The following is a 70,388-nucleotide window of genomic DNA, read 5'->3' as shown; positions in this document are numbered from 1 at the left end:
CAGAACCTCAGAGATGTGGTTAATCTGTTTGGTTAGTCAATCAGCTGCTCCCTTCTTGACCCAATCAAAGAGGTCCACACCTCGTGATAAAATGATGTCACAAGATACAGACTCTATTGTTCACGTATCAAAAACTTCAGGACTTTTTTTTACACTAATTACATCAATTGAAGTAGAGAGTGGTAGTGTAGAAACCGCCTCCCCTTTATATATGTAGAAATGTGAAGTTCATCAGAATTCTGTGAGTCCTTGAAACCCTGTCATATGAAGATGAGTTGAAAGAACTCCAAGCATATTTACCTGAGGAAAAATTAAGGGCATACATAATTGCTGTCTTAAATAAAATTAAATGCCTTCATAATTTGAAAGGCTGTTACGTGACAGGTCAATTAGACACTGTGCTTGACCCCAGATGACAGAACTTAGAATCAGTGGGTGGAAATTGGAGGGAGATTTTGTATAATAGCAAGAAAAGCATCCTGCTAATTAGAGCAGCCCAGAAATGGGGGCTTGGGAGGCAGTAAGTGACAGGAGGAGATTTCAGGTGACAGCTGTGGGTAATTATTTGTTGGGTCTTGTTGAGAGGATTGATGCCCTAAGGAGAGGTCCATCCGGCTGATGATTTCTCTCCTTCATTTCTCTTGCTGCTGGCTTGTGCTGTAGTGAGCGCAGACCAAAGGATGATAATATTGCAACTTCAGCAGATGTGAAAGTCGTTTGCTACAATTAACATACCTATTTTCGTATTGAGATGCATGCTAATTATTTCTCCTTCCCTTCTGCCTTATATCCCCACGTTCCCATCATTCCCAGCCCTCTTCCTACCATTCCTAAAATAATCAGGGATAGGATTCTCAGCTTCTTCCCATAAAGCAAGCTGAAGAAAAAGCAAGCTGCCCAAATATGGTTGATGACTGTGTGGAAGGGATTACCCCAAAGCTCTTTTCCTTTTAACCTCTGCCTTCTGTAGGACTGCACAGAGTCCTGGTGTGGCTGGGCCTGGCCTTCCATCCCTGAGCAGAGATGGGGTTGACCACACATGACTTTAGGTCCTTCCTGGCTCTTAAGATTCTGTGATTCTGGTGAATATCTGTTTTCCATCTGCCTCCTCAGTCAGAGGACCAGGGTCTCTGGGTTACTCTGGGTTACATCATGACTCCTTCTCACCTGCAGAGCTTTGCCCTACCTGGGGCTCTACTTTCAGTGGAGGTCAAAATGGAGCTCAACTTCTTCGTGGTCTCTGATCTAATTGAGAACCACAAGAGACACATCAGTGCACCCTTCCCATTCGATGGAAGGTTACGTCCACCCTGCTTTCCGAGGAATTGAGGCAAAAATACAACGTCTGCTCCATGCCCATCCAGAAGTATGATGAGGGCCAGGTGATTCATGGACATTAGAAAGGTCAACAGATTGACAAGGTAGTCCAGGTTTACAGAAAAAAATATGCCATCTACCTGTCCATATGGGCATTCACCCTAGTAAGGTGGTTATCACCAGGCTAAATAAAACTGGATTAAAGATGTCAAAAAGATTCTTGAACCTAAGGCCAAATCTCGATGAGTTGGAACAGAGAAGGGCAGATATAAAGAAAAGACCAATAAATTTGTAGCAGCTCTTTTTGTGGTGACTAAGAATTAGAAATCCAGGGAGTGCCCATCAATTGGGGAATGGCTGGACAAGCTGTGGTATATCATTGTGACGGAATATTATTGTGCTCTAAGAAGTGACAAGCAAGGTGACTTCAGAAAAACCTGCAAAGACTTAATGTGAACTGATGCAAAGTGAAGTAAACAGAACCAGGAGAACACTGTACACAGCAATATTGTACAGTGAATAACTGTGAATGACTTAGTTCTCTTCAGCAGTATAATGATCCCAGGCAATCCCAAAGGATTCATGATGAAGCATGTGATCCACCTCCAGAGAAAAGACTGAGATTGTCAGAATACAGACTGAAACAAATGATTTTTTCATTTTCTCTTTTTTTTTTGTTCGAGTCTTCTTGTACAAGATGACTAATATAGAAATGTTTTACCTGCTTGCACATGTATAACCTATATAGGATTGCTTACCATCTCAGGGAAGGATAGAATTTGGAACTCAAAACTTTTTTTTAAATGTTTTTAAAAAATTATTTTAAGGGGCAGCGAGGTGGCGCAGTGGCTAGAGCACCGCCCCTGAAGTCAGGAGGACCTGAGTTCAAATCTGGCCTCAGACCAAACACTTGACACTTACTAGCTGTGTGACCCTGGGCAAGTCACTTAACCCCATCTGCCTAAAATAAAAGAAAATTTGTTTTAACATGTAATTGGTGAAAAAAAATTATTAAATAAAAAAGAGATGAATAAAATACAAGAATGAAATGGTCTGTTGTACAGCTGTAATTAATAATGAAAACAAAAAAAAAGATTCTGAGAGTCTCTTCTTTTTTTCCCCTTTCCACAAATCCTTCACGTCAATTATCCTGAAATATTTCCAAACTTGGACACTTTTCCCTCCCACTAGGGGATGAAGGGAGAGAATAAATGTTTATTAAGTACCTACTATGTGCCAGGGACTGTGTTAAGTGCTTTACAAATATTGTCACTAGGACTCAAGACTTTGTGCTACTGCAGATATTGGGAGATTTCAGGAGCACCAAAGGAGAGAAGAAAACAAAGACGTCTACTGGTACTGTTACCTGCGCTGTAATCAGAGTGAGACAGTAAAACAGGAGGCCCATTTCTGCAACCTCACCCCCTTTCTGATGCAGATCATTCAGAGGTGCCCTGTGAGAGGGAAAGCACAGTGTATGCAAGGCCTAGGTAGGATGGAACGGAGGAGCACAGCGCCCAAATGGAGGAAGAAGGATGGAAAGGGCTTGCTGGGCTTCCTTTGGGTTGGCCCCTACCCCTATCATTTTGCTGCTTTAATCCAATTAACACAGTTCATTTTAATCAACATTTATTAAGCAAGGTGCTTTTTAAGCCTGCCTTTATCATACTGACTCAAGGGAGCCTCCAGTCTAGAAGGGGGCTAAGACAAAATGTGAGACAAAATAAAAGAACCATACAAGTTTTCTGTCCATGAGCTGTGGCAGTTCACAAGAGGAGAAATCACAACTATATGTAGGTGGGGTGGGAGCTGGGGGAGTAGGGAAGGCTTCTTGGAGGAGGTGACAATATAGTTGGGCCTGAAGAGATTAACAGGGAGAAGGATAGTGTGTCAAGGGCATGGGGATGGCTAACAAGGAATGTTCTCTATACAGCAAAGTGCCCAGTTGGGCTCCAGCCGTAAAGCAGGAGTAGGGAATGCTTAATCTTCATTGAGTCTGGGACCCCATCTGTGAAGGTATTGTCTCAATTGGTGCACATCATACGCCATACCTTCTCACCTGGTATAATTCTCATCAGTAAGCTCCTCTTGGTCCTTCCATGGGACCCACCCTATGTTCCAGGAGCCTTCCTCCTGGTCTGTTTACGTTTTGTGGGTCACCAGGGCAGCGTCTGGGCCACCAACCTATTGTCCTCCCTTTTGGCATATAACCAACCTATCTCCTTTGCTGATCATTCGTTTATCCCAATCACATCCTTTGTGTCATTACTGGAAATCTTTGCTCCATTTTTCTCCCCATTGTCCTTTGAGGTCCCCTGAAACTTCGATTTTTGGAGTGTTGCACTGTTCTAAGATTATCTTTAGTATAGCCTTGCTGGGAGAACCTTTGTATTAAAAAGATGGGGCTTGGGCAGCACTGTGAGCTCACTCCCCAGATGCAACTGTGCCTGCTCTCTTTCTCCCTTGTGAGCCCAAATCACACTGCCTGTCTGCCATGATTATCCCACTGAGAGATTCACCTTGAGAAATACAATTACACAGCTGAGAGGCATCACCTGGTCAAACCCCTTCATTCTACAGATGAAGAAACTGAAAGCCCCAAGAACTGAGCTACCCATGGAGTAAATGGCAGAGCCAGGATAGAGAGGTGCCATATTGCAGAGGGCCTTGAACGTAAGGCTAAGGAGATGAACTCGATTTGGTAGATGATGGAGATTTACTGTAGGTTTAGGTTCAAACCTGTGCATTGGGCAGACTAATCCAGCAATGAGCGTGGAATTGATTGTTGGAGTGAACAGATCAGAGGTACGGACCCCAGTTGGGAGGCTGCTACCAGTTTGGCTATTTTGGCTTCTAAGGGGCTGTTGGATGGGGAATATTTTGCATAGAAACCCAATGCTGTCCCCAAAGGGAATGTGTGTTGGACCCCCGTTCTCATCTCCGTCCCCTTCCATAGAATCTTAGATGTGAAAGAGTCATATAGCACGGCCAATTCCTCAATGAGAATCCCCTCTGCGGCATACGCAACAAATGGCTGCCCAGCCTTAGACCTATTGGCAGAAAATATTCATGACTTGATCATAGCTTGGGCTTACTATGTTCCCACCTCACATTTTATTTCTGGAAATTCTCTAATTATAGCTTAGATGTAGGTAGTGTGGGCAGTCAGGTGGCGCAATGGATAGGGCACTGGGCCTGGAGTCGGGAAGACTCCTTTTTCTGAGTTCAAATCTGGCCTCAGACACTTACTGTCTATGTGACCCTGGACAAGTCACTTGATCCTGTTGGCCTCAGTTTCCTCATCTGTAAAATGAGCTGAAGAAGGAAATGGCAAACCACACAGATCACCGTCCCAAAGAGCTTCAAGGAGCATGACCTCTTCTACCAAAGAAGAATTCTGTCTATGCACTTAATAAAGAATTTACAGTAACTAGGAGTTGTGAGTTTGCTCTTTGGTGACATATACTACAAACACATGTCTCAGCAGCATTGTTCTCTAAGTCTGAGCCGACGATTCCCATGGATACTGTGAGTATTTGTGGGAGAGTGTGCCCAGACCTTAGAGGGATGTCAACAGTCGATAAACATTTATTAAGAGCCTACCAGTGCCAAGCACTAGTCTGTGCTAAGTGTTAGGGACACAAATAAGAAAAAGGGAGACAATCCTTTCCCTCAAGGAGCCACAATCTAATGAGGGCAGACATTAAACAAAAGAAAGCTAAAAAGTGGAAGAGGCAGGGTACCTGAGAGTATTTGCACACACGTGGGGAGTTGAAAGCATGCAAAGCAAACCGGTATCTCTGCCAAGAAAACCCCAAATGGGCATGAAGAGGCAGACATTACTGGAAAATGACTAAACAACAGAAGTAGGGAATGTTTCATTTCTTATTAAGATTAAGATCATATGATTAATAGGAAATCTTTCCCCATTGCACATAACCCACAAGGGAACACACATGTCAGCTGAGATGGTGTGTGGAACATGCTTTGAAAACCTTAAAAGCATCTATAAATATTAAACTTTTATTTTTTTCAATTAATGAACATTTATTTCCTTTCCCTCCCTCATTCCCATTGGAAAAAAAAACCCAAACCCTTATAACAAATATCAAGATTGGGCAAAACAAATTCCTGCATTGGCCATGTTCAAAAATATATGTCTAGGGGCAGCTAGGTAGTGCAGTAGATAGAGCAGGAGGACATAAATTCAAATCCAGCTGTGTGACCCTGGGAAAGTCACTTAACCCCATTGCCTAGCCATAAAAAAAAGAAAGAAAAAAATTGCCTCCTCATATTCTTTCACCATTTACCAGTTGGAGGATGTTTCCTATTCTTATAAATTTCCATCAGTTATATATCTTGATATTGCTAAAAAGATTTTTCCCAGTTAGCTATTTTCCTTCTAGTTTTGCTGCACTGATCTTAATTATACAAAAACTTTTTGATTGCATGCAACCAAAATGCTCTATTTTGTCTTCTGTGATCCTCATTATCCCTTGTTTAGTTGTGAACCAAACATTGAACTTTCCCTTTCTATAGAATCAAAAGGACAATTTCTTCCTCATTCTTCTCATTTGTTTATGGTCATTAAAAAGGGGGTTATCCATGTGAAAGATGTACTCTTCAATCTTGTCGGATGTCACGTGACCACTTGAGTAACTGTACCCTGCCCTGCTGATCAGACAGATTCCATATGGGAATGAGGTGGGGTGGGATGAGGCATATCTACTCTTAGTGAAATGTTACTATATCTTAGTTGAATATTTTAAGTAAACTTCCTCTTCTTAACTGGTGAGACTATAGTCCTAGGTAATCATAAGGATGGATAGGGGAATTAGTGACACAGGACAGCTATTCTCCTACACCTTCTCTCTGATCTTAATAACTCAGAAGAATCAGTTGTTGCAAACTGGATGGTGGCACCTGATTCAGGGCGTAGTTGCCACCCTTGTCTTCCATCAACCAGCTTTGAAATGGAGACCCACCATTTCTAAAATATATAGAGAACTAAGTCAAATTTATAAGAATACAATCAATATCTAATTGATAAATGGTCAAAGGATATGAACAGGCAGTTCTCAGATGAAGAAATTAAAGCCATCTATAGTCATATGGAAAAATGCTCTAAATCACTATTGATTAGAGAAATGCAAATCAAAACAACTCTGAGGTACCACATCACACCTATCAGATTGGCCAACATGACAAAACAAGTAAATGATAAATGTTGGAGAAGATGTGGGAAAATTGGAACACTAATGCATTGTTGGTGGAGTTGTGAAATGATCCAATCACTTTGGAGAGCAATTTGGAACTATGCCCAAAGGGCTATAAAAATGTGCATACCCTTTGACCCAGCAATAGCACTTCCCAAAGAGATCATACAAATGGGAAAAGGACCCACACATACAAAAATATTTATAGCAGCTCTTTCTGTGCTGGCAAAGAATTGGAAATTGAGGGGCTGCCTATCAACTGGGGAATGGCTGAACAAGTTGTATATGAATGTAATGGAATGCTATTGTGCTATAAGAACTGGTGAGAAGGCAGACTTCAGAAAAACTTGGAAAGACTTGTATGGACTGATGCTGAGTGAAGAGAGCAGAACCAGGTGAATGTTGTACACAGTAACAGCCACGTTGTGTGATGACTAATATTGATAGACTTAGCCTTCTCAGCAATGCAAGGATCTCAGACATCTCTGAAGGTCTCATGATGGAAAATGCTATCCATATCCAAAGAAAGAATTATGGAGTTTGAATGCAGATGGAAGCAGACTATTTGCTATTTTTTTCTTCTGTTTTGTTTTGTTTCCTCTTTCTTGTGGTTCCTCCTATTGGTTCTAATTCTTCCTTACAACATCACTAATGTGAAAATATGTTTAATAAGAATGTATAGAGAGAGCTTATATCAGATTGCATGCTGCCTTGGGGAGGGAGGAGGAGAAAAATTTTAAACTCAAAAGGTTATGGAAGTGATGGCTAATAAATCAGAATAAATTAATAAACATTTTTTTAAAAAAGAATGAAATGGAGACCCACTTGGCTAGTACTTAAGTAGACTAAAAAGACACAGTGGTATGGTGGGGACTTTTCTCTTTCTTGGTTATTCCCTTCACAATTCCTACTCCCTAGCCAAAAAAGATAATGTAAACTTTGGTAGCTAGATGGTGCAGTGGATAGAGCACCAGCTCTGGAGTCAGAAGGACCTGAATTCAAATCCAGCCTCAGACACCTACAAGCTGTGTGACCTTGGGCAAATCACTTCCATCTATAAGAACTGGCAAACCACTCCAGTAGCTTTGCCAAGAAGACCCCCAAAACTGGGGTCATGAAAAGGGGCACAACTGAAAATGAACGAACAACAAGAAAACCTGGACTGCGTTAGGAGGAGCAGAGCTGACAGGAAGAGAGAGGTAATGATCCCACTGTCCTTTGCCCTTGTCAGACCTTTCTGGAATATTGAGTTCAGTGTGGGATACCACGTTGAAGAAGGACATTTATCATTTGGAAGTGTCTAGAGGAGGGCAGCCACGATGGTATAGGGCCCTGAGTCCATGTCACACAACAATAACAGCATTCTTACAGTGTTTTAAGTTTGCAAAGCGCCTTACAATGATGATGTCATCTAATCCTCATGATGACCCTGGGAGGTAGGTGCTAGGATGACCCCCACTTTACAGTTGAGGAAAATGAAGCAGTTTAAATCACTTGCCCAAGGGCACACAGTTTGTAAGCGTCTGAGGTGGATTTGAACTCAGGCCTCCCTGACTCCAGTCCTAGCACTCTACCTCCTATGCCATATGAAGGTCAATGAAAGGAAATGGGTGGGTTAAGTCTGGAGAAAAGAGGACTCAGGAAGTGACATGAGCCCAAAGTGCACATCTTTGAAGGGCCGTCATGAGTAGGAGGAGGGATTAGCTTTGTTCTCCTTGGCCCCAGGGGGCAGATCCAGGAGCAGTATGTGCAGGTTGTCAAGAGGCCGGCTTGGGCTGGAGGGCAGACGGCCTCGGGAGGTGATGGCCTCCCTGTCCTGGGAGCTCTCGAGAAGAGGTCAGAAGAGCATTTGTCAGGATTCTTTCAGGCGTGAGTCAGAGCCTCTGAGGCCTCTTCCAGCCCTAGAACCAGGCTCCCATGACCCTACTGCTTAACACCCTTTGAGGTATCTCCAGGCCTCGATTTTATGTATTCAGTGCTCTGAGATCCCTCCTAGCTCTGACCTTCTCTGAGGCTTTGGAAGGTGGGACCAGAAACAGCTATTGGTGAAGGCGGCGGCAGCTTGTGCCTCCAAGCAACCACGGTGTCCAAGCCCACCAGACACTCAACTGCCGGGAATATCGGATACCTGGTGAGCTCAGGGGCCGGGCTTCAGGTGTGATGTAACAGGTTAAACCGTACTGGGTCCTGTTTGTAGTATGACCCATGCACTCCCGGATGTAGCCACTGGAGGGTGACATAAGCCCACCCAGAAACCTCAGCCTGCATTGCCAGTGTCCATCCTTGCCCCCGCAGTCACGTCAGCCTAGGGGCCCCAAGTTCCATCCCTAACTTCAGTGCCCAACAGCTGTTCTCTCTAACCCAGCTGTGCTCTGCAGTCCCCTCCTCCAAAGCTGTGCAGGTGGAGCTGATGGAGCCGCAACCCTGGTGTCTGCTGCTGGTCCAGGTGGTCCCCCCTAGGAAGGCGTCCCCTTTTCAGGAGGACCAACTCCTCAATGGAAAAGCATCATCGTCCTGGGTAGCGGAGTGCCCCCAGCCCCTCATTGGTGCCTGCCCCTTCCTCCTAGGAACCTTCAGCTCCCATTGTTCATCAGACCAGACCAGTTGGCTGAAGCCCTGAGCCAGGATTGTAAGGAAAGGAGGGAGGGAGAGAGGGAGAAAGGGAAGGAGGGAAAAGTGAGGGAGTGGAAAGGGAGGGAGGAAGGAAGAAGGGAAGTAGGAAGAGAGAGGGAGGGAGGGAGGAAGTGGAGAAGGAAGGAAGAAGGATGAAAGGAAGGAAGTGAGAGAGGGAAGAGAGTGACAGAGGGAGGAAGGAAGGAGGGAAAAAGAGAGAGATGAAGGAGGGAGGGAGGAAGGAAGAAAGGAAGGAAAAAGGAAAGGAGGAAGGGAGGAAGGAAAGAAAGAAGGAAGGAAGGAAGGAGGAAGAATTTATTAAGCACCTACTCTGTCAGCCATAGTGCTAAGCACTTTATTAATATTATCTCTTTTGAGACTCATAATAATCCTGGGAAGTAGGTGCTGTTATTATCAGTTTTACAGTTTTTATAGTTTTACAGTTGAGGAAACTGAGTCAGACAGAGGTAAAGTGACTTGCCCAAGGTCTCACAGTATCTGAGGCTGAGTTTGAACTCAGGTCTTTTTGTCTTCAGGTCCATCGCCCCACCTTTCTCTCTTTTATGGACCCTGCAGCAGACCACCTGCCCAGTGGAATGGAAGGATCTGAGGATAGTGGAGCTTTGCCTGGACCCCAACCTGCCCCCTTCCCATGCCCACCTCTTCCCCAAGTTGACCAAACAATGAAGTGGCCAGCAAATCAGGGGCCCAGCCAAGAGGCCAAAGACAAATTATTTAGGGCTTCCTCACCTGCCCGTGGACCAATCTTGCCTATAAAAAGAACAGTTGCCCAAACCCCCAGATCTCTACCCCGTTTTTTGTTTGTTTGTTTCTGGCTCCTCCCAAGGTGACCCCTCTTATCAACCTGCCTTCAAGTTATAAAGAATACCTTTGTTTTTAACTTAGGGCCTGGGAGTTTGGTGACACTAAATGATGGATTTTGTAGCGTTCACCCCATAGACCAGCCCTTCCTCTCTGCCATCATGAATGGGTGCCGACTGAATGAGGCAGGATGGACTTGCCTGCTTGGGGCTTTGTCTAACTCTGAACACGCCATCTTGGCAGGACAAGCCGGGCTGGTCACAGCCCCAGTGACCCTGCGTGGCAAGGATCCTGAGCTGGGCAGATGCTTGCCATGGGCATTAATGTTGGGCCAATATAGGAAAAGGAAGAGGAAAGACAGGCCCAACCATTTTCAAATGCTTCCATGAAAATGCTCACCATCTCCTTATTCTGCCTTCTTGCTTTCCTGATCTGCTGCTGACCACCTGGTCCCAACTCTGGTGAGCTCTGGGGAGGGAGGGAGAAGGAGACCCAGAGGTGAAGTCCAAGGACCTGGGCTCAATTCTGAGGCTGCCTCTTGGGACCTCTGTGAACCTGGGCTGCTTTCTTTATCTGGAAAATGATGGAGGTCAGACCATATGACCTCCAGAGTCCCTTCCTGGCTCCCAATTTAGGATCCTAAGTGAACCAATATACTCTTGGGAAGTAGTGAATAACCCACCTTGTGGCTCTTATCCATCTGGGGCTTGGGTCCTTTGTAAGTCCTGGGGGAGGGAAGAAAGGGAAGTCTCATCCTGCTGCCTCTACCTCTTGACCAAGAAGTATGCCTCAGTGTGGAAAATTGTACCTTGAGGCATCAAACCAGGTCTACAGATATTGTGTCTGGGCAATATTGATGACTGAAGTCCTGGCTACCATGTCTTTCCTTTCAGTGTTAAATTTTTCTTTACTCATCACATGTGTAGATGTCTTGTTTCCCTTTTGAACTGGCTGCAGTTTCATAAGGTTCCCCTAACAGTCTATGGGGCTCTCGATTGGGGAAACTTAATGGGTGTACTAAGAGCTATTAATATTTGAGGTCTCTGTTAAGTGCTGAGATTCACAGAAGAGGGCCCTGGTGGACCCTCACAGGGAGACTTTAACTGCGAAGGAAGTTCGCAGGGAGGAAGGTGCTATTATTATCAACCCCATTTTACAATTGAGGAAACTGAGGCAGACAAAGGTTAAGTGACTTGCCCAGGGTCTCATTGCTAGTGGGTGTCTGAGGCTAGATTTGAACTCAGGTCTTCCTGCCTCCAAGCCACCACTCTACCGCACCACTGGCTGCGTCTGAGGATGGACTACTTCTCCCCTCAAGCTTCTAAGAGTAAATCTGAATGATGGAGGTCTCTAGCACTATCGCTCATAAGCCCCCATCTGGTACACTTCCCACTGATTATCAGACAGACTTTATTAGCTTTTAGAAAGGGTATTTACTAAAGAGATATCATAAGAATATAAAAACATCTCCCCAAAAATCTGGGACACTCTGTAACAAGTACAGATGGAGTCCAGGAGAAGGTGGGTTCCAGCTTGGAGCGTACATGTATCCAAAGGGTAACTCACACTTTGGATTAGATTGGAGCCTTCGTGAAATTGCCCTTCAAAGTAGCTTTCTTCTGGACTTCTTATTGCATAGTCATGTCTGACTCATCATGACCCTGTTGACCATTAGCACACAAATACTGTCCACAGGGCTTTCTTGGCAAGGATGTTGGAGTGGTTTGCCATTTCCTTCTCTAATGGGTTAAGGTAAACAGAAGTTAAGTGATTTGCCCAAGGTCATACAGCTGATGAATGTCTAAGGCTGGATTTTTAACTCGGGTCTTCCTGACTCTAGGCCCTGAACTCTACCCACTGAGCCATCCAGCTGCCTCTTCTGGAGTGCAAGGGTCCATATGTGGAAACATCAATGAGGATGAGCTCCCTGAAGCTGCTTTTTCTCAATGTGTCTCAGTATCTAGCTGATTGCGTTGCTTGTTACTTTCTAGGCTCTCCAAAGGTATGTCCAGTGGGAGGGAGGCCAGTGTGGCACTCCATTTGAACTCACTCCCTCTCCCCACCTTTGCTGCCTTTAACCCCAGCCTCAGCAAATGTAACTAACAGAGTGCTCTGCATCTCTGGGGGGAGATGCTCTGGACCTGCTCTGGACCCTAAGGCCTTTATCAGGTAGGAAAGCCTCTTTAGTTGTGTTAGAGACAACCCATCCATTAAAAGTGTAGACTAGACATGTCCTAGACACTGTCATTGAACCAATCAAAGGTATAAACGGAGTGAAAAGAAATCCTTAATTTGGGAGGAATGAAGTCCTTTGGAACCGTTAGATAAAATCAGATGAAGACTTTGCACAAGAAATGTCTTGTAGTTCCTTGAAGAGAATCAGTCATCCTCTGTGGGCTTGATAAAACAACAAGCCAGTTTGGAACCCAGTATTCCAACAGCAGGCCAGTCTCCTGGTGAGTAGCTCCCGCCAAGCCCCTGGGAGGACATCATTTGGGAGGAGGAGAAAGTCTCCGTCTTTCTCCCTGTGAGCAGAAGACAATCTTGTGAACTCAGAAAAGGTGGCAGATTTGGGCTCCCCATCATTGCTGGTAACAGTGTGGCTGGAACAGCCATGGTTGACAGCCACATCTCCCTCTAGAACCCAGGGCTAAGTACGTGCCCTAAGGAGAGGCAGCTTCAGGATTCCACAAGGGTCCTGGTCTTTGGAGCCCAGCAGAGAGCTGCACTGAAGGAGAAGTCATGAGGCCTCCCCGGAGGGTCCAAAGGACTTTTATCCAACCACATTACTGGTTGAGTTATGCCTTTGCTACACCTGGTCTTTAGGCTTGAATACTCTTTCCCCAGGTAGTGAGTGAAAGATGAAGTGACTGAGGAAATAAGGGTTTGATCTTCTGAGCATATTGATTTAGTAAGCAATGCATGCCAATTGCCCAACAAACCAGGACCTCAGCTTGGCCTGGACCCTGAATATGAGGGAGGGGGGAGGGGAGACAGACTTTCACATGTCAAAAAAAGGAAACAGTATCACATCAGGTAATCTGATTTCTAATTAGAGGAAACATTAGGGACTTTCCAAGTGGGAAGGAGGAAAGCAAACAGGGGCAACCCCCTGAAATCAGAGGAGGCATCCCATTCCCCACAAGGGTCTGTAAACAAAGGAACGTGGATTGATCAGTATGGGACCAGTTTTCAGATAAACCATATGGATTGCTTGACATGTACAACTGTGAGAAAATTCCTTGCATCAGCCTTTGCATCCGACCTTCTGGTCAGCATAATCCAAGGCCTTAGTCAGAGATCTCCAACCAATAAGTAGGGGTGGTCCAGTTTCCCAGCCACATAGGGGTAGGTTCAAACAGAGCAATAAAGTGTTCTCCCAATTCCCACTTTATTCAAGTTTTCTCACTAGACAGAATTTGGACTAGACCCATAACTGGATTACTACTGGAAAAACCATAGCTTTGACTATATGGACCTTTGTCAACAAGGTGATGTCTCAGCTTTGTCTTATGCTGTCCAGATTTGCCACAGCTTTCCTTATAAAGAACAAGCATTTTTTTTAAAAAAAAATTTATTAATTTATTTTGATTTATCAGCAATCACTTCCATATGCTTTTGAGTTGAAAATTTTTCTCCCCCTTCCTTCCCCCCACCCTCCCCAAGACGGCGCACAATCTGATGTAGGCTTTACATTTACATTCCTATTAAACGTATTTTCACATTGGTGAAGTTGTAAGTAAAAATTAAAACCAATAGGAGGAACCATCAGAAAGATGAAACAAAACTCAACAGAAGGTAAAAATAAGTGATAGCGATTCAACTTCCATAGTTCTTTCTTTGGATGTGGACAGCATTTTCTATCCCGAGGCCTCTGGAGATGTCTTAGATCCTCCTCATAATGCTGAGAAGGGTTCAGTTTAACAATCTTAGTCATTGCATAACATGGCTGTTATTGTGTACAAAGTCCTCTTGGTTCTGCTCGCTTCACTCAGCGTCAGACCATATAAGTCTTTCCAGGTTTTTCTGAAGTCCGCCTAAGAACAAGCATCTTTTAATTTCACTGCTACAGTCACTGTGATTCAAAGTGACCTTTGAGCCCAAGAATATAAGATCTGACACTGCTTCCATTTCTTCTCCCTCTATTTGCTAGGTGCCGTGGATAAAATGCTGGGCCTGGGGTCAGGAAGACCTGTAAATCCAAATCTGGCCTCAGACATTTACTAGCTGTGTGACCCTGGGCAAGTAATTTACCCCTGCTTCCTCATCTGTAAAATGAGCTAGAGAAGGCAATGATGAACCTTTCCAGTGTCTTTGCCAAGAAAACTCTAAATGGGATCACAAAGAGTCAGATGTGATTGAAAAATGACTGAACTACAATAACAATGGGATGACCAGGTGCCATGAACTTAGTTGGGTTTTTTGGTGTGAAGCTTCCAGCCAGCTTTTGCACTCTCCTCTTTCACCCTCATCAAGAGGTTTCTTAATTCTGCTGCACTTTCTGCCATCACAGTGGTATCGTCTACATGTCTGGGACTGTTGGCATGTCTGCTAGAGGCCTTAATTTGGGCTTTGGATTCATCCAGCCTGCCATTTTGCATGGTGTAATCTGCATGTAAGTTAAATAACTAAGGTGATATATCAGATTTCTTACCGGCTCAGGGAGGGAGGGAGGGATAGAATTGGAACTCAAAACAAAAACCAAAAACCAATGAATGTTAAAAACTGTTTTTACATGTAATTGGGGGAAAATATTATTAAAAAATAAAAAGTGAAAAAAATAAATAAGGTGACAATATACAACTTTGTTGTGATCCATAGTCAAGCCTTTAGCATAGTCAATGAAACAGAGGTAGTTTTTTTTTTCCTGTTGTTGTTGTAAAATTCCCTTGCTTTCTCCATAGTCCAGTGAATGTTGGTAATTGAGTCTCTAGCTCTTCTGCCTCTTTGAGAATTACCAGGAGACAGGCTGGTTTTTTTGAAGAGGCAAGTCCTCAAAGAGATGGGAGTACCAGATCATCTGACGTTTCTTAAGGAACATGTAGGCAGGCCAAGAAGCCACGGTTAGAACCAAATATGGAATAACTGATTGGTTTAGGGTTGGGAAAGGCATATGAAAAGGCTGTATATTGTCACCTTATTTATTTAACTTATATGCAGAGCACAGCGTGCAAAATGCCAGACTGCATGAATCAAAAACTGGAATTAAGGATGCCGGGAAAAATATCAGCAATTTCAGATATGCAGATGATACCACTCTGAAGGCAGAAAGCGAAGAATTAAGAAGCCTCTTGATGAGGGTGAAAGAGGAGGGTGTAAAAGCTGGCTTAAAAAACTACGATCTTGGCAACTGGTCCCATCACTTCCTGGAAAAAAGAGGGAGAAGAAGTGAAAGCAGGGTCAGATTTTATATTTTGGGGCTCAAAGATCACTGCAGATGGCAACGGCAGCTACAAAATCAAAAGAAGTTTGCTCCTTAGAGGAAAGCTCTGGTGAATCTGGACAGCAGACATCGCCTTGCCAGCAAAGGTCTGTACAGTCCAAGCTATGGTTTTTCCAGTAGCCCTGTATGGCTGTGAGAGTTGGACTCTAAGGAATGCTGAGCACCACAGAACAGATGCTTTCAAATCATGGTGCTGGAGAAGACTATTGGGAGTCTCTTGGAGAAGGGGCAGCAAGGTGGCTCAATGGATAGAGCACCGTCCCTGATGTCAGGAGTATCTGAGTTCAAATCCAGCCCCAGACACAATCACTAGCTGTGTAACTGGGCAAGTCACTTTACCCCAATTGCCTCACGAAAAAAGAAAAAAAAGGGAGACAGTGTCTTGGAGATCAGGGAGATCAAATCAGTCAATATTTAAAGAAATTAATTCAGATTTCTCATTGGAAGGACAAATACTGAAGCTGAGAATATGAGAAGGCTCATCTCATAATGAGAAGACGGGATTCATTGGAAAAGACCCTGATGATGGGAAAGGTTGAAGGCAACAGGAAAAGGGAGCAGCAGAGAATGAAATGGCAATTAATATGAATGTGGACAGACTTTGAGAGACAGTGGAGGATAGAAGAGCCTGGTATGCTATGGTCCATGGGGGCACGCACAAAGAGTCGGACACAACTGACTGACCAAACAGCAGGCACCCATTTCTCAGCTGTCTACGGCATCTTCTCAAAAACTGACCATACAAACCTCACAGACAAATGCTGAAAACATGACTCATATGATAATATGCTTTGTATGACTTTGCATTATAATGGTATCATATTGTTGCCTTCTCAATGGGTGGGGAAGAGCTGAAGGGAGGAGATAATTTGGAGCTCAAATTTTAAAAAATGAATGTTAAAAAATGTTTTAATACCCCCAGAAATACAGAAAACGAGAACTATTAGATCCATCTTTTACTGACCATAATGCAATAAAAAAGCCTTTGAGGCAAAGATGAAAAATTAAGTGTAGACTAAATAACTTAATCCTAAAGAACGAGTGGGTCAAAGAATAAATAGAAATAATTGATAATTTCACTAAAGATAATGACAAGTCAATGTACCAAAATTTGGGGGATGTCATCAAATCAGTACTTAGGGGAAAATTTATATCTCTAAACACTTTTATCAATAAAAAAGAGAATGAGTATATCAATGAATTGGGCATGCAACTACAAAAGTAACCAATTAAAAATCTCCAGTTAAGCACCAAAATAGAAATCCTGATAATCAAAGAAGAGATTTTTTTAAAAAACCTGAATTTAAAAAAAAATTTAAATTAATTTATTCTTAATTTTCAACATTCATTTCCATAAGCTTTTGAGTTTCAAATTTTCTTCCCTTCCCTACCCTCCCCACTCCCCAAGACGGTGCACAATCTGATATAGGCTATACATATACATTCCTATTAAGCATATTTTCACATTAGTCATGATATAAAAAAGAATTAGAACCAATGGGAGGAACCACGAGAAAGAAGAAACCAAAAAAAAGAGAGAGCAAATAATATGCTTCGATCTGCATTCAGACTCCATAGTTCTTTCTCTGAATGTGGAGAGCATTTTCCACCGGAAGACTTTTGAAGATGTCTTAGAACCTTGAATTGCGGAGAAGAGTTAAGTCTATGAAAGTTAGTCATCATACAATGTGGCTGTTACTGTGTGCAATGTTCTCCTGATTCTGCTCACTTCACTCAGCATCAGTTCATATGAGTCCTTCCAGGAAAAACCTGAATTTTTTAAACAAACAAACAAATAATAAAATAGACAAGCTATTTATTCGCTAACTTTTTTTTTTGTTTTGGTTAGGCAATGGGATTAAGTGACTTGCCCAGGGTCACACAGCTAGTAGGTGTTATGTGTCTGAGGTCAAATTTGAACTCAGGTCCTCCTGAATCCAGGACTGGTGCTCTATCCACTGTGCCGCCTAGCTGCCCCTGACAATTTTAACATTTTTTCTTTTAGGCAGTTGGGGTTAAGTGACTTGCCCAGGGTCACATAGCTAGTAAGTGTCAAGTGTTTGGTCTGAGGCCAGATTTGAACTCAAGTCTTCCTGACTCCAGAGCCGGTGCTCTATCCACTGCGTCACCTAGCTGCCCCCTAACTTTTTTTTTAAGAAAGGAAAAAAACCCAAATTACTAATATCAAGAATGAAAAAAGTGAATTCACAAATAATGAAGAAGAAATAAAAGAAAGTATTAGGAGCTATTTTACCCAATTATATGCCAATAAAATTGACAATCTAAATAAAATATATGAACAGTTACAAAAATAAAAGTTGCCTAGGTTGACAGAATAAGTAATAAAGTGTTTAAATAACCCTATCCTAGAAAAAGAAATTGAACAAGCCATAAATGAACTCTCAAATTAAAAAAAAAAAGTCTCAGGACCAGATGGATTTACAAGTAAATTCTACCAAACATTTAAAGAACAATTAATTCTAATATTACATAATTTGTTTGAAAAAAATAGGAAAAGGATTCCTACCAAAATTTTTCTACAGCACAAATATGGCCCTGATACCTAAACCATGGAAAGTTGAAATAGAAAAAGAAAACCATAGAGTAATATCCCTAATGAATAGTGATGCAAAAAAAAAAGTAAAGAAGACTATAGCAACATAGTATAAAGATTATACATTATGACCAAGTTGGTTTTGTATTAGACATGCAGGCAGGGTTGGTTTAGTGTCAGGGAAATCATAAACATAACTGACCATTTTAATAACAAGGACAAGGAAAAAATAACAAGGACATTCATCATATCAATAGATGAAAAATGCTTTTGACAAGATATAATGTTCATTCTCGTTTAAAAAAAAACATTAGAAAGTATAAATGGAGCTTTCCTTAAAATGATAACTATCTATCTAAAACCAAGAGCCAGTATTATATGCAATGGGGATAAGCTAGAAGCGTTTCTGATAAGGTCAAGGGTGAAGCAAGGATGTCCATTATCACCATTACTGTTCAATGTAGTACTAGAAATGCTAGCTACAGCAATAACACTAGAAAAAGCGATGGAAGGAATAAGCATAGGCAAAGAAGTTTGATTATCATGCCCTCTGACTGTAGGTGTCCCTCAGGACTACTGCTTGGGCCCTCTTCTCTTCTCCTTCTGTATTACTTCTCTTGGTGATGGCATCAGCTCCCAGGGATTTAATTTCCATTTCTATGCAGATGCTTCTCAGATCTACATATCCTATCCCAACCTCTCTGCTGCCCTCCATCTGCATCTCCAACTGCCTTTCAGACATCTCACATTGGATATCCAGTAGCTATCTTAAACTCAATATGTTCAGAATAGAACTCATTATCTTTCCTCCTAAACCCTCCCCCCACCACCTTCCCTATTAGTGTCAAGGGTACCACCATCCTCCCATCCCTCAGGCTCACAACTTAGGAGCCATCTTGGACTTCTTATCTCTTCCCCCCACCAGATCCCATATGGTGCCAAGGCCTGTCCTTTTCACCTTTGTACATCTCTCTTTGCACATCTGGGAGTGAGAGGACCAGGCAAGGCCTTCAGAAGGTAGGATTTGAGCTGGGTCTTGAAAGAAGCCCAGGAATCAAAGAGACATAAGTGAGGAGGGGAAAGAATTCCAGGCATAGGAGACACACCCTGCAAAGACGGGGAGATGAGAGATAGAATCCTGTGTTTGAGGTACAGCAAGTAGCCCAGTATGGCTTAAATATAGAGTTTGTAAAAGGGAGCAATTTGTAAGAAGCTTGGAAAGGAAACTAGGCATAGACCAGCATTCCACAATATATTCCAAGATAAGCTCCAAATGGGTATGTAATTTAGACATAATGGATGACATCATAAGCAAATTAGCAAAACATAAAAGAAATAACCTGTCAGATCTATGGGTAGAGGAAGAATTCATGACCAAACAGAAGACAGAGAGACTCACAGAAGGTAAAATGGATAATTTTGATTACATAAAATAAAAAAAAGATTTTGCACAAACAAAAACAATAGTGCTAAAATGAGAAGAAAAGCAGGAGACTGGGGGAAAAATATCTTTGCAGCAAGTTTTTCTGATAAAGGTCTAATTTCTAACACATATAGAGAATGAGTCAAATTTACAAGAGAAAGCCATTCCCCAGTTGATAAATGGATAAAGGATATGAACAAGCAGATTTCAGAGAAAGAAATCTAAGCAATAAGAAACAATATGAAAAATTGTTCTAAATCACTAATAATTGGAGAAATACAAATTAAAGTAACTCTGAGGTTCCACCTGACACTCAACAGATTGACCAAAATGACAAAAAAAAAAAAAAAAGGAAAATGAGAAATACTGGAGGAGATGTGTAAAAACTGGGACACTACTCCACTGCTGGTGGAGCTATGAACTGGTCTAGCCATTCTGGAGAACAATTTGGAACTATGCCCAAAAAGCTATTAAACTGTGAATGCCCTTTGACTCAATAATGCCACTATTAAATCTATATTCCCAGGAGGTCAAAGAAAGAGGCAAGGGACCCATGTGTACAAAAATACTCATAGCAGCTCTTTTTATGGTGGCAAAGACTTGGAAACTGAGGGCAAGATGCCCATTATTCAGGGACTGCTAAACAAGTTGTGATATATGAATGTAATATAATACTGCTGTGCTATAAGAAATGATGAAGGGGATGGTTTCAGAGAACGCTGGGAAGAACTGTAAAAACCAACACAAAATGAAATGAGGACCAGGAGAATAATTTGTATAATAACAGCAATATTGTAAAGACAAACAACTCTGAAAGTCTTAGGAGTTCTGATCAACACAGTGACTGCCCATAATTCCAGAGGACTCATGATGAAACATGCTGCCTATCTCCAGCTAGAGAGGCGATGGATTCAGAGTGCAGAATGAGGAGTCTTTTTTTTTTTTGACATGGCCAATGTGGGAATTTGTTTTGCTTATCTATACATGTTTGTAATAGGTTTTGTTTTCCTTACTTTCTCAATGTAGAAGGTGGGGGTGAGGAAAAGGGGAATAGGAGGGAGTGAATTCAGAGCTGAAAATAAAATAAAACTAAATTTTATTATTAAAAATTATATTATTGTCACTTAATCCTGTTTGCCTCAGCTCCTCATCTGTAAAATGAGCTGGAGAAGGAAATGTCAAACCTGTTTGCCTCAGCTCCTCATCTGTAAAATGAGCTGGAGAAGGAAATGTCAAACCACTCCACTATCTGTGCCAAGAAAACCCCAAATGAGGTCATGAAGAATCTGACCCAACTAACTAACAACAATTGACTCTGAGCCTTTGCCATCATTTTCATTGTAGTTCTATCCTCAGTAATGAAGCATCTGCTGTTTCTGAAAAAGAAAAACTCAAGTAGATCTTAAAGCCACCTGCATAAAGATGATTATTGGAACCATGGGAGCTGATGAGATCACCAAGTGAAATAGTAGAGGGAGAAGAGGAAAAGGTCCAAGGCAAAGCACTGAGGAACTCCCACTGTTAGAAGGCGTGGTATGGATGAAGGTCCACCAAAAGAGACAGAGAAGAAGCAGTCAGCCAAGTAGAGGGATGAGGAAAACCTAGAGAAAAGAGAATCAATGAGGAGAAGGTGATAAACAATGTTAAAGGCTGCAGAGAGGTAGAGAAGAATGAGGATGGAGGAAAGGCCAAATGGGAAATCACTGGTAACCTTGGAGAGCGCCATTGCAGTTGACTGATGAGATCACAAGTCGGATTGTAAAGTTAAGAAGGGAGTAAGGAGAAAAGAAGTGGGGCACCTATCTTCCAAAGGACTTTAACCACAAAAGGGAGGAGAAATATTGGGTGACAGCTACCAGGGATGGACAGATGAAACAAATGAGGGTTTCTGTGCATGGAGGAGAGATGGACGTGTTTGTAGGCGGGAGGAAAGCAGCCCAGAGACAAAGAGAGACTGAAAATAAGTTAGAGCATGGAGATGGGAGAGAGATCAGTGTACTGGAGAAGATGAGATGAAATGGGATTGCTTGTGCAGGTGGAGGGGTTAGCCTTGGAATGGGATCGCTTGTGCAGGTAGAGGGGTTAGCCTTGGCAAGGAGAGTGGCCATCTCATTAGATGTATCAGGGGTGAAGGAGAAACTAGTGGTAGTCAGCATGTAGATGATGTGAGATGAGGAGGAAGGGAGAAGGGAAGAAGTATTTATATGGAGCCTACTATGTGCCAGGCATTTTACTAAGTGTTTTAACAAATATTATCTCATTTGATCCTCACAACAATTCTGCAAGACAAGTGCTATTATTTGCAGATGAGGAAACTGAGGCAAACATAGGTGAAGTGATTTGCCCAAGGTCACATAGCTATTAAGTGTTTGAGGCCAGATTTGAACTCAGAACTTGAGTCTGGTTTTCTATCCACTGGGCTACTAGTCACCTCTGAGGAGAGAGATCTCAGTGAATGGCCTCAGTCTTTCTCAGTTGAGAGTAGAGGGAAGAAGAATCATAGGAGGTTTGAGGAAGGATAAAAAAGTTTGGAAAATCAATGTGGTGAATGGGATAATAGTAATAATAATAATAATAATAATAATAACTAGCATTTCTATAGAACTTAAAGGTTTGCAAGGTACTTTACATACTATGCCATATGTTCTTCCCAACAACTCTGGGAGATAGGAGCTATAGCTAAAGCTGCTTGAACAGAGAAGAGACATCATCAGACCTGTGCTTTAAGAACATGCCTATAGTGATAGAGATGTTTTAAAAGAAGGATAGAGAAAGAGAAAGAAGTAAAAGAAAGAAAGAAAAAGAAAGAAGGAAGGAAAGGAAGGAGGGAGAGAGAAACAAAGGAAGAAAGGAAGGAAAGAAAGAGTGAATGTATACTTTTTAAAAAAAGAAATAATCTGTAATAGAGATTTGGGGTTTCATATATAATCCTCTTTTCATGTTCTCTGTATGTTTGAAATGTTCATGTTTGCTGATATTTGCCAAATTCATAATTAAAAAAAAAGAAAGGGGCAGTTAGGTGGTACAGTGGATAGAGCACTGGCCCTGGATTCAGGAGGACCTGAGTTCAAATCCAGCCTCAGACACATAACACTTACTAGCTGTGTGACCCTGGGCAAGTCACTTAACCCCATTGCTTAACCCCCCCCCCCAAACAAAGAAAATTAGTACAAAAGAGGGAACAATACTAACTGGGTTGCTTTGGGCAAGTCATTTATCTTCTCTGGCCTCAGTTTCCTCATCTGTAAAATGAGAGATTTGGACTAGATGACCTCTAAGATACTTTCCAGCTCTAAAGCTCTGGTCCTGTATGTGAAAGATCAGTTTGTTAGTTATGTGAATGGTAGATTGGAAAGGGGAAGAGAATGGAGGCAGGGAGACCTATTAGGAAGTTATTGCAATAATCTAGATGAAAAGGGATGATGGCCTGAGCTATGGTCATAGTGGGGTGAGTAGAAAGAAAGGGACAGATGTCAGATATATCATAGAGATGGAATTGGTAAGACTTGGTGACCAATTAGATGGGGGGAGGGGCGGTGAAGAAGAGGAAAGAGCTGAGGCTGATTGTAAGATTAAGAAGCTGGGTTACTGGAAGGATGACAGTGCCTCTAATGGAAAAAGAGAATTTCAGAAGAGGAGAAAATATGATGAGTCTTGTTTTATCCATGCTGAGTTTGAGAGACCCATGGGACATCCGGTTGAGATTTCTAACAAGCAGAGAGTAATGACTCAGGCCACTGGTGATGGGAACTGGAGCTCAGGAGAGGGGTGGCCTCTGGATCTTTAAGTCTAGGAATCACCTGACAAGAGATGAACCCTGCAGAACTATCTCGTTCTGTACTCTGCAAGCCCAGCAGCAAGCATGGTGCCTGGAACACAGTAGGCACCTTTTAAAAAAATGCTCGTTGATTGACCAATTGAGCTGACGAGCTCTCTAACAGAGAGAGTGTGGAGAGAAAAGAGCGGAGGGTTCAGGACAGAGTGAGTTCGGGTTATCTGTTACCTTCTTCTGTATCTTCCCCAATGCCTGGTATAGTACTTTGTATATAGTAAGACCCTTGGTGAATGGTTGTTGAATGAATGAATGCACCCATAGTTAATCCCACTGTCATAAGAATAAAACTGACGTTTACAAAGCGCTTTGCAAACCTTAAAGCATTATATAAATGCTAGTTATTATTATTGGAATTGGAATTTTCTGAACCCCTTTCCCTCAAGCAAGGGCTTATGCTTGTCATCGTATGCATGCTGCCTTGGAAGACAAGGTTAGGTCAAGTTCACGATCATCCCTAGAGGTGTGGCTTGGGCAGCAGCTGCCCAATGTTGTCAAGAGTTTGGGATAGAACGTGTATTTAAAGTAGGGAGACGTTGGAGGCTGTTATTACAAGCTGAGTTCTGGGGTGTTGGGGTGGGGGAAGGAATGCAATTGGGGGAGAAAAGAGACTGAAACCCCTAGGCTTCCTGCTCTCGCCTTTGCAAGCTGTAATTACCAGCTGATGGGATTAGCACCCGTTCCCTCTCATTATCTCTTTATTTTTAGATCTCCTGCTCTGTGGAGCTTGTAAGGCAAAAAGGAGGGTCAGCCCAAGAAGGGGTCTGAAAATACTGAGATGGAGGGGGAGGCGGGGCTGCCAGCGCGGCGCTCACATTTCCCACTGGCTTGTCCTCGTCCTTGGGCGACATATTCGTCTTTCAACTTTGGTTTCCTCCTCTGTAAAACAGAGACTTAATACCAGCCTTCCGTTGTTAATGTGAATACTGAGCTCATCATGAGACCTGATGACAGGTAGATAGTATGTTAACGTTTACCTGTTACAGGTTCTTTACACATACCAGCACCCACGTCACTAATTAGAGAAATATAAATTAAAACAACGCTGAGCTTCTGCCTCACACCTATCCAATTGGCTAAGATGACGTAAAAGGCAAATGAAAAATGCTAGAGGGGATGTAGGAAAACGGGTTGAGCTATGAATTAGTCCAACCATTCTGGAGAGCGATTTGGAACCAAAGCTATGAAGCTGTGCATACTCTTTAATCCAGCAATACTGACTCTGCAGCTATACCCCAGAGAGATCAAAACTTTCTTTGAGTTTCCTCAAAGAAAGAAAAAAAAAAGACCCACAAAATGTGGGCATACAAAAATATTTATAGCAGCTCTTTTTGTGGTGGCAAAAGAACCGGAAACTAAACGGATGCCCATCAACTGGGGAATGGCTGAACAAGCTGTGCTATAGGATTCTGACGGAATACTACCCTGCTGTAAGAAATGATGAGCAGGCCCTGAAGTCAGGAGGACCTGAGTTCAAATCCGGTCTCAGACCAGACACCTGACACTTACTAACTGTGTGACCCTGGGCAAGTCACTTAACCCTAAGTGCCTTGCCTAAAAAAATAAAAAGAAAGAAAGAAAAGAAAAAAAGAAATGATGAGCAGGATGGTTTCAGAAAAACCCAGGAAGACTTACATGAACTGATGTAAAGTGAAGTGAGCAGAACCAGAAGAACATTGTACACAGTAACAGCAACATTATGTGATGATTAACTGTGAATGACTTAGCTATTCTCAGCAATACAATGATCTAAGACAGTTCCAAAGGACTCCCGATGGAAAATGCTACTCACCTCTAGAGAGGGAGCTAATGGATCAGAGGGCAGATTGAGGCATATTTTCTCTTCCTTCCTTCCATCTTTCTGGTGTTTTTTTTTCTTTTTGAACAAGCTAATGTGAGAATTTGTTTTTCATAACGACAATTGTAACTATAATTATAACTATATGTATATATTTGTAATAGGCTTTGTTTTTCTTGTCTTCTCAGTGGATGGGGGAGTGGAGATTTTGGAATGGAAAATAAAATAAAATTGGGGGGAAAATCAATTATCCAGCCCAGGATATATATGTATTTTTATACATATAGCAGCTCTTTTTTTTTTAAAGGCAATTAGGGTTAAGTGACTTGCACAGGGTCACACAGCTAGTAAGTGTCAAGTGTTTGGTCTGAGGCTTGATTTGAACTCGGGTCCTTCAGACTTCAGGGCCAGTGGTCTATCAGCAGCCTCATTTTATTTTTACCACAATCCTGTGAGGTGGGAAGGGCAGGGTGAGATGGGCATAGGGGAGTGAGGGGCTGACCTGTGATATCTTTGGTGTAAGGAACTCCGGGAGAAGAAACTTCCCTCTAGGTAGATCAGCACCTTCCTTCCAGTAACTCTACAGTATTAAATAGTTGCCTGGGGCACTGAGAGGTTGAAGGATTCCTCCACAGCCGCATAGCCAATATAAATTAGAAGTCGGACTTGAACTCGGGTCTCCCTGACTCCCAAGCTAGCCCTCTAATTCACTAAGACACGCCGCCCCTCAAGAGGTAGGTAGTATAGAGTACTATCAACCCCATTTTACAGATGCGGAGACTGAGGTTCAGAGCTCTCTGTTCACATAGCCAGTCTCACTCCAAGTCCCCACCCATCACACCACGTTCCTTGACAGCGGGGACTATGGGATCGTGGTCTTTATTTCCCCAGCCCCTAGCCTTCCCCATCCACCTTCCCTATGAGAATTTAGCCTGCAGCTTGTTCCTACATGGCTGTTTACATGTTGTCTCTCTCATTAGACTGTAAGCTCCTTGAGGGCAGGAAGTAGCTTTTGCCATTCTTCGCCTCTCCAGCGCTTAGCACATGTAGTAGGCGCCTGTTGATTGGCCGAAGGTCTCTTCCAGTTCTAGATCTAAGACCCTGGGATCTGGTAGAGTTCACGCTCCTGGAGGGCAAGAAGAGCTGAATTTTTTTGTCCTACATCACTCCGCGGGGCTGGGAGGTGGCACCGGAAGGGTTAACCCCTAAGAAAGTGCACGCCCCGCCCTCCCCGCCTCCGTCACCGCCTGTCCTCTTGGCCCCGCCCCCTCAGCTCCCCTAGCCCCTCCCGCCTCTTCCCTTTGGCCCCGCCCCCTGCGCGCCAGCGTCCACCGGAAGTGCCCCCGCGCAGGCTCACTTCCGCCCGGCAGGTGACAGCCACGGTTCTCGGAGTGCGGCCGGCGTCGGAGAGGGCGGACGGACAGACCCGAGAGGCCGGCGGAGCAGGCGCGGGCTCGAGACCGCGGACGTCGTGCAGCCCAGCCGAGGCGAGCCGAGGGGGGAAACCCCTGGGGCCCCGAGGGTCAGGGGGCCGGGTCAGGGCCCGGGGCGGGGGGAAACCAATGGCGGCCTCTGCCCGGGAGGGGCTGAGGGCCGGGGCGCGAGGGGTCAGAGGTCGCAGCGAGCAGGAGGCCTGCGGTGGGGAGTGAAGGGAGCGGGGCGCAGCCCCCACCCTCTCCCTTTCCCTCTCCCCCTTCCCCCCAGTGCGGGGGGGGGGCAAAAAGCGGGGAACAGCGTGGGGCAGAGACGGCCTGCCACCCTCCACCCCTGCATTCATTCATTCATTCATTTCATTCATTCATTCATTCCCCCAGTCTGCCTGTCCCAGACTCACGGAACGTCCGAGCTGGGAAGGGCCTCAGAGGTCACCTAGCCAGGCGCCGTCATTTTTTACAGAGGAGGAAACCGAGGCCCAGGGGGAGGAAGTGACTGCCCAGGGGTGCACAGCTGAGGGTCAGGGTAGGCATCAGAACCGCCCTTTTACAGATGGGGAGACTGAGGCCCAGAGCGGGGGAAGAGCTTACCTGCAGGCAGGCAGGGGGTAAGTGGTCACGGGCGGGATCCTGGCCCCCAGGGCGAGGTATGCACAGCACTACTCCCTCTGCTGCTTCTTCCTGGTGCCAGGCGGGGGCTTTGAGGTGGGGGACTAGGGGCCAGACCTGACCTCTGACCCTTACTGCTTGCGTGACCTTGAGCAGGTTACTACATCTCAAAGTTTCCTCGTCTGTGAAATGAGAGGACTAGGGGGCCGACCTCTGCTGTCCCTTCCAGTGCTGACCCTGTGGTGTGGTGAGACGGACAGGGGGAGGCGCTTGTGTAGGACCCCCCACCCGCCCTGGTCGGGGGGACCAAGCGTGACGCTCCGGGGGGGCAGGAATTCCTTCCGTTTTGTACCCCCAGTACTTAGCATAGCTCCTGGCACATACAGTCACTTAATCAGTGTTTATTGGATTGGATTGTGGTGATGAGGGACTGAACTTGGGTCAGGAGAGCTGGGGTCAGATTCTGAACTCTGAGGCCCCTTGCTGTCTCTGTGACCTCGGGCAAGTAGCTTCGTTTCTACGGGACTCTCTTTCCTCATTTGTAAAATGAGGATAATTAGATACAGGAAAGTGCTTTGTCAACCTTAAAATGCTGGAGAAGTAGGACTTTGTTGTCCTGAGGCTGGCAGGTGATCAGAAGACGTGGAGCCAGAAGGACCGTGAGGGCCGGTCCAAACCCTACTTGTTGATTTGCTCCCTTGGCCCCCCCAGGGCTTCTGCTCCTGACCGTGGCTGTCTGGGGGGGCTTTGGCTGGAGATGGATATCTGCTCTTTGGAGACTCTGGCTTACTTCAGATGCAGAGATTAATAAGAAGGCAGAGGGGGTTCTGTTAAGGTGACTGGGATAGGTGTTGGGGAGTGTTGGGAATTTGGGAGGAGGTAGTAAGTGATCACTCTTCATTCATGTACCTCCTTGGACCTGTGCAATAATAATTCAGGTTTCTCTATTGCTTTAATGTGTTCGGAGAACTTTTCTTACCTCCACTCTGAGAGGAGGTTTACTGTTGTTGAGTTATTCAGCCATATCTGACTCTTCATGACCTGGTGGACCCAGACTGTCTGTGGGGTTTTCTTGGCAAAGATGCTGGAGAGGTTTGCCATTTGCTTCACTAGTGGATTAAGGCAAACAAAGATTAAGTGACTTGCCCAGGGTCACACAGCTAGTAAGTGTCTGAGGCTAGATTTGACCTCAGGTCTTCCTGATTCCAGGCCCAGCAGAACTCTAGCCACTGAACCATGTAGCTGCCTCGTTGTACCAATATTATTATCCTCATTTTACACATTCAGAAACTGGGGCCCTCTGAGGTTAAATGGTTTGCTTATGTTCACTTATCTGGGAAGTTTCTGAGGTGAGACTTGAACGTAAGTGAATTACTTTGTCTGTTCTGCCTTGGAGCCTTCGTGAGGCTTGGGTCTGTTGTTATCTGCCTAGATGAGATGAACGGAAATCAAAGGATTTGTGCTTTAGCTCCCAATGCCACTCTTTCTGAATGAGTTATTTGACCTCCCTGGCAAGAGGGGAGAATAAGGAAACATGCCGTTTCTGCTGAGGGCCGGGAACCTGTAGAAGAGAGGGTCAGGGAAGGTGTTTTTGAGAATAGAGATTGAGTGTGATGTCACGGAAAGGACACCTGATGGGGAGGCAGGAGGTCTGAGCTCTTGACCTGATTCTGCTACAAACCAGCTCTGTGACCCTTGCTCAGTTACTTCACTCTCTGGCCTTGGTTTCCTCATCTGTAAAAAGGCAAGGTCATAAGATTTAATGATGAGTCAACATTTCTGTGGGTTTGCACAATGTTCTCCATATACCATGTCATTTGAGCCTCATAACAACCCCATGGTACCACACAGGTATTATTTATGCTCATTTACAGAGGAAGACATTGAAGTAGACAGGTTGTTATTTGCCCGCCATGGTTATACAACTAGTGTCAGAGGTAAGCTTGGAGCTTAGCTCTTCCTGGCTCCAAATTCAGCATTTCTTCTGCCCTGCCCTGCTGCCTGTTCATTTTGCAGACCAGGCATTACAGGTAGATGACCTCCAATACTGACTGCAGGGCTAAAATTCTGATCTCCTGGGTAGTTGACCTACAAAATGCCTTCCGTGACTGCAGCCTTTGATGTCTCACCCAAAGAAGGGTCAGTGTGACCCTTTCAGAGACGTGTTTGGGTCTTACTTTTTTGTCTGAGGAATCATGCTCCCTGTCCTGCCATGATGCCTTGTTTGCTTAGAGGTTGGAAGGCCTTAATTTGAGCCTGAATGCTGTTGCTGATATTCTCACTTTCTTCAACCCTGACTCAGTTTCTCAGTTGGTGACGTGGGAAAGAATGTCTGCTGCTAGCTCCCCCCTTCTGGGTATTGTGAGCGTTCGTTAGTGAGCGTATGAGTATTTCCACATGCTTAAGAAAGCTGTGATATAAATATTACCATAGTGCCTTTTTTTTCCCCTAGGGATCTTTATTCCTAGGAGCATCCAGTTAACAGAAACTTGCTAATCATTACCGTGTCCCCCATTTAACAAGGGAGGATTTAAAATGAAGCGACTTGGCCTTGGGCAGCAGAAGCCAGTTAAAACTCAGAGCTGGTGTCTCTCGGGCCTGTGGATCATCCGCTGGGCACTTTTGGCCTTAGTCTTTGGCATGTCGACTAGTACCCCTGGTGGCCCCAGAGTTATTTCTTCCAGGGGGCCACACATCTGCAGACTGGAGAAGCTTCCTGTGGAGAGGAATGTCGCTTTCTGTTTTGTCCCTTTGGCCCAGTTAGCCCTTGAGGGAAGTTCACTCAGGCATTGCTGTGTGAGGTCTTCCTTCCCTCTTCAGAAAACTTTGTTCTGGGGCTTTCTGAGGGGCTTTCCAGATCCTATTTAATTCACTTCTTAAGGGTGTTCAAAAGGTATGAAACCCATCCTGCTCTTGCTGACTAGCCAGGCCCAGGGTCTGCAGCCTCGAGGCTGCAGGTAAGGGCTGCACTTGAGCACCTAGAGGGCCACGTGTTCCCTACCCCTGGTCAAGAAGATTTTATTTTTGTAGGCATTCTCCATGGAACAGACACTAACTGCTGACATGATCTGGCTGTTGGCTTCCTAGGAAAACACCCAGTTTGTTGTGACATACTTGAGGTGTGGCCAGTGTCTAGGCACGATTCCTCTTCGTCAGTGTTCTTGTAAAAGTTGAGTGGGCATGTGGTTTCCTTGAAAGCCGGCTATCCATGGGGCGCTTTGTTTCCTAGATAATACTTTGTGTCACAGATAGATAACTGGGAGGGGAGGATGTTGCTGTGCTCTTTTTAATGATCAGTTCCCAGCTTCCTTCCTGTCACCTCCTTTCTTAACAGAAGAGCACATTTTCCACAGAGAATTGGTTATGCGAGTAAATAAGGGAATGCCACTGAAATGTTTGCAGAGTGACCGACTTGATCATTGGCCCCGTCTCTTGGGGAGCCTACAACGGTTTGTGAATGTGCCGTCATCTCTGTCCGCCATCCTGTGGCATGCCAGGCAGCAGTGGCATGGTCTGTCTTTATAAAGCAGGAGGAGGCGAGGAGATGTGTGGCTGTGGTGGCAAGTGCTACCTTCTGATGCCAAGGGGGCCAAGGTGCCCAAACTCCACGGCCTAGGAAGCTGTGCTGGTGTCCGCTGGTCAGGTTCCTTTCACCTGAGTCCTGGGCCTGGATCATGAAGGAAAAAGAAGCCGTGTGAGTTAGAGGCCTTCCCACTTGGCCAGAGAAGGGGCCCAAATCACTGTGGCCGCTGGTCTCCTGGTCTTTCTTTGCATCTGCTTGCTGCTGGCTTCCATTCAGGGCCCCAGACCTGCCCTCTGCATCGGCACCTTTCCTGAAATTGGGGTTTTCTCAGCTGACTGACTGCTGTGTGGTCCTGGCCACAGTCTGTCAGCTGGCCTTTCTCTTAGGGCTGTGGGCTCTTAAAGGAGAGATAACATTGCCTTAGGCAGCTTACTACCCTCTCTTCTCTTTAGTCTCTCCTTCTGCAAAATGAGGCAACTTCTCTAAAGAATCTCTAGGGATGGTACAGTGGATGGAACACTGGGCCCGGAGTCAGGAAGAGCTGAGTTCAAATGTGCCTCTGGCACTTACTAGCTGTGTGACCCTGGACAAGTCACTTTACCCCTGTCTACCTCAGGGCCTTGTCTGTAAAATGGGGATAAGAGTAGTCACGATGATAATGATAGCTAACATTTATGTAGTGTTTGAGGCAGCTAGGTGGCACAATGAACAGGTCTAGAGTTAGCAAGACTTATCTTCCTGAGTTCAAATCCGGCTTAGACACGTGCTAGCTGTGGACCCTGGGCAAGTCACCTCATCCTGTTTGACTCAGTTTTCTCACTTGTGAAAATGAGTTGGAGGAGAAAATGGCAAACCACTCCAGTATCTCTGCCAAGAAAACCCCAAATGGGGTCCCAGAGAGTCAGACAACAACAGTTTCCTGACTTCAGGCTCAGAAGTCTGTCCAGTGTGCCACCTGGCTGCCCCAAGCTCCTGCCTCTTGGGGCTGTTGTGGGGTTCAATGAGTTAACATTGATAAAGCACCATAGAAATGCTGCCATCATTCACCAGCAGGTACTTACTAAGCTTCTACAGTGTGCCAGGCACTGGAGGGACCAGTACAAAAAAGAAATTCCTGCCCACAGTGAGCTTACCTTCTAATGAGGTAGACAAATGCTTGTATAAGTAGGTGCAGCATAAGTACAAAGTGAATTAAAACACGTATACACAAAGTAGATAAGGACAAGGTGCTATGGGGAGACACTGCAGAACTCAAAGATTTCATGCAGCAGATAATAGCATTTATGTAGTGCTTTAAGGTTTGGAAATCTCATTTTACCCTCACAGCAATCCTGGGAAACAGGTGCTATTATCCCCATTTTGCAGAGGAGGAAACTGAGGCAGATAGGAGTGAAGTGACTTGCCCAGAATTGAACAGCTAGGAAGGTCTGAGGCTGGCTTTGAACTGAAGTCTTCCTGACTGCAGTCCTAGCGCTTTACCCACCTCACCATCCAACCGAGGGAGGGACTCTTTGAGGCGGGAGCTCATGCCAAGCTTGGGAGATGGCAGCAACAGGCAGATGGGAGGTAGATGTGATGTTGACTTGCACGTCAGATCTCAGTCATTTCCAAGACCTCACATGTGAATTTCTAAACATTTCAGCAGCTCAGCCCAGTTGGCTTTGGGAAGTGAGATTAAATGCCTTTGCTTCGAAGACCTAAATATACTTGAGATGGTCTAAGCAGGATTTAGCTATAGCAGGTTGTTGACCTGTTAGGGTTGGCTAAATTGGGTGTCCTCACACTTTAAAAGAGGAGAAACTGTGTGAATGTTGAGAGGGAGAGGCATCAAGGTTTGGACCCTGTCCTGTGGGCTGCTAGCCTGTGGGCCCCTGGGCTCTGGGCTCCTGGCCTGTGCCAGGAAGTCAGTGGTTGCTCTGCTTCTGTTTTCATTGTGGCAGCAAAGGAGGGGCAGACTGCCCTGGGTGGGAAGGGGAGGGTGCAGCTTGACTTTCAGGCCCATCCACCCTTTTGTCCTTCCTTCCCTTTTATCGTTTATTTACTTAGCTGCTGTCATCTGTCGAAAAACTTGCTTGGGGGCTGATATATTGAGTTTCAGTAACCTGAGAACTAGTTGCCAGTCATAGCAAAGGTACCTTTGAGCCACCAGAGTCATTTTTGTTCCTTTTCTTGAGTCTAGGCATGGAAAGTCTGGGGAATTGTCCTCCCTCTGAAGTCAGTTCACAAAATACTGAAGTTTCCTTCAGAGGCCAGTCTTGGAGAGATGAGGTGTTGTCTCTTGCTACCTGGCAGAAGCACTCTTCCCCAGAAAATTGCCTCCAAGATAAAATCCACATTGCTCTTCCTGGCGCTCCAGGCCATCTGCAGTCAGGACACCCTTATCTCCCGCTGTTCTCCACTGCGAATCGCTTACTTGAGTGCTGTTGGGCTTCCTCAGTTTTCCATGAAGGTGGGCCTCCTTGTTTCCATCCTTATGCCAGGTCTTTGCTCCTCCTCTTCCCCCTGCCTGCAGTTCCCTCCCTGTGGCCAAAGCCTACACAGCCTTCGAGGTCCAGCCTGATTCTGTCTTGGTTTCTAGCATCATCATCGTCGCCATCTATTCAAAGCCTCCATCGCCTTTACAGACTCAGGCTCTTGGCCCTTTTTGCTTGCATTAATTTACTGGCCTTCTGATTGGTCTTTCTGCCTCTACTTGCCTCCTCCCCATTCCATCCTTCACACTCCTCCCTCTTCTGCTCCAAACCCTGCAACAGAAAGTATCCACCTGAGGCCATGGCCCTTCCAGTCGGCCTCCAGCTTAGCTTTCCAGGCTTATTTTACACTGTTGCCCATTCTATTCTGACTTTGCCTTTGCTCACATCTTCCACAGCCCCATCCTGGGATCTCTGGCTCCTCCTATGAGAAGAGCCCCTTTCCTCCAGGTCCTGCAGCCCCCATGAAACTTATCCTCGACTCCGAGAGTGGAAAGTGAGCCCTCCCTCCTTCGGTTTCTCATGGCACTCTGGGCTCCTTCTCCAGACTCACTCCAGTCATAATTATCTGTGTATAGCACAGCTGTATCTTCTTTCATCTTGGTTTCAGCAGCACCAGAGCCAGGGCCTGGCACGCAGCTGGAGCTTAGGAAATGTTGGCTTAGTGGAATGTTCTCTCCTCCATGAAGGCACAGTGATGTGTGCCATGGCTGAACTTTGCTTGTATTTCTGGCCTCCGTTGTTTATCTGGGCAATTGTATATTCCACATATAGGTAGTTCGATGGTGTGTGTGTGTGTGTGTGTGTGTGTGAGTGTGTGAGTGAGAGAGAGAGAGAGAGAGAGAGAGAGAGAGAGAGAGAGAGAGAGAGACGAGGCGTCCCAAGCAGGTGTAAGATCTTGGAGGGTGAGGACTGTCTTCTCTTTCTTTTGTGGCCCCCTCAGTGCCGAGCAGATGGCCGTGTTCAGAGTGCACACTCAATACTTGTGGATCACTAAACTTTTCATTCATTCATTTCATTCATTCATTCATTCATTCATTCATTCATTCATTTATTTGTTCGCTCATTCATTCATTCATTCATTCATTCATTCATTCATTTATTTATTTATTTTTTGCGAGGCAGTCGGGGTTAAGTGACTTGCCCAGGGTCACATAGCTAGTGAGTGTCATGTGTCTGAGGCGCCGGTGCTCTATCCACTGCACCACCTAGCTGCCCCTTGTGGATCGCTAAACTTAGCCCCGCAGAAATGTCCCCAGCTGGTGGTTGAGAAGCCAGGTTGCTGCCTGGGATGGCATTGTTTCTTGGGGCTTCCTTGGGGTGCCCAGAGCCTTCTCGTATGTCCTGAGAAATTGCAGAAGGAATGGGGGATAGGAAGGGGGTGCAAGGATCATACATCTAGAGTTGAACAAGGCCTGAGAAGTCCTCCATTTTCCAGATGGAGTGACTGAGGCACAGAGTGGTCAGGTGATGTACCCCAGCGTGGACAGCTAGTCAGTGTCAGAGCCAGCATTTGCACCTGGGCCTGGTATTCTGACTCTCTCCATGGCAAGGACCCAGGGCTTGGCCCCCAGGCCTGTAGGAATTGCAGTTGGCTGCTTGCTCTCTCGGTAGGACGCTGCGGAGGCCCTGAGGCTGCTTTACTTGGCGGCCTTGCTGGCCCTTTGCCTGGGGTTTGGCCCCTGCCTTCTCCTCACCCTCATGGCTCGGTGAGCAGCAGGGAGCCCCAGGGCGCTGCTTGCTGTTCTCCTAAAGTTTCTCCTTCTCTTTTTGCTTTAAGTGCATGAGGATTCCCTGATAGACTGGAAGGGAGCTTAGAGGTGTGTAGCCTGTAGACTAGTGGGGAACCCCCCTCCAATCCTGGATTCCGCTCTGGAACCACAGGACAGGAAGAAGAACAGGTCCATGCAGTGTCAGGATTTGCCTGCCTTCGATTTTTCCCGTTTAATTTTGAAGACTTTAGCTGCTCACGTGTCTCAAGAGATGGCTTTTTTGGAGTAATCAGTTGTTATCCACTCCCAGGCAGGAGCGGTACCTTATAAATTGGCACAGACCGAGCGTTTACCAGGTGTGTTACTAAATTTGAACTTTCCTTTGTTCAGACTGGACGGTCTGCGCTAAAATAGCCTCTGATTTGGTCCCAGAAGAGCTCTCGAGGGCCGTTTGACGAGGAGAGAGCTTGAGGCTCGTTTCTGGGCTGCACCCTGTGCACAGGCAGTCCCTAGCCTGATAAAGAGGTATATTTGCAGCCTTAGCAGCCTCATCACCTGACTGCCTTGTTAGCCCTGGGTCGGGGCAGGTTCACTGCCAGGTCCCAGGCCACCGCCTCCTACTGAGTTTCCTTGAAAGAGTTGCAATTTTTCTTTTGGGCAAGTTATAGCCTGAGCCTCAGTTTTCTCATCTGTAAAATGGGGGTATTGCACTACCAATCACATCCTAGCAAATGATTTCATGTACGCGAATGCTTTGGAACCGTAAAAGCACTAGGCTTAAATTTTTAATTTGGGCCAAAGTTTGCTCTCAGAAATATGGCCAGTCCTTATTTCTGAGGAAGCAACCAAGGCTAAAGTATTCCTGGAATGGAAAGCCCAAATCCTCACTCCAGACTTCTGCTGGTCCTGCTTCAGCTGGATCTGAGGCTGGCACACTGCCCCTCCCCACATGTAAGTGATGCCCAGTGCCGGCCTATGCCCCACACCCCCAAACAGGAGGGACCCTCCACCTCACTGCCGAGCAGCAGGAAAAGCCCAGTGTCCGGCCAGGAGGTGAAAGTCAGGGCCCTTGCTTACATGCTGCCCCCCAGACAAGGATCTTTTTTTAATCTTGTTACTGATCATTTTTTCAGCAGCCTCATTCCCAAACACATCCTCCCCCGCCTGAGCTCCCTTAACACCAGAGAAATAACCAAAGGAAATGATTCCATGCCTGCCTTTCTGCTCAGCTGGGGAAGGGGCTGCTGTTTCCACAAGAGAAAAGAGGGCCTCGGAGAGGTTTTTCCTTTTCAGTCAGACAATGACTAGTCCAGGGATTTGGCCCTGGAGGCCAGGAGACTTTGGCCAGGCCTTCTGCATGTCTGGAGAAGCGCAGGACTCGAGGGGGCTCCTGGTGTGGGGCAGCAGCAGGGGCTTTCTCCTGTTGGGATAGTTTACATGCACCCATTTACCAAGACTCAGGTGGACCTTAGCTTTGGAAAAGTAATTGAGAATGTGAGCAGGAGGCGTTCTGAAAACAGCCATCCTGTCCCTTCAGTAGCAGTGGGCCTGATCAGACCCATGCACACACACACACAGACATACACAGGCATACATGATGCACATGGGACATACATGGGCACACATACAGACACACACGGGTACACAGACATACGCAGGCATACACAGTGCACACGGGACATTCACATACACATGGGCACACATACAGACACACGGGCACACAGACATACACAGGCATACACAATACACGGGACACTCACATACATGTGAGCACACATACAGACACACACGGGCATACATAATACACATGGGACACTCACATACACATGGGCACACACAGTACACACGGGACACTCACATACACATGGGCACACACAGACATACACAGGCATACACAGTACACATGGGACACTCACATACATGTGGGCACACATACAGACACACGGGTACACAGACATATGCAGGCATACACAATACACATGGGACAGTCACATACACATGGGCACACATACAGACATACACAGGCATACACAATACACACGGGACACTCACATACACATGGGCACACATACAGACACACGGGCACACACAGACATACACAGGCATACACAGTACACATGGGCACACGTACAGACACACACGGGCATACACAGGCATATGCAATACACACGGGACACACATGGACACACATACAGACACACATGGGCACACACAGACATACACACGGGATACTCACATACACATGGGCACACATACAGACACACGGGCACGCACAGACATACGCAGGCATACACAGTATACATGGGACACTCACATACATGTGGGCACACATACGGGCACACACAGACATATACAATACACACGGGACACACATACAGACACACACAGGCACTCATACACACGGGCAGACAAACAGATACAGACAGACACACAGGCACACACAGATATACACACACACACACACACACACACACACATGGGCACACGGGCACACATAGCTCTATTAGGCAGAGCCCCAGTCCCGGGGCACCCTTGGGTCCGAGGCAGCCACACCTTCCCGTGACAGGTAATGTGGCACCTATACAAAATCAGGGAACATCAGAGTAAGGCCGTGATTTCTCTGAGCTCTGCAGGGTAGACTCTAGTCATGCCAGGAAAACAGCTGAGCTTCCTTTGGCATCACTAACTCACTCTCCAGACATGAACTTTCTAGGTTTCCTCTTCCCTGGGGAGGAAAAGGGAAAGTTTCCTCCTTTGGTATGAGGAAGCTGGGCCAAATCTCCTGAAACCTGCCGAAATAATCCCAATAGTAATAGCTTACACTTTCCCTAAGTTCTGTCCTTTGGTCTTAGCAATGCCAAGTACTGTCAGGGTGAGGAAACTGAGGCTCAGGGTCAGCGGTTTGCCGGAAGTTACAAATTTACAAAGTGGCAGAGCGCTCCAGGTCTTCCTGCGCCAGGTCTGGGCTCTTTCCGTGACGTGATCTCTCACAGAAAGCATGCTAAAGGTTAATGATTCCCACTAAAGAGACAAGATTCAGGGGATGGTTTTGTGGTTGTCTTGACTCCCTCCCTGCAGCATGACAGCTTGCAGAAAGGGTGGCACTTTTTCTCTTTAAAAAGGACTCTGTAATCTGACTTCAAAGGAATAAGGCTTCTTCAGCTTCTCCCTTTGGGATCTCTGCAGCAGTGATGGGTGGAAAGCAGCTGCAGAGCAGGAAGAAGGCGGCCTCAGGTGGATTCTGGGACACGCTGCTTAGCGGCTGTAAGAAGGAGGCTGTGATCTGGCGTTATAGAATACCATAGAAATATCAGAGGCTTCGGTGGCTGAGTAGCAGGCCCCTCCTCCAGTCCCTCCTCACGTTCGCTGTAGCGAAGCCTCTCTGTCCTTCCTCATGGTTGGGTGGGTACAGCACCATGAGAAGCCTGGGGTGGTCCAGCCGCTGACTGTAGGATCCCAAGCAGCAGAATCAGCTCAGTGTAAAGGAGGCACCAGATTGGAAATGAAAGGGGGTTTCCATTGGGAGTTAGAGAGGGAGCTCCCTGTCACTGGCCTCTTTCCATCGTTTCGTCCACTGTGTCCCTACATAAGCCCAGACACACTGGCCTGCTTTCCCCTGCCTCCTAATTATGCTTGGTAGGTGTCTGGGCCTCTGCTCATGGCACCTCCTGCTAGCAGCGGCTGGTGATCCTGGGCAAATCACCTAACCTCTCTCAGCCTCAGTTTCCTCCTCTGTAAAATGGGAATACTAGCACCTACTTCCTAGGGTTAAAGTGAGATAAAGAAGATGATATTTGTAAAGTTCTTAGCAAAGCTGAAAGTGCTGTCTAATTCCACTGTTTTATTTAGAAAACAAATACAAGTTAATTGTTGGGGGGAGTACCACTGGCGGTTGGGGAATCAGGAAAGGCCTCAAGAGTGGAAGGTGGCACTCTTTGTGACTGTAAGGTTCCGTGGTTCTGCCCAGCCATGTGACTCCAACAGGACTTCTGGCTAGTTTTAAGAAAAGAGGCTGGGGGCAGTTAGGTATTACAGTGGATAGAGCACAGGCCCTGAAGTCAGGAGGACCTGAGTTCAAATCTGGCCTCAGACCAGACACTTGACACTTACTAGGTGTGTGACTCTGGGCAAGTCACTTAATCCCGATTGTCTAAAGAAAAGAAAAGAGGTTGGCTCCCCACCACCGTCTTGTTCTGTGCTGGATCTTTGCCCTGTGCCCTTCCAGGTTATTATAAAAGCAGGAGGGAGATTCTCAAGGCAGCGTGTTTGGTCCCTTGCAGATGAGGGAAAGATAAGCTGGCTTCGCAGTGACCTGGGGAAGTGGGCTTCCCAAGGCCTTTGACACCGTCACAGCAGGGTCCAGGTCTTGGACATGGTGAGGCCCACTTGGATGCCAGCCTCAGCTCTGTTTTACCTGTGGGACTCTGGGCAGGTTCCCCATCTCTAAAATGAGGGGCCGGCCTCGCCTCGGAGGTCTCCGTAAGTCAATGTTCCCATGGTAACTGTAGCTCAGACATACGTAGGTGGACTGTGGGTTTCCTTCCAGCTTCCACAGTGCAAACTGAGCTGGGCAGGGTTTGTTTTATTTTCTCTGCGTGTTCTTCTGACCCGTGTATCACCAGGGCTACCCTTTCTGGAAACCCGACGACGGCCCTTCTCACCCAGCTCAGTCCAAGGGCTTGTTCTCATAGGAAGGAAGGGCCTTTCACCTCTCATGTTTTACCCATGATGCTCTCGCCTCAGTTAAATGCAGGTCCCGTTGATGAGCTGGCTGCACAGGGCTGGCCTGAGGAGGATACAGAGAGAAAGGAGACACAGAATTGTCGACTTTAAGGCATCTCTGATCTCATGGCCCAGTGGATAGAGCTCCAGGCCTGGAGTCAGGAAGAGCTGAGTTCCAATCCGGCCTCAGACACTGACTAGCTGCGTGACTTGGGCAAGTCACTTTACCCTGTTTGTCTCGGTTTCTTCATCTGTCGAATGAGCTGGGGAAGGAATTGGCAGACTACTCCAGTCGCTTTGCCCAAAAAAACCGAAAAAACCAAACCTAAATGGGGCTCTGAAGAGTTGGACACAACTGAACAGCCACAGTCTGGTAGAGGGGTGTGGTGGAGGGGGAGCTGGCCTCAAACCAGGGAAATCTGGGCCCACCTCCAACACATCCTGGCTGTAGGACCTGGAGGTTCCTGACCTTACAGTGCCCCAGGCTAGGGGATGGAGGAAGGCAGGGCGTAGTGGCTTAGAAAACCACAAATCAACATTATCTGTGTTATATTGTATTATCATTTGTTTTGTTAGACATTTCCCAATTCCATTGTAATTTTGTTTGGATTTCTTTGTGGGCTAGTGAATTTGACCTGTCTGCTTTGGGCCATTCTCTAAGATGATCCCATGACCACAGACCTGCATAGTAGAGGGAACTTCCTCATCTGGGAGGGCCCTGTCCTAATGAATTCCTTGGCCCAGGCCCTAATCCTCTGCTAGGGGAAGTGAGAGATAATGAAACTTGGATAAGGTGGGAGCCTTTGAGTCTGAGCGCCCGGTCAGCAGGGCATTGAAATGTCTGGGAGGAATTGAAAGGCCATCCTTGGCGTGCAGAAAGGGGAGAACAGCTCTGAGTTAGGAAAGTGTGGGAGGCACTTAGGAGGTGAGAGTGGAGGAGTCCAGTTTACCTTCCTTGGGACTGTGCTGCTTAATTTTGTTAGTGGTCAAGTGACCATTAGGCTATTTCAGCAATGCAGAGAGGCTTTCTTGCCCACCCATCCCTGCTGCACCCTTCCTGAAGAATCTAATTAGGACTAAAGCTTCAGATGGGGCACTCTTGAGGCTGCTGCTGTTGCTGGCAGTCTGTGACCCCATTTGGGATTTTTTGTCCAGGATACTGGAGGGGTTTGCCATTTCCTTCTCCAGCTCACTTTACAGATGAGCAAACTGAGGCAGACAGGGTGATGTGACTTGTCCAGGGTCACACAGCTACTGAGTGTCTGAGGCCAGATTTGAACTCGGGAAGATGAATGAGCCTTCCTAACTCCAGGCCCAGTGCTCCATCACAAACTGCCCCAAATAGAAGCATTGCCTGATTTTTATTGGAAATAGTTCATATCAAAAGCAAACATAAAAGTGGATGGCTCACAGCCGTCCCCTGGAGGTGCAGAGAGGGGTGGGCGACAGCCCGTCTTCAGGTATTTGAAGGGCTGTCCCCACGTGAAGGAGACAGAACAGAGAGAAACTGATTTAGACTCAGTGGAAGAAAAGGAAAGCCTTCCTGAGGTTAGAACGGGTCGGAGATGGAGAGGGACCTGGGGCCCCCATTCATCTCCTCTCACTGGAAGTCTCCCAGCAGATACTGGCTGAGAGGGACTTTGTCCACTGGGGACAGAGGTTTGTCTGCATGGCCTCCCAGAGCCCTGCCAAGCCCCATTGGTCACGAGGCACACTGCTGCAAGAGCCTCACCCACCTGATGGGCCTCACAGGGACCATCACGGAGACCTCCAGGGACCCACTTGGGAACGGTTCTGCTAAAGGGCCCATTGTGCCAGCTGGCATCGGGAGCCCAGCAGCCGTTGCCTTTTCTCTGGTGACTTTTTTCCTGGGCTGCATTTCTCCACATATCCATGAGGGAAATGCCACATCTCTTTTTAGTTTTGCAAAATAAAACAGAAGTCATTTTTTTCTTCTTTATGTCATAGAAGCCCGCAGGTGCTTTCTCCGCTTCCCAGCAGCAATGCCTAGTAGCCACTGAGCTGTACACAGGGTGGATATTGTTAACTGAGAGGTCTGCAAGCTAGCCTGCTTCCTGTCAGTCTACCAGAGGACAGGTGAAGGCTCCCCTTCTGACGGCTCCTGTCCGTCCCCCTCAGCCCCTGACCTCTCCCTCAGGAAGTGACGGATTGGGAAAGCTGGGGATGGCTCCATGGCAGTGCTGAGCGTTTTCTCCTCTCTCTTCTCCGAAGGCTCACGAGGCACGTGTGGAGGGCTCAGGACGGCCGAGTCCAAGCCGTGCTAACCGAGCTGGCTCCAAGCAGCCGCGGTTTGCTGCTAACTCCATCTTCATCTGTCCAATTAGGGTCATAGGCTCGCAGACTTAGAGCTGGGAGGACCCTTAGAGACCAGTGAATCCAACCCCTCCACCCATTTTACAGATGAGGAGACTGAAGCTCAGGAAAGTTAAGGGCTTCGTCCAGGCTCACGTAGCTAGTAAGTGTCTGGGGTAGGACTTGAACTAAGGCAGTGCCCTTTCCCCTCCCGCCTCTCAGCCGTCCGGAGAGGCCTTTCTTCTGTCATTCCTAACTAGAACTAATGTCAGCCCTGCCTCTGAGAGACCACTGAGGAAGGGAGCCCGGAGCTGTGTCAGGAGGGGACGTGCGGCAGACAGTCCCTGGGTGCACCTGCCGGGCCGAGACCTCTCTGCAGCTGCTTTGTACCAGGCTGTCTGCCTCGCTGCAGGAAGGAACGGACTCCCCCAGGCCCCTCAGCCCTTGGATGGCTTCCCAAGACTCCTTTCTCGTGGCTTTAGTGGAAGGTTATTGAAGGTAAAGTCTTTCTTGTTCTTTCTTCTTCTCGTCCTTGCAGAGCCACCCGTCTGCCACCAGTCAAGGGACCAAAATGACTGACTCCAAGTATTTCACCACTACCAAGAAAGGTACTGCCCTGGAAGGGCCCCAAGCCTGGCCTCGGCCTGGCCAGCCTGACTGCTTACTCCCCTGGGGTTTAAGGGGGAGGGAATTCCCCAGTGAAGGTGAGCGTGTCGACAGGTGGAGGGGTTCGGCCAACCTTGGGCAGTCAGGAGCTGTGGCTCCTGAGTGATGGAGGGGACTGACTGTTCCTCTTGGAAAATGGGCAGGAAGAGTGATCTCCTCATGGAAACTGGCCCCCTGGGGAAGGAGGCAGCCAGATAAGTTGACCCCGGATGTGTCAGTCTGTGTGGTCCTTCCTCCTTCCTGCCCAGCTAGATGTGCCAAGGCCTGCACCAAGCATGGGAATAGAGGCTTCTGGTCAAAGTGGCTTGGGGCTGGGCGTCTGAGCCTCCCTTCTGGTCAGGTGGCCATCTGGAAGATCCCCCTCTCAGCCCATCAGCTGCTCTAAAGTGTAGGCAGCTTGATGTGACCTCAGCCTTTGCTGCCTGCCTCAGAACCCTCTGGGGCTGACGGGGCTTACAGGAAAGGAGGACGAGGCTGAGAATGAAGGGAGCAGAGGCCCTACTGTCAAGGCCAGGCCTGGCTCGTTCTTCCTGCCCGAGCCACCTGCCACGCTGTGTGTGTCCTTGTGTTTTTGTTAACCCTGTTTGTTATGTTTCAATCTCAAGATCCCTCCCACTTCCCCAGGGTCAGCCCTGAGATTCTCTGCATTTCCTCTTGTTCCTGGCTGCCCACTATCTCCTGAGCCAGTCCAACAGGAACTTTGTGGCGGGTGTGCCTGTGGCCTCTCCCCCGAGTACTGTCTCTCACCGTCATAGTACCCCTCTTTAGGAGCTCAGCACAGACGACATGAGAGTTCTCATGGTACAAATGGGAAACTGAGGTACAGCAGCCCTGATTCCCCTACAGCCACGCTGTGGGTGTGCTCAGAGGAGAAGCCGGGAGTCCTGGTCACCGCCACTGGTCAGCCCTGCTTCTCCATTCCTTTGGGGTCCATGTTCAGCACAAAGCAGCCAGCTGTAGACTGGGAAGTGAAACCCTGACCAGGGCACTTTAAGTAGATGTCCCAGGAAAGGCCCGACTGCAGAAGTTGCTCAATGCCTGTTTGACCCAGGGTCTGTTGCTCCTTAGCTCTGCATTTTGCCAGTTGCTGAGGATTCCTGCTCAGGCTTTTACTTGGCCCTTAATGCTCCCTTTGAGCCAGAACCTTCCCTTGCCCTTTTTTCTGCCTTCATCCTCTGCCTGGTCCTCAGCCTTCCAAGTCCTTCCTTCCCTCTAGAGAACAGCTCTCTGGTCTCCTGGGTTCCCGGCTGGCCCAGTGGAGGCCCCAGGCCAATGTGGGCTTCTGCCAGGGTTCTGGGAAGCCACCCCAAACCTCTGGCTGGGCCCCACAGGCCTGGCTTCATCGTCACCCCCTCTTTTCCAGGGGAGATCTTTGAGCTGAAGGCAGAGCTCAATAGCGACAAGAAGGAGAAGAAGAAGGAGGCTGTGAAGAAAGTGATTGCGTCCATGACCGTGGGCAAAGATGTCAGGTGGGAGAGGCCTTGTGGCGTCAACCCCGCTCCCCCTTCCTCCCTCCTCTGAACCCAAGGCCTCAGCCGGGCTTCTCCTGACTCTGGGCCCCGGGCTCTCCCCCTCCCTTCCACCCAGAATGCCGTTCTCTCTGCCATGCGTTTCCTTCTCATCTGGTCTCGCACCACTTGTGTGCGCTCTGTCTCTGCAGCCAGATGGTGAGCTCCTTGAGAACAGCAGCCTTATTTTGTGCTGAGAATTCTCTCAGGGCAGGGCTTCTGCGCCTTCCTGTGTCCTGTACACCTCTGGCCAGCTGGTGACTCCTAGGGACCCCTTCTCAGAATCATGTTTTTAATGGGATAAAATGAAGCCAATAAGATTACAAAAGCAACCTATTATATTGAAATATGGTGATCGAAATATTTTTTAGAAACAAATTCGTGGGGGAGAAAAATTTAAAACTCAAAAGCTTATGGAAGTGATTGTTGATAATTCAAAATAAAGTCATAAAAAAAAAGAAGACTCACGAACACACACACACACACACACACACACACACACACACATTCATGGGGGCAGCTAGGTGGTGCTGTGGATAGAGCTCTGGCCTTGGAGTCTGGAAAACCTAAGTTTAAATCCGGCCTCAGACACTTGTTACTTACTAGCTGTGTGACCCTGGGCAAGTCACTTAACTCCATTGCCTAGCAAAAAAACATAAAAAACAAGACAAGATAAGACAGTACTCTTAAGGAAATCAATGTGAGTTCCTCAAATTCACATTTAGGGGCATCTAGGTGGCGCAGTGGATAGAATACCAGCCCTGGAGTCAGGAGGACCTGAGTTCAAATCTAGCTTTAGACACTTGACACTTACTAGCTGTGTGACCCTGGGCAAGTCACTTAGCCCCATTGTCTAGAAAAAAAAATTCACAACCCTGGCTAAGAATTCCTGCCTTCTGGTAACAGTGCCATGACAGACTAACCCAGGCCAGTCTCCACACACATGCACACGTATGCACACGCCTTTCCCTCTTCACTGGGGAGCCAGTGTGTCCTGGGAGCCAGCAGAGCCCATCATCCCACAGAGGAAGGGCCCCGAGAACCCACTAGGAAGAGCAGGGACTGTTCCCAGGCCGAGAGAATTGGCTGGGCCTGCTCTGGGGCCTGGCCTGGCTCCGCTGGGCCGCTGCCCACGTCAGACACCTCTGCAGCATGGAGCACCAGTGTCACCTCTTTGTGCAGGAGATGACTTTGTTATTCCATTGCAGACAATCCTGTTTTGCTCAGGCGTCGGGCATGGAAGATCAGGCCAGGCTCACCAGCATTTCCTCCCGCTCCAAACCCCCTTTTCTCTCCCTTGATGTGGCAGTTTCAGGGTGATCTGTCTGTTCCTGCCCTGGCCCACCGCCCCATCTCAGCCCCTCCAAGATCCACTTCAGGCTCCCAAACCTCAGCCTTCCCTTCCCTTCTCCGTGTTTGCCTTAAGAATTTGAGACAAGAGGGGCAGCGAGGTGGCACAGTGGATAGAGCACCGGCCCTGAAGTCAGGAGGACCTGAGTTCAAATCTGGCCTCAGACCAAGCACTTGATGCTTACTGGCTGTGTGACCCTGGGCAAGTCACTTAACCCCAATTGCCTTAAAAAAATAAATTTGAGACAAGAGAAAGTGAGGCTAAGGCTGCCCAGCCCAGAGAACACCGTGCTCCCTATGGACCAGTTTAAGAGCAGGGGCCCAAGCTGTGAACCAGGGTGCAGGGACCGCAGGCAGCGTCCCCTGCCGAGGGCTCTTCCCCTCAGGAAACCAGCGGGTGTCCGCACGGCTCCCTGCCTTTCCTTGGGTTCCGTCCGAAACAGGAGATCTGCTCCCTGAACAAAAGCAGCCACCTCAGAAGGAGCTCTGGACCCCCGGGCTTAGATGTCACAGCAGCCAAGGGTGGCAGAGACCCTCCCTGCCTCCTTTTTGGGGGAACATCTCTGTCTGCATCCCCTCCCCCGGCCACACTCTCAGTCTCTCTCATGTGGCTCTCCCTGCCCACCACCTGAGGCTGTCTTGTGCACCTTCTGCCCAGGAGGTCAGGCCTGTGCTGATTGGTCTGGTTTGGCTCCCCAGTGCCCTCTTCCCCGACGTGGTCAACTGCATGCAGACCGACAACCTCGAGCTGAAGAAGCTGGTGTACCTGTACCTGATGAATTATGCCAAAAGCCAGCCGGACATGGCCATCATGGCGGTCAACACCTTTGTGAAGGTGGGCGGGGCCCAGGCCTTCCCGCCCCTAGAGTCGCACCCATGGCCCCAGCAGCTTCAGCTCCTTTTCCCCCTCTCCCTCTCTCTCTCTCTCTCTCTCTCTCTCTCTCTCTCTCTCTCTCTCTCTCTCTCTCTCTCTCTCTCTCTCTCTCTATCCCCCCCTCTCTCTTTCTCTCTCTGTCTCTCTCCTTCTCTCTCTCTCCTCTCTCTCTCTCTCTCTCTATCCCCCCCCTCTTTCTCTCTCTCTCTCTCTCTCTCTCTCTATCCCCCCCTCTCTCTTTCTCTCTCTGTCTCTCTCCTTCTCTCTCTCTCTTCTCTCTCTCTCTCTCTCTCTCTATCCCCCCTTACTCTCTCTCTCTCTCTCTCTCTCTCTCTCTCTCTCTCTCTCTCTATCCCCCCCTCTCTTTCTCTCTCTCTCTCTCTCTTTCTCTCTCTCTTTCTCTCTCTCTCTCTCTCCTCCTCTCTCTCTCCTTATCCCTTCTCTCTCTCTGCACATGTATACATGCTTTTTTCCCTTCATGGTGACATCCTATGGATACTAGGACCCCCTAGGATCATTTTGGAGCAGCTAAGGAAGATTTGTTGACATGCTTACACTCTTGGCAGTTGAATCTGAGGCTAGTAAGCTTAGTGGTCAGCTTGGACTCTGACATATAGTCTTGAGACCCTCTGTAGGGAATTTTGGAAATGAGACGGGCCTCTGTGTCTAACCCTTTTAGGATTGTGAGGATCCCAACCCCCTGATCCGGGCCCTGGCCGTGCGGACCATGGGCTGCATTCGAGTGGATAAGATTACCGAGTACCTGTGTGAGCCTCTCCGCAAGTGCCTGAAGGACGAGGATCCTTATGTACGTAAGACGGCCGCTGTGTGCGTGGCCAAGCTGCATGACATCAATGCCCAGCTGGTGGAGGACCAGGGCTTCCTGGACACCCTCAAGGACCTCATCTCAGACTCCAACCCCATGGTGAGCCAGCGCCGTCCTGCCTTGGGCCTTCCTTCCTGGAGCCTGGGCTCGGGCAACTTCGCCGAACCTGTCTGGGCCAGCCCCACAGCCCTCGTTGAAGAGCCAGGTGCTTCCTAGGCAGGCCAGTCGTGATTAAACAGCGTCACCTCCTGGTGAACGGTCCACAAGCTGCTGCTTTCCCAAGCACGCTTGTGGCCAGTGCTTGTGGGAATCTCCACTGGTGCCATTTGGTGCAGTGGGACCTGTTTGTGTCCAGACCTGGATTCCTTTGGTAAACCAGGGAAATCCTGGTGGAGAGCTTCCTTGCAGCAATGCAGAGAAGCGTCTTAGCCCAGTGCAGCAGGAGCTGCACTGTAGAGGGGATGCCTGGGCCCAGTTGGTGAAGTCACTTGCCCAGAGCCACATAGTCATTGTGTGTGTGTGAGACAGAGAGAGAGCGAGAGAGAGAGAGAAAGAAAGGGTGGGGGGGAGAGAGAAGGAAGGGAGGAGGGAGACAGAGAGGGAGAGGCGGAAGAGGCACAGTTAGGTGGCCCCAGCGGGGCCCTGGATCTGTTAGGATGGAGGCACTGCCTCTCACTGGAGCAGGGATTGGGATGCAGAATTTTCCTTCCAAGCTTTGTCTGTCCTTCACTAATGAGGAGAGTTGGGGCCACTCCCTGATGTGACAATGCTCCCTGCTTTCTGTCCACCAGAGGTTTATGTTAAGGAACAAATGACCCAGTGAATGTGTGCATGTTTGTGTGTGCGTGCATGTGTGGTTGCATGTGCACGTGCGTGTGAGCTCTGGAGCATGGAAGACTCAAGGTAACTCCCACTAGCTTGTGTGTCACAGTGGACCGGGCCCCTTCACAGCCACCCCGTGAGGCAGGCAGGACGGCCCCTGTGCTGCCCAGGTTGTAGGCGAGCCAGGGTAGCAGGATAGCTCTTCTGATTGCGCACCCCGGGTGCCTCTCATGCACTGTCCTGATTTCTCTCAGCAGCCAGCTCTTCTTGGCTCTGAGCCCCCATTGCTGCCACCGTGGGTGCCTTGTGGGAAGCCCCATCAACATCTAAGAGGTCCTTAGCTTCTCTCTCCACCAGAACATGTGCCTTTGGGCATCCCCACCCAGTGGCCTGCTCCCGGGGTGCCATGGCCTAGGGGGCAGCCAGAGGACGTACAGAGTGGCCTCTGGCTTCAGGACAGGGGGAGCAGGAAGGAGATTGGGACCTTCCCCAGGCGCTCTGCCACATACCAAGGCCCAGGCATGGCGACTGAGGCTCTCCTGGGTCCCAGCCAACCTGACTGCTTGGCGGCCTCCCTCTGAGCTTCCCAGCCCTCTCCGTCAGCCTCGGGAAGTGGATGTTTGGGATGGTGGCTGGGGTGAAGGGGGGCTCGTGTACCCAGAAACCTTTGCTTCTTCCCTGCTCACATGGTAAGATAAGGAGGGGAGCGTCATGTACCAAAGACGCCTCTGTTGTCATCCTCCTGTTCTTGTCTGATACATGGAGGGTTTTGGTCCCGTTTTACAGATGGGAGAGGTATCATAGAGTCCTTGATAGGCGCTGAATATTCTAAGATCACAAATATTGCCTGCTAGATCAAGCCCTGTGTCAGTCAGGCAGACAGCCTCTGTGTGTGTGTGTGTGTGTGTGTGTGTGTGTGTGTGTGTGTGTGTGTGTGTGTAGAGGAACATGTAAGACAGTACTGTGCGTGTGTGCCGAATGGCATCCCACCGGCCTTGTCACATGGCTTGTGTTCCTGGGGCGCCGACCTCGTGTCCTCTCTTGCAGGTGGTGGCCAACGCTGTGGCTGCCCTCTCGGAGATAGCCGAGTCTCACCCAAGCAGCAACCTCTTGGACCTGAACCCACAGTCGATCAACAAGCTGTTGACGGCCCTGAATGAGTGCACAGAGTGGGGCCAGATCTTCATCTTGGACTGCCTGGCCAACTACATGCCCAAGGATGACCGGGAAGCCCAGAGGTGAGCAGAGGGCATGGAGCTCTCGGGGCCCTTGGTCTGCCAAGGGCTTCAGACTTGGAGCCTCCAGAACAGCCAGGGGGTCCCTGGCCTTCTTCCTTCCTCTGCACATACGAGCTCCCACTGCACCCTCCACTGCCAGCTGCCCAGGGTCCGGGCCCTGGGTGAGGAGCGATGCGGGGCGGGGGCTGCGCCAGTTCCTTTGCCTGGCCTGCTGGGGGAGCTCCTGTGGCCCCCAAATGCTGGGATTCTGTGGTGGATCCCGGCTCTGTCCTCTGTCCCCCTCTCTTTTGTTTGCTGTGGAATGGGGAACACTGTTTCTCTTTAGCATCTGCGAGCGTGTGACCCCCCGGCTCTCTCACGCCAACTCAGCGGTGGTGCTGTCAGCGGTGAAGGTGCTGATGAAATTCATGGAGATGCTTTCAAAGGACCTGGACTACTACAGCACGCTCCTGAAAAAGCTGGCGCCTCCCCTGGTCACCCTGCTGTCGGCCGAGCCGGAGCTGCAGTACGTGGCCCTTCGCAACATCAACCTCATCGTGCAGAAAAGGTGACCGCCGCCCTGCGTGGGCGAGGGGCCCTCCTCCCGCTCCCATTCACCGCTGCTGGGCTCTCAGCCCAATCAGAGGCAGCTTCGGTGAAAGTGAGGGGCCTTCGCACCCCTCTGGTGTGATCCCTACCCTTCTCACCGAGGGCCCGAGGGGCTGGGCTGCCTGCTGTAACTTGCTGGGATTTGGGGAACATGAGGGACCCTCTCTGAGGGCCATCTCAGCCTCCTGGCCATGGAAGGGGTCAGGACCAGGCAGCTGGCCATTGTTGCTACCCCAGGTCCCCTAAATAAACCCCGCTATGCAGACCCCCTCTCCCTCTTTCTTCCTTTCCTCCATTTGTCTTCTTCCACTTCCCTTTTCTGCGCCTCAGGCCTTGCGTCCAGCTGTCCTGTGGGTGTAGGCTCATCTCCTCCGCGTTCAGGACAGAGCCTGCTAGGTTTGGTGCTTTGTGGAGCTGACTCATTACTAGATAGTCTGAATGTGGGGCTCCCGTGTGCATTGTTTGTCTAGGACAAGAGGCCCACGAGGCTGTGGCTGCCTCTCTCGCCATCCCCCAGGCTTGCTCTTTTGATCATTTCTTAGGATGGTCTTAGGTGTGAGCAGTTTTTCTCCCTTTCTAGGCCTGAGATCTTGAAACATGAGATGAAGGTCTTTTTCGTCAAGTACAACGATCCCATCTATGTGAAGCTAGAAAAACTGGACATCATGATCCGCCTGGCCTCCCAAGCCAACATTGCCCAGGTCAGCCGGCCCTGGTGCAGGGGCACATGGGGCCTGCCTCCTGGGTGGTCTCAGGCTCCATTCCCAAAGAACCCTGGCTCTACGGGACGCCAGCTCCCTGTTCCCAGATGACCCCCTCCACCATGGCCTCCATCTTTCCAAAGCAGTTGGTGCACCCTCTTAGGAGAAGCCCAGCTCCTCCCCGGCAGAGCTGATGCTGTTCTGCTGGCCATGTCTCACTGCATATTCCCATGGCAGGTGCTGGCGAACTGAAGGAGTATGCCACAGAAGTGGATGTGGACTTTGTGCGCAAGGCCGTCCGTGCCATTGGCCGCTGCGCCATCAAGGTGGAGGTGAGCGTTCCCGGAGCCGGCTCCGGGACAAGGCCTGGGCCCCTCTGGGTAATAGGAACCCTTGGGAGCCCAAGCCATGGGCCCTGACAGGAGATCAGAGTCGGGAGAGAGGGGGAGGCTTCCTCACTGCAGCTCCCATCTCCTTCAAAGCTTCCAGGTCCCAGTGATGGAGTTCATCCATCCCTGGACAGCTCATCTGTCTCCCCTGCCCTTCTGGCACTTGGGATGACTGGGTTTGAGGTCAGTCGTGATGCTCTGTGTAGATGAGCCAAACCCCTCAGATCACTAATAATTGGGGCCGCCCTGCAGGAACTCAGGCCAGGATGACCTGGACAGCCAGAAAGGCGTCTGGCTGGCTTGCCTGGTGAGGCAGATCCTGGGGTCCTAACTTCCTTTTTGGAAGGTTGTCAGTGGGGGACACGCACACTTGCAGGGGACGTCAGCACTGGGGCTTGTGTCTCTCCAGGCTCTGTCGTCCTCCTCAGGCTGCTGCCTCCACTCTTTGGTCTCCTTGTCCTAATTTAAATCTCGAAGGGACCTTAGCGGTTGGCCACCTAGTTTAATGTTCTCATTTTATGGTTGAGGAAACTGAGGCCCAGAGAAAGGAGGTAACGTGTTCAAGATCCCACACATAGTTAGTGTCTGCCCCTACCACTCTGTTCTGTCCTTATGCCAAGCCTGCAGAGATGGCCCCTCTGCCATCAGACCACTTATCCTGGAAGGGCTGGGTCTGGGGGTCAAGGAGCCCTTCAGTAGCCCCCCACCCCAGCTCCCCCTTCAAGGATGGCCTTTGTATCAGTGCCCAGGGGCCAGTTTTTAGCAGCAAAGGGACAGAGGTCAGACCCTGGGCTGTGATCGGTGGTCTGCCTTCACCTGCCCAGGTGACTTTCTGTGGGTTGTTGCCCCATTCTGTTACTGGGGGACGAGGTCTCCACAGCCCTGCCTTGCCTCTGCTGCCAGAGTGAGGGCTTGGCTAAGAGCTGCCCCCCACCCCCTGCTCTATCCTTGCAGCAATCTGCGGAGCGCTGTGTGAGTACCCTGCTGGACCTGATCCAGACCAAGGTCAACTATGTGGTGCAGGAGGCCATCGTGGTGATCAAAGACATCTTCCGCAAGTACCCCCCAACAAGTAGGTGCCCGCGGGCTGGCCCCCTGCCCGGCTTTCTGTACCGCCTCCAGCCTCCCCTTTGCTCTAGCTCTGCCCGTGTGAGGGTGCCCCTAAGCGTCTGTCCTCCAGGGCCGTGCCCACTGTCCAGGTACATCCCGGGGGGCCTTCTCATCCACCCTCGTCTCTCTGCTCTCCCGCGGCCGCAGGTACGAGAGCGTGATTGCCACCCTGTGTGAGAACCTGGACTCCTTGGATGAGCCAGAGGCGCGGGCGGCCATGATCTGGATCGTGGGCGAGTATGCTGAGCGCATCGACAATGCTGATGAGCTCCTGGAGAGCTTCCTGGAAGGCTTCCATGATGAGAGCACCCAGGTGAGGGGAGGGCGTGGCCGCACCCCTCCCCAAGCTGGCAGGCCGCTGGGAGAGAAGGGGAGAGGGCCGTGGACCAGAGGGACCAGACTTAGCCTGGCCTGGGCCTGAGTGGCTTGGGGTGGGTGCACGGCAGCTCCTCCTCCCCCTGCACGTATATGTACACACACACACATACGCACACACATGCGCACACGTGCACACACACACTCTTGCAGAAAGAATTCAGGGAGGCAGGTTTTGAAGCAGGAGGCAGCTGGGAGGCTCTGGTGGCACCCACTCCTCCTCACTCCCCTGGGCTGCCCAGCCGTTCCCAAGAAGTCCCAGTAGAATTTGGTAGCTGGTTTGGGGGTGGGACAGTGCAGTGGCCCTCCACTCTGGGGTCCTGGCCCAAGCTGGGTTGTTGGGGAGCCTCAGCCTCATTGGGGGGGGCATAGGAGGCTAGGCTCCTTTCTTGCTCCTCTAGCCCATGGCAGGCTAGGGGGCTCGTGTGGGCCCTGGAGGGGGGGAGTCTCTCTGAGGGAAGCTGGCCTTCTGCCCTCCTGCAGTGTGAGGCACAGAGGCAGCCCTAGCTACTACCAGCCCTTCTTTAAGATCAGTCAGCAAGCTTTATTGAGCACCTACTATGGGCCAGCCATTGAGGAGGCCAGGACAAAAGATGGAGACTGTGTCTGCTCTCGGGGAGCTAAGACTCTTGTCCAGAGCCAGGCTGTCTGCCCCCTTCATGGTGGCAGCCCCCTTTTCACCTCCCTGCAAGGCAGGCAGACGGGGGACACACAGTTGTCCTGTGGGATGGTCAGAGAGGTGAGTTTGCTCTCCAGCTGTCTCCTGAGAGGCTCTCGGGTTCACCATATGACCCACCTACACACCTCTGCATTAGCCTGCCCTGTGGGCTGGGATCATTGAGCAGCTGATTGTCCTGCAGCTGCTGCTGCGGCCTCAGTGTCCCCAGCCTCTTCTCCTCCTCCCTCAGAGCTAGCCTCAGCAAGGGGCTTGTTTTGGGGGGAGCCCTTGGGCAGCCTGCCTCTTCCTGTGGGGTTTGTGTAACTGCCTCCCCATCCCGCCTGCTGCTGCGGGGGATGTCTAGGGGCCCTCTGGGTGTTTCTTTCCCCATGGAGTTCAGCGCCAGCGGAGCCTGTCACCCTCATGTTATAAAGGACTGGGCAGAGGCCACAGAGCGAGGATGTGGTGGAGTCATGGCCTGGCTCCTGGGTCTCGGCCTCTCGGCCTGAGCTGCCCGTTCGCAGACCAGGGCTCTCCCCTCACTTCCACCATTTGATGCCCATGAGCCCTGGGGGCCATCCTCGCCCTGCTTTAAGCCTCATGTCCCCACCTGTAAGAGATGCTCTGGGTACCGCCCAGGGTCTGCAGGAGGAGGAGCCTGAGTTCCCAGTGGGGAGAGTCCGCTGTCAGCTGTGCCCAGGGCTCCAGCCTGCCTAGGCAGGGTTGGCCTAGTCAAGGCCAGGCACTCTCTTAACCCCTCTCCCCTCCTGGAGATGGTGACCCTGCCTCCAGTGCCACCTCCGCCTGTGCGCTGCCTGCCCCCAGCTGCTCTCACGCCTCTTCTCGCCTGCCCCAGGTCCAGCTGCAGCTGCTGACAGCGATTGTGAAGCTCTTCCTGAAGAAGCCAACAGAGACCCAGGAGCTGGTGCAGCAGGTCCTCAGCCTGGCCACCCAGGTGCGCCCCGACGCTTCTGCCCAGCTCGCAGAGGGAGGGAGGGAAAGTGGATCCGGGAGTTAGGCCTCAGCGGCACTGCCGCCAGCACCCTGGACAGGCTTAGCTCTGAAGGAAAGCCTGGCCCCCCTGCCCTCAGTGAGCTTACACTGGCTACAGAGGCCTGCCTGTCGTTCGAGGCCACATCACCATCATGGCTAGAGTGTGTGCTGTGGGCCACAAAGGGCAGGCATGGATTGGTGAGGGCCCCTGGACTCAGTGTGGGAATGGGGAAGGAAAGAGCCGAGGCCAGGGCAGAGGGCCCATGAGCCTAGTGACCCTGCTGGCTCAGGCTCGTCACCACCCCCACCTCCTGCTCAGGGGAGCGGGGGGTGGTGTGTGAGGGTCGCTCCATTGCTCACCCTTCTCAGGCCCCGCAGAGTGAGGTCTGACGAGGCCATCAGCTGCTGCCCCACTCTGACCTCCGGCCCTCTCTTTTCTCTCACTGTGCTGCACCATGCCCACCTCCTCCTGTGAAGGACTCAGATAACCCTGATCTGCGGGACCGCGGCTACATCTATTGGCGCCTGCTCTCCACAGACCCCGTGGCGGCCAAGGAGGTGGTCCTGGCCGAGAAGCCGCTGATCTCAGAGGAGACCGACCTCATCGAGCCCACGCTCCTCGACGAGCTCATCTGCTACATTGGCACATTAGCCTCGGTCTACCACAAGCCCCCCAGTGCCTTTGTGGAGGGCAGTCGGGGGGTGGTGCACAAGAGCCTGCCCCCACGCACGGGCTCGTGAGTACCAGGCCCTGTGGGGAGGGAGCCGGCCAGGCCCGGCAGCTCAGAGGGCAGCACGGCTGCCCACCCGGCTGGATAGTCAGCGATTTCCCTGCAGCGGCACGGGCAGAGAATCAGCATTTGACATTGTTTCAGGGTGACCCGGGGTCTTCCTCTCCTCTGCTGGGTTTACTCAGTTTAATGATTGAGTGCCTGCTGTATGCATATTCCTGGTGGAGAAGGGGGCTGGCTTCAGCCTCCCAGAGACCTCTGGGGGGCAGGATGCCAGAAAATGCCCTCTGCCCTCCAAACCAGCTGTGCTCCCCTCCCCCTTGATGCCCCCCTTAATGCCGTGCCCAGCTCACTGTTCCCTTTCCCGGGTCTTCTGTGGCAGGAGCGAGAGTGCCGAGAGCCCTGAGGCTGCCCCGACAGGCGCACCCCCTGGGGAGCAGCCGGCTGTCATCCCTGCCCAAGGCGACCTCCTCGGGGACCTGCTTAACCTGGACCTGGGCCCCCCGGTCACCGGGCCCCCGCTGAGCACAGCCCCTGTCCAGATGGGGGCCGTGGACCTGCTGGGAGGAGGCCTGGACAGCCTGGTATGTCGGGTGGGTGGGCATCTCCAGACCATCTGGAGGCCCATAAGGAGTAGAACTAGACTGTATGTTCCACCTCTGGCCCTTCACGGTCATGGACGTGCCTTCAGAAACCAGGGCTGGGAATAGATCAGTGGAGAGGCTGGCACTCAGCAGCCTAAAGGGAGGCATGGACTGGTTCAGAGCAGAGGGGAAGCTCTTGGTGAGCTCCTGCAAGGGGCCTGGTGTGGCCCAGGACACTTGCTGCTGAGATGGCAGCTCTGAGGGCCAGGCCAGGTGGGGAGCTACGAGGGGCCGCTGCAGTGTAGGGGGAGTGTCTCGGTGAGTCTGTAGGGAAGGCCATTCTCTTGAGGTTCGCTCACCAGGAGTCCTGCCTGGAATCAGGTATCAGACTAAGGGAAGAGCTTTTGTGTCATGACTAATCTTTTTTCCTCCTTTCCCTTCTTTCTCTTCCTTGTCTGTGTCACATCCGTCTCTCTCTGTCTCGTGGCTTCTCTCTCTCTGCATGTGGCTGGCTGTCATCTTCACCCTGGCTGCATCTGCTTGGAGATGGGCGACGAGGCTGAAGGGGTAGGGAGCAGGCTTCTCGGCCTTTTCAAATCCCCCCCGATGCCCAGATTAGAGCTTCCCTCCCCACTCTCCTGTTTGGCTGGGAGCTCTGAGTGGGCATGCCTCCCTTCCAAGGGCCGTGCTGGGCATCTGCTGCAGCCTGTGTCCCCCGGGTTCGTGGGGCACCTCCCAGGATTCCTGCCACACTGGGGGTGGTCCCTGGGCTGGCCTGTTTCTCAGCAGCCCCTTCTCTGCACTCCCCACCCTGGGGGTAGTCACTCTGGCTCTTTCCCTGCAGCCCCCTTTTCTGAGCTCGTTCTAAATCCCCTTGGTGGATGTGTGTGTCGAGTGCTGGCTGGGCAGTGCCCCTGGCCCATGGAGGGACTTGCCCAGGGGCAGCGGGGAGCTTCCTCCTGGCTCTCCAGTTACTGGGCTCTTTCTTGTCTCTGCAGCCTAGAGGTGATGTGAGTGGCAGCCCTGCAGTAAGTACCCTGCCTCTCTTTCCAGGCCTGTGGTAATGCCCCCTCTGCAATCCCCCTCACCCCCCTCTCTCTCTGTCCCTTTCCAGATGGGCGGCACGAACTTTGCTGCCCCTCCCGCAGGGACGATGCCAGCCAACCTGGGTGGCCCCATTGGCGGGGGCTTGGGTGACCTCTTTGACTTAACCAGTGGAGTGGGATCGCTGTCAGGCTCCTATGTAGCCCCGAAAGCAGTAAGTCACGAGTGCACTGTGGCACTCATTCCGGGAGGGAGCTTAGCTTCCAGAGAGAGGAGGGCTCTCTGTGCCCATCACCCATGCCTCGGGCCAGTCTAGCCAGGGTGTGCCAGTTTGCCAGTGGCGGGTTTTGTCTCCTTTCATCTCAGGAGCTACAGACATTTAGGAAACCCTACTAAGCGCAAGGCACCACACTGGGCCATCGGCTTCTTGTCGTGGCCAAGCACACAGAGTGGCCTTGCCCTCCACGGCCTACCAAGGGGAGGGGCCTCACCAGGGGTGTGCATGTGCCTGCGTCAGGGCCCTTCTGTCAGCATTGGTTCAACAAACAAAACACATTTACTGACCATGTGCCATGAGTCACATTTGTGTCCCATGAATCTGCATCACTGGTGACTGGGCAGTGGCGGGGAGGGGGCAGCTGACACCGTGGCTTGCAGTCCCTTGGGGACAGTGTGTGTGCGTGTACGCAGACGTTAAAGTATCGTATTGGCTAATTGTTCATAGATTGCAGTATCACCGGGGTCCATCCTTTCTCCCTAATGTCCTGCTCTAGTCTGGTCAGCTTGGAAAGGTGGGCCCCAGCCCTGTTTCATCAATGTGGTGACTTACTGAGCACCCACTGTGGGTGGGACCGTGTAAGACACTGGTCTGCTCGTCCTTCTCGTCAGAGGGCCTATCGAGAGCTGTCCCAGGCTCTGTGGTGATGAGTGCTTAGCAGGTGGCCCTGGGGTGGGCAACTGGGAGTCTCCCCACTGGAAGAAAGCCAGGAGGCTGCTCCTTTATCCAGACCTGAACCCCAGCATCCGCAGCAGGCACGTTGACCTCCAGCCTTTCCCAAAGCCCTCTGGGCAGCCCACTCCGCTTTGGGGAGGCTCCCACCATGAGGAGGTGGCTTCTGACATTTGGCCTCCGTCTTCCTCTTAGCCACATGGAGCCCCTACCCCTGGTTCTGGCCCCTGGGCCCAGCAGAATGAGCTCATCCCTTCTCCTCCAGACTGCCTTTCAGACACCTGTCCTCCACCCCTGGCCCCGAGACTCAGCATCCCCGTCTTCTCTGAAGCAGGTGGCCCTTGGTGAAGGGCTGACCCCTCGACTGAGGGCTGTAGAACTGTGCAGTCTGATGGCTGGATGAGGCCTACAGAGATCCTGGAGCCGGGAAGGGCCTTCCCTCTGACCCCCTCCCCACAGACCGAGATGGCATGCCCCGAGAATGTCGGGGGCCGCTTGTGCTCTGGCCTTCCTCAATCTTGGAAGGAGAGATCCCCCCTTGTAAAAGCTTTCAGAGAGCCAGCGTGAGGAAACAGAGGCACTGAGAGGTGGACACTAGGTCCCCTGCCCAGAACAGGCCCAGAGCTCCAAGTGCAGGGCTAGGATGGCACATTTACACCGGGCAGCTTTCCTGGGCTGACATGGAGACCACAGTCATCCTGCATTGGCCCGCCGGGCCTCACTGGCGGGTTGTGCTCATGATGACAGGCCCTTGGGTGGTGGCAGCCGCTCGGACCCCCCTTTCCTGGCAAGGCCAGTTTATGACACTTGAGGTGAAGAGACGAGTATGAAGGCCTCAGAGGACGCCCTGCACTGGCAAGGAGTCGTGCGGAGGCAGAACTGTGTCGTCTCGGGTTCTGATCCTGAGCCAGAGCTCTGCATCTTCCCCCCAGCCTCCCCAGCCTCACCCCAGGCACCAAAGTCAGGCATTCAACATTTATTAAGCGCCATTTTACAGAGAACTCACTCAGGGCAAGTGCTCACATGTGGGGAGAAGGCGTGATACAAGGACACTCTCAGGGTGTCTCTGGAGAACTGGAATCAAGTGCGAGACACGGGAGACGCCGGCACAGGACCGCCCAGCGTGGGGTGCCGGCATCGGAGGAGGCGCCGTGCTCTTTGAGGGAAGCACAGTTGCCGTAGCTCAGAAGAAGCGTGAGGTGCACCAACTCAGAGCCATCTCCCCGCCAGATGTTCCTGTGGACAGCTTGGGCCCACCCTGTCGGGGAGCCCCCGTCGGCCGCACTGTGCCCTGACCCCAGTGTAGCGATGTCACCTCGGTCCTCTGTGAGAACAAAGGACAGCCACCAACCATGTGCCAGGCACCGTGCCCAGCGCTTGGCAATACAAAGGAGAAGCAGTCCCTGCCCGCGAAATGCCGGGCATGCCCGTCCTCACCTTCAGCTAACCTAGGCTGGCGGAGCTGCCTCTCTGATGCTGGCCACTTGGCCCTCTGGGCCTCCTGTAAATGAGGGCTTTGGACTCGATGGCCGCTGGGGTCTCTTTGAGGCGTAGATCTGGGTAGGGGGCTGGGCCACCTGAGCCCCACCCTGACCCACTCCCCGCATGCCTCGGGGGCCTCCTTGGGGGCCTGGGAAGCAGTCGCCTGAAGAGGGCAGCCAGAGCTTTCCCTGGAACGCCCTCCAGAACAGGCCCGTGCTCTCATCTTACAAAGGAGGAGGCTCAGGGTGGACATTGGCCTAGGGTCACCCAGCTAGTAAGTGTCCAAGGGAGGATTAGCACCGCAGCCACCATGCCGCGCTGCTGACCCCTTCCATGTGTTGCCCTTCTCTCATAGGTCTGGCTGCCTGCCATGAAAGCCAAAGGCCTTGAGATCTCAGGGACTTTCACCCGCCAGGTGGGCTCCATTTCCATGGACCTCTTGCTGACCAACAAGGCCCTGCAGGTCATGTCTGATTTTGCCATCCAGTTTAACCGCAACAGGTAAAGCAGTGAGCCAGCAGCATGGGCTTAGGGGGGAGGCGGCGCTCTTAATCCACGCGCCCGGGAGCGCCCAAGGACGACAGATAGGATGGGCGCCAGCGACATGGGCTTGGGGGGATGGAGGCCACGCGCATTGCCGGGCAGGGCCGATCCCCGGGCCTGTCCGCTCAGCCCAAAGCAGCCTCTCCTGATAACTCTTCTCCTTGCATGGCCGCGGCGATGCCTGCACTGCGGTGTCTAAGACGGTGACCGCAGGCATTCTATGAGCCAGAGCCGGCAGGCAGAGGCCAGCACCCTGCTCCTGACTCACCCCAGGGGGCCGGACAGGGGAGAGCCAGCACCCACCCTGAAACAAAGCCCTCTTTGTAGTGGTTCATGGGCACGGGATCTCATTGGCCGGCTAGTGCGACCTGTGGGATCCGTCTTCCTTTGGAACACGTCAGGGAGGCAGAGGTTGGATCGGCTCCTCTAACAGGAGCTGTGAGCTGGCCGGAGCTGGGGCCAGAGCCTGGCCCAGCGAAAGGGTGCCTGGGGACAGACACTGCCCGAATTCTCTGATGAGAATAGCTTAGGTCCCGACCCCAGCCGAGGCCTGATTTCTCTCAAGCCTTCCTGAAAGGACAAGTACAGCCGGAGGAGTGGGAAAGAGGGTGCGGCGGGTGCCCAGTGGGGCTTGTGCCTCTGGCCTCCGGCTCAGCTCTGTCCCACCTCCACAGCTTCGGCCTGGCCCCTGCGGCCCCCCTCCAAGTCCACGCCCCTCTCAGTCCCAACCAGACGGTGGAGATCTCCCTCCCTCTGAATACTGTGGGCTCTGTCATGAAGATGGACCCTCTAAACAACCTCCAGGTACGCTCAGCTGTGGGGCAGGCTGGCGGCCAGCACGCTGAAGCTGGCCCATGTCCAGAGAAGGCCTCCAGCATTTGACTTCTTGGCTAAGGGAAGGCAGAGTGGGGCGGTCAGCTTAGAGCCGGAGCTCTCCTGCCTTGTAGGGGCTTAGAGTGGGGGGAGGTGGAGCCCCGGCGGTGGGAGGCAGGGCTGGCAGGCTCAGTGCTGGACAGGCCCAGAGCACCCCCAGGGACCGTGGGAACCAGCCGAAGTGTCACTGTGTAACAGAGCAAATGAGAGTACGGTCCGACAGAGATGATTCTGGTACGGGGTTTTCTGAGGCTGGCTAAGTCTGACAGCCAGGGCCCAGAGGACACCTCCTTCCCCACGGTGGCTTAGGGAGGGCTGGAGGCCAGAGGCAGCGGAGCTGGCCTGGGTGCTGGTGCCTCACCCCCCTCCCCCACCCCCAGGTGGCTGTAAAGAACAACATTGATGTGTTTTACTTCAGTACCTTGTATCCGCTGCACATCCTCTTTGTGGAAGATGGCAAGATGGGTAAGCACCCCACAGCGGCTGCTGGGGCCTGCAGCCTCCCTCCACTCCCCTCCCCCGGCTGCCCCACGCACTCCCTGCACTGCCATGGGGCCTGCTGTGGGCACAGGCGGCCCGGGGCCCTCAGTCGAGGTTAGGACTGAGGGTGGGACAGCTGGACAGGGCAGCAGTCATGATTGAAGGCCTGCGGGAAGGGGCACATGCTCCTCAGGCCTTCTCGTGGCCTGGGCACAGTCAGGAAACATTTAGAAAAGTGAGCTCCGGTTTAAAGGATCTCAGGCTCCAAGAGGGAGCGGAGGACACCCAGCTGGGAGAGTGGGGCAGGTGGGGGAGGGCAGCAGGTGAGGCCGAGGCTGGAGCCCGGGGCAGGGGCAAGCAGGAAGGACCTCAAAGGAGACGCCGTAGTCCATCATCCCATCCCCCTCTGGTTATACGCCAGCGGAGTGGGGTAGGGCGGGAGGTGGGACTAACCCCAGGCATGAAGTAACCAAGTCACGGGGTTGGGAGCCCAGACAGGGAGGGGGCCGGGTCCCTGCTGAGGTAGGTGGGCTCAGCCAGGCTTCTCCCCTCAGAGCGGCAGACGTTCCTGGCCACGTGGAAAGACATTCCCAATGAGAATGAGGCCCAGTTCCAGATCAAAGACTGCCCTCTTAATGCAGGTGAGGGAGACACCGTAGCCCATCCTGAATCTCCATTCGAGGCTCCCTCTGTGCCAGGCACTGTGGGCCCACCAAAGGGAGCTGGGGAGGGGGATGAAAGTGGGCCAGCTGGGCCCCTCTCCAAAATGGAGACCGCGGGAGGAGGGGGACGGGTGGATCTGGGGGTGTGCGTGCCCTCTGGGGGCCGGGCCCGGGTGCCACTTCCCCTCTGCCTGCCTTCTCCCAGAGGCTGTGAGCAGCAAACTGCAGGCCAGTAACATCTTCACCATCGCCAAGAGGAATGTGGAGGGCCAGGACATGCTATACCAGTCCTTGAAGCTCACCAACAGCATCTGGGTCCTGGCCGAGCTGCGCGTCCAGCCTGGCAACCCCAACCTCACGGTGAGGCTCCTGGTGGCCCCTGCACACTCGCACACACGTGCTTGTGCACACACACACATGGGCCGGCTTTCCTGCGGCCTCTTGGCAGGGGCCTCCTCTTCTGGGCCAGAAGCCCGGACACGCGCACGTGCCCCCGCACCCACACATCCTTTTCCCTCTTTCTTCTCTCCCTCCCTGCGCAGAGCAGTGCTGTCTCTCACTAGACTTGAATTTAAGTGGATTTTGTTCTCAGAAGAAAGCAGGTTGAAGCAGCAGGAGGGGGAGATCCCGCGCTCAGTCTCCCTTCCTCTTGAAGGGCACCGCCCCCCAGTCCGGCCTTCAGCTGCAGTGCGGCTGCGCATGTTTATTTCCACCTCCCCTTCTCCCTTGTGTTTGGCGGCTTCGCGCCCGCCTCCCTGCCGGGCCCCTGCCAGGCAGATCCCTCTCCCTTCCCTCCCTCATCCACCTCCTGCCTTGCCTGAGTCTGTGCTTGCTCCCCAAAGACCCCGGCTCGCGTGGCTGACTTTGACCCTTGGGCTCGGGCCGCCCCTGGGGTGCAGAGGAGGGGCGATGGCGCCACGAGGCGCCAGCCCCAGCCGTCCCCCAGGCAGGTCACGGCCTCCTTTGGGCCTCAGTTTCCTCATCTCTGAAATGGGGGCGGGGGGAGGTCCTTTCCAGCTCTCAGATTTTCTGGATCTGTGATGATGGTGACACAGACAGCGCCTTGCCACCATTGTCTCGTTTGACCCTCATAACATCCGCATTGTACAGATGAGGAAACTGAGGCTGAGACAGGTTAAGGGACTTGCCCTAGGTAATGCTAGTCAGTGTGGGAGGCGGGATGTAGACATGAGGTCCGGCTCCTTGCCCAGAGGAGGCCAGAGGGCCAAGTGCTGCTGACTGGGCGGCCTGTTTTCCTTTCTCATCGGTCTCATTTCTGATGCGGGCGATGGTGAGAGGAGGCTGAGGCTCTCTAACACCGCGGCCGGCCCTGCCAGACCCGGCGGGCTGCCCACCCCTGCCCCTGCCTCCCGCCCCCAGCTTCTCCGAGCCTCCCTGGATGGGCTCCCTGACAAGCCGGCTGCCGATTCATCCCTCCTCTCACTGCAGGGAGCGGGGAGCTCTGGCAGCCGGTGTGTGGGCTGGAGGTATATTTGGGTCCCTGGCCCAGCGTGGCGGAGGAGGCAGCGCTCGCCCCCGGCTTCGTGCACGGCTCGTCTGCAGCACCCCGGGCCTGACGCTGGCTCTCGGAGAGTGGCGGGTCGGTGCCATCAGCCCCTTTCTCTCTGTCTTCCCCTCCAGCTGTCCCTGAAGTGCCGAGCCCCGGAGGTATCTCAGCATGTCTACCAGGCCTACGAAACCATCCTCAAGAATTGATGCTCTCCTCCCTTCCCCCTGTCCCTCCCGCCCCTCCTCCCCCAGGGAGAGGGGAGAGGAGATGACTCCCTGCTGTTTCTTCAGCTGCAGGGGGCCCAGGGACACTGAGTCTGCTTAGGCCTCAGGCTTTCCGGGGAAGGAGGAGATGCACAGTGAGGGGGGGGTGTCTGTGACGTGGGATTGTGCCCCCTGCCACTGCAGAGATTTAATAGGGGAATGAAAGTGGGGGAGCTGAGGTCGGGAAGGTCGGGGCCAGCGTCTCGCCCTCCCAACTCAGGCCTGAGCGTGTCATTGATCAGACCCCAGATGGACCCCGGGAAGACCCTTTGTCTCTTGGGCTTTTTCTTGACTCTATCAGAACCGGTGTCCTGCCACGTCTTCCCTCGCGGTGGTATTAGCCTCCAGCTAGATGGGTGTTCTGTTGTTAGGAAGGTGCTCCTCCAGCCCCCAGGCACCTGCTTCCCTAGGGGGAGTGGGGAGGTGGGGGCAGGAGAGAGGGCCCTCTCTCAATGCAAGATGGCAGTCCCATAGCGTTTCCTCCTTCCCCATGTTTGCTTTGGCTGAAACCTCCCACAGTTCATCGGATTGGGTCTCAAAGGGTCCCCAAGAGGCCCTAGAAGCCGGCCCTTGGACCAAGGCTTGTCCCATCCTCCTCCTCCCCTGCTTTCCTCAAATCCCACATCGGGTGCTCATGGGATTGGAAATCCTCCCCCCACCAGAAGCTGCAGCAGCTGTCACCTGAGCCCTTCTTGGGGGGCATCCCTCTGCAGGAGGAGCCCCGCCTGGCCAGCTCCTGCCAAGCCAGGCCCCAGGAAGCTTCACCTGGAAGACCCACCCAGCCCCGCAGGGCTCCTGCTCCACCAGCTGGGCCTGGGGCTTGGCTTGTGTGTGTCTGGGGGTGGGGGGTGGTTGTGTCTGCTGCCACCATCCCCTGGGGTCGTGAGACTTGGCCAGTGGCTCCTGCTGGAGCTGGGGTGTTTTTCCTGCTGTTTGTTAATAAAGATTTATTGCTTTGGGCAACCCGTGACACTAAGTTTTTTCTCCCCTGTCCTTCCCCTCTCCTCCCAATAAAGACAGAGTTCAAATAAATTCTACCAGAAGGGTTGGTGGAAGTCTCCAGCCCTTGCAGTAAATATATCTAATATATATAAATAAGAGGTATATATATTGTATGTTTACTCATGTTTTCAGAAAGAGAGAAACAATAAAAGTGACATCTTCCATCACCAGTGTGTCTCTGGAGAGGTCTGTCAGCCACTGGGATTGTTCTGCTCATGGCCCAGGCGCTCAACATGGAATCTGGTCTTGAATTCCAGTCGCCCTCTGGCCCTGCCGTCACTGGTGGGAGAAGTCACCTTCCTGCCTCTAGTTTAGTAAAATGGGGAGCCTTCTCCTGTCCTCGAGGTTCATGCCGAGGAGTGGGAGGTGAAGGGCTGACCTGTTCTCCACAACGAGGATGTTGCTCCAGCAGCCCCCTGGAAGCCCTCCTTCCACCCTTCGTGGCTCTATCCCACCACCTCCCTCTGTTGGGCTCTTTGGGCCCCTTTCTGCCTTGCCGGCCCAGAGACTGGCGAGGTGCCTTCCCCTTAGAAGTGAGCTGCTGCATAGGTTTCCTGCAAAGCCTTCTCTGTCCCCTTCCTTAACTGGGTGGGTCCAGCTGGATCCCAGACCCCTTTTGGAATGTCCTAGTTGCCACCAAGGAAGCAAGTACTTTACTATGTGTCTGAGTCATGCTACTTCAGCTGGCCTGCCTAGGGGTGCCCCTAGACACGTGGTCGTGACCTGCATGGGGCCCTCATGGCCGTTCATCACCCTGCCAGCCTGGCTTGGAGACTCACAGCCCTTGGCACTGGGGTTTGGGGGGGAGATGGGAGGAAGGGGAAATGGACAGCCTCCATGGCATTCCTGCCTCCATCTGTGAAAGTCAAAGCCAAGAGACTTCTTCGGTCTGAGCTCCTCTTTCCAATGGAGGAACAAAGCTAGCCTCCTTGGGGATCAACCTTCCAACATCTACAAACACCTGATGGGTGTCGGCTCCTATTGGTTCTCATTGCAAGGAATTCAATTTCTTACTGGTCGCAGCCTGCCTGTGCTTTACAGCTGCTGTTTCCCGTACTGCCTTCCCACATCCACCCTCCTCCCCTGGGGTGGGGCCTGGCATCATCACATGTGGCCAAGCAGTCACCAGGTCCTGTCATCTCTCCATAGCATCTCCACTCACACACCGCCATCCCACAGCCCTAGGTCAGGCCCCCAGAGCCTCTTGCCTCACAGTCCCCACTCAGCCAAAGCGATTTTCTGACCACATCGCTCCCCAGGCCACCTAGTTTAAAATGTCCAATAAGGTGATGTGGAACCTGGGGCTGGCTGTGTGCATCTAGATATCCCACCGAGGGCATGGCAAGAGAGCATTTAGAGGGAGAAGAGAAGGTCTAGCACAGAACTTTGGGGAATAGCCCTTAATTAGGGGGCATGATGTGGATTATGTGACAGAGAAGAGCAGTCATAAAGGTGCGAAGGAGGTAGGGGACAGCTAGGGGTCACAGTGGATAGAGCGCTGACCCTGGAGTCTGGAGGACCTGAGTTCAAATGTGGCCTCTGACACTTACTAGCTGTGTGACCCTGGGCAAGTCACTTAACCCCGATTGCCTCCAAAGAAGAACAATAACAACAAAGGTGGGAGGTAAACCAGGAGAGACAAGTATCATGAAAGTCCAGACAGGAAAAAGGAGCCAGAATATAGAAGTCAACAGTGGAAAATGAAGTAATTCAAATTTCCCACCCCTTGTTCTTTATTCCTACCTCATATGTCCAAAATGTCCATCTCTGAAAAACTTTGGGCATTCCTCAGTCCCAGTTGGAGCTCCATTTTCCCGGAGAGAATAGAAGGGCTTGCCAAGTGGAAAGGTATATGGGAGGGATGAGCCCCCATCAACGTGTTACAAATGAAGAATCCTGCAGGTGAAAGAATGCAAAGGATTCTCTCAAAGAGCTTTGTGACCAGTAATAGGAAAGTCCAGTGGAATGGGGAGAGTGAGGACCATGTTCCATCAGTAACCTCACCACCTCCAGAACATGAGAAGGAGGCTCCCAGAATGTGGGGCACACAGGATGCCCTGTGGAGAATTTGTAGGAGGACACAGACCAGGGTTGGCATGGATGGATTTTGATCCACAAAGACCACACTGATGAGATCACAGTCTTCAAGGACTGGCTTATTGGATGACCCATGGGCAGAAATCTCCATCTGTAGAGGGATGGCGTCCAAGTCTACCTCTCACAGTCTCCCTCTCTCTGGGTCCCTATCTCCACTTGCCTGCAGAATATCTCCACTTGGGTGGTCAGACAGCACCAGACCAAAAACGAGGGAAAGCCTAAGATCTTTTCCGGCTGTAACTGACCTAAGAATTTTTTTAAAGCCAGTTAACCAATGAGCATTTATTAAGCACCTACTATGTGGTAGGCAATGTTCTGAAGACTAGAGGTAGAAAACATACTCTGCTCTCAAAGAGCTCTCTAATTGGAGAGACAACTTGGAAATAACTATGGGCAGACAGGAGACAGGCTGAGTTGGAGATAATAAATCAACAGAGGGATGGGACAGGAATGCGGGGACTGGGAACGGCTCCTTGCCAAGAGGGGGATTTTAGCTGGGATTTGAAGGACTCCAGGAAGTGGAGATGAGGGGGAACGGCCAGGGGAAATGCCCAGAGTCAGGAGACAGTGTCTTGTATCAGGAACAGCCAGAGGCCAAGGTCACTGGGTCAAAGGAAAATAGGGTGGAAATAAGAGGAATAATAAGGTAAAATACAACATATAATATGAAAAAGAATAAAAATGAGAGTAAGCCTGGACAGATAGGAGGGGGCAGATTCTGAAGGGCTTTGAACACCAAGCAGAGGATTCTGTCTTTGATTCTGGGGAGGATGAGGAACCGCTATTTCTACCAGGCTCCCTCTTTGCCCCAGGGCACCAGAATGGACGGGTTTTTCAGAACGGACCACCTCTTTCCTGGCCCCTCAGATTCTCCACCTGAGAGTGATCTCTGCCTCATCTTTCATCATCTCCATCATCCGTCACTTGCATCCCTCCCTTCCTTTTGATTCCTGATTGGGCTCGACTTTAGGAAGGCCACTGATAAGCTGGAGCATCCAGGGTCTGGGGAGGAGAACTGAGATGGAGAAGTGCTTGGGCCCATGTCGTAGAAGGATCAGTTAAGGGAATCAGGAGGTTAAGCCTGGAAACGAGGACACTCAGTGGTGGTGAATGAGAGGAAGGGGGACATGATAGCTGTCTTCGAGTATTTCCATGAGGAAGGCAGATTCCGTCTTTTTCTGCTTGGCCCCAGAGGGCAGAACCATAGGCTGAAGTTCCAACTGGAGTCAATTGGAGGGATGTCAATGAAAAAGCTATCCTAAGTTGGACTGGCCTGCCCTTAGAGGCAGTAGGTCCTCCCTTCTTGGAGATCTTCATGCAGAGACTAGATGGTCAGGCACATTGCTGAGGGTAAGGGTGATAGATGGCCACCAGGCCCCTTCTAACTCTATGTGGGCCAGTCACTCCCCAAACCAATCCCTCTTGCACATAGAGGTGAGGAGAATAATTTTCTGAAATACTAATTTCCTCCTTCCCATCACCACCACCCCTTTTGGGTGCTTGAGAATCTGTTTCAGAGGTATAGAATCTCAATTAGTCACTCACATCCCAGCAACGTCACTGCTAATGTCTAGCAATATACCGTAGGTGCTTAATAAGCCTTTGAATTAAATCGAATGCTGCATATTGCATTCTCCCAATCCTGCCCAATTCTGCTCCGGCCAAGCTAGGTGCAACGTGGTGGTACAGTGTAGAGAACACTGGGTCTGGAGTCAGGAAGAGCTCACCTCAGATATTTCCAACTGTGGGCCAGACTGCTGCCTGCCTCAGCTTCCAAATCTGTAAAATGGGGATGATAACAGCACCAACCTCCTGAAGCTGGTGGGAGGATCAAAGGAGATGATATTTGTAAAGTGCTTTTCGAACTTTAAAGCACTATTTAAATTCTAGCTGCTGCTGCTATTCCTATTAATACTACTATATTATTATTATTATTGTTGTTATTATTAATCATCCTCTCATCCCGTATCAGGACTGGCTCATTGTTGTCTTTGGTATCTGCTAGTCATTCCACTTGGCCTGTCCTCTCCCCTTGGGCCAATCTATGGGCATCCCCCTCCTACAAACAAAATCATCATTGAACCCTCTGGGAAGCCATCCTGGGCTGCACCCGCTAGCCTCCTGCTTGCCCTAATGCACAGTGTGCTCTCTTGGACGTACAGACAGCCAGCTCTATCATTCTTAAGTGAATTCTTCTGTATACACTTGAGATCCCCAGTGAAATGTAAGTTCTTCACAAATAGAGACTAGAGCCTCCCACAGTGCCTACCACAGTAGGTCTTTGCACACAGTGGGTTCTTAGGTGGCCTAGCACACAGAGTGCTGGGCCTGGAGTCAGGAAATGCTGGATTCAAATCCAGCCTGACGCTGGTCAGCTGTGTGCCTCCAGGCAATCATTTAACCTCTGCTTACCTCAGTTTCAGCTTCTCTGTTTCTGTTCACTCATTTTTCAGTTGTGTCCAACTCTCCATGACCCCATTTGGAGTTTTCTTGGCAAAGATACTGGAGTGGTTTGCCATCTCCTTCTCTAGTTCATGTTACGGTTGAGGAAACTGAGGCCAACAGGATGAAGTGATTTGTCCAGGGTCACACAGCCAAACAATGTCTAAGGCTGGATTTGAACTCCGGAAGGTGAGTCTTCCTGACTCCAGGCCTGGCCCTCTATCCACTGTATTACCCACTTCTGTAAGATTGGAATAATAATATCAGCTCCTTCCCAAAGTTGTTGCAATAATCAAATGAGATCGCTTTGCAAACTTTAAAGTGCTATATAAATGCACGTTATTATTATGTCTTTGGTGTGGGGAATTCTCAGTGTGAGAACTTCCTCCACCAATACAAATTATCACCCTTAGGGACAGCTAGGTGGCACAGTGGATAGAGCACTGGCCCTGGAGTCAGGAGGACCTGAGTTCAAATCCAGCCACAGACACTTGGCACTTACTAGCTGTGTGACCCTGGGGAAGTCACTTAACCCCATTGCCTAGCCAAAAAAATAATTTTTAAAAAAATTTATCACCCTTTCAAGACATACCAAGTGAGTCCAAGGGAGTCCTCTTAGGCCCAGGGGGGTTAACTGCCTTGTCCAGGGCCACAGCTAGGAAGTGGCTGAGTTAGGATTTGAACACAGGTCTTCCTTACATCCAAGCCCAGCATTCCAATCACGCCATGCCTGCTTGTCAACATAATTATTGTGTTTTTAATGCTAATGTCACATATTTAATTTTATTTAATATTTAATATATTATATATATTCAAATATATTTAATATTAATTATATATGTAACTGTTAATAATGATGAGTAAAAATATATTGGTTAAGTTCTGACTTTGTGCCAAGCACACAGGAGATAGCTCCAAAAGCAAATTCAGGGCCTGCCCTCAAAGAGTTAACACTCTAATACGGGGGAAACCACATACTTAGGGCAGCAGTAGTAGCCAGAGAGGGGCACTTTGGCCCCGGAAGTCATAGAGATGTTGAGGGAGGCCATGGGAGAGTAGAATGGCACACGCCATGATGCTGATAAGGATGATAATTGGTTTGCAAAACACTTTGCTGTCTTATTTGATACTCACAACACCATGGGAGGTGCTGTCTGCACATTGTCTCCTCCATTAGACTGTAAGCTCCTAGAGGGCAGGGACATCATCATCCTTCTTTGTATTGCCATTGCTTGGCACGGGGCCTGGCACATAGTAGGTGCGTAGTAAATGTTTGCTCACCGGTTGACCCCTGCCTCTTCACGCTCCATCTTTCCTTGGTGCATCATGGCCTTCCCGACAGCAGAGAGAGCCGTTCTTGGCCCGGTGGAAACGGCCAAGGTTGTTAGTCTGAGGCTAATCAGGCCAGACTTGGACACTGGCCTCAGATCAAGTCCGAAGTCCTGGGCCTAGCTGCCATGAGCGTCCTTGCCTCACCCCTTCAGCCTCCTGGTTCACTCCCGCCCAATGGAGACAAACCCTCCCCATTCAGCCTCATTGGTTTCCTGACTGTCCACTCCATAGCTGCCCTCTCCTTCCTTCCTCCAGGCCTTTCCTTGAACTTGAATGCCCCAAACCGACTCCTTCCTGCCTTTCCAATCCCAGCTCATGCAGAAGGAGGAAAAAAGCAAGAAAAGACCATAAACTCTACTATATTATTTTTATTCTCTTTTCTTGTACCTCCAGTGCTTAGCCCAGTGCCTGGCGTCATAGTACATGCTTAATAAGTGCTTTTTGACCTGACATACAGCAGAGGTTTAATAAATGCTTGTTGACCTACCTGCAATT

At 50.4% G+C, this 70,388-nt stretch overlaps 1 protein-coding gene across 1 annotated transcript; it reads left to right on the top strand.

The window, feature by feature from the left end:
• The first annotated feature begins 26,359 nt into the window (after positions 1–26,359).
• On the top strand, positions 26,360–64,189 carry AP1B1 (adaptor related protein complex 1 subunit beta 1). Its single transcript, XM_020996415.2, has 23 exons — positions 26,360–26,505; positions 42,340–42,409; positions 43,831–43,936; positions 46,025–46,160; positions 46,879–47,124; positions 48,895–49,085; positions 49,411–49,632; positions 50,254–50,378; positions 50,612–50,706; positions 51,718–51,839; positions 52,021–52,186; positions 53,763–53,861; positions 54,377–54,636; positions 55,013–55,214; positions 55,761–55,781; positions 56,213–56,242; positions 56,329–56,472; positions 59,045–59,190; positions 59,907–60,036; positions 60,486–60,570; positions 61,140–61,226; positions 61,453–61,607; positions 62,889–64,189. Exons 2-23 carry the CDS (start codon positions 42,373–42,375, stop codon positions 62,961–62,963), a joined length of 2,880 nt encoding a protein of 959 aa, XP_020852074.1. The 5' UTR covers positions 26,360–26,505; positions 42,340–42,372; the 3' UTR covers positions 62,964–64,189.
• The last annotated feature ends 6,199 nt before the right edge of the window (positions 64,190–70,388 follow it).

The sequence above is a fragment of the Phascolarctos cinereus genome, unplaced genomic scaffold, assembly GCF_003287225.1.
Source record: "Phascolarctos cinereus isolate Bilbo 61053 unplaced genomic scaffold, phaCin_HiC Scaffold_4;HRSCAF=312, whole genome shotgun sequence".
Taxonomy (NCBI): domain Eukaryota; kingdom Metazoa; phylum Chordata; class Mammalia; order Diprotodontia; family Phascolarctidae; genus Phascolarctos; species Phascolarctos cinereus.
Note: the sequence above shows the minus strand (reverse complement) of the source record. Positions and strands in the feature narration are given on the sequence as shown.

What these genes read in the sequence shown, in the direction of transcription:
- AP1B1 (XM_020996415.2), top strand. Translation starts at nt 42,373, where the DNA reads ATGACTGACTCCAAGTATTTCACCACTACCAAGAAAG. An exon ending in TTTCACCACTACCAAGAAAG is followed by an intron (nt 42,410 to 43,830) that starts GTACTGCCCTGG and finishes CCTCTTTTCCAG; the next exon opens with GGGAGATCTTTGAGCTGAAG. An exon ending in AGCCAACATTGCCCAGGTCA is followed by an intron (nt 50,379 to 50,611) that starts GCCGGCCCTGGT and finishes TTCCCATGGCAG; the next exon opens with GTGCTGGCGAACTGAAGGAG.